This window comes from Hyperoodon ampullatus (assembly GCF_949752795.1).
Source record: "Hyperoodon ampullatus genome assembly, chromosome: 1".
Taxonomy (NCBI): domain Eukaryota; kingdom Metazoa; phylum Chordata; class Mammalia; order Artiodactyla; family Ziphiidae; genus Hyperoodon; species Hyperoodon ampullatus.
In genome coordinates this window covers 68,351,566-68,423,654 of record NC_136914.1, presented here as the reverse complement: position 1 = coordinate 68,423,654, position 72,089 = coordinate 68,351,566, and the positions used below count along the sequence as shown (strand labels likewise).

Here is a 72,089-nt window from a genome sequence, read left to right as displayed (position 1 = left end):
CCCCCCACCCCGTGGCTCAGTGCCAGCCCGGCTGTGGCGCTGTCGCCAGCTCGGAGCGCGCGTCCAACCCTATGCGGCTCTCGAGACCCGTTCGCATGCGGTCCCTGGTTCTCACAGCTCCAGCTGCTTTCAGTCCTTCACGAGTGGTGACCCTAGACTTCTGATTCATTGTCAGGGGCGCCTTCGGGAGCAAAAGGAGGCTCTCGACTGCCCTGCTGGGATCTGGAAGTCCTGTAGCCGAGGACAGTCCCCTTTCAGCGAGTTTTTGAGCAGTTATTTTTTCAAGGTTTTTTGGCATAGGGAGGGGGAATCTTTAGGACCGACACACTTTAGAAACAAATTCAGAATTGCCAGCCTCTGACCCCCATCCCACATCCTCTTTCACCCCAAAATACTGGCCATTGGACAGAGCGTGGTGAGTGGAGGCCTGGAGCACTGGCTACTGGGATGTTGGGTGACTTCACAGATTCTGAGGTCAGGGTCTAGTTTGACCCACATGGTTCTTCCACTCATTCATTTATTCCTCATATGTTAAGTGTCCACATTGTTTTATAAAAGTAGGCAGTTGAGAGAACACCTTTTCGGAGACAGGAAGACCTGATTCACAATACAACACTTAAAGTAACACTGGGACAACTGATCAGTCACAGGGCAGTGTGCAATGAAATAGCAAAGCAGGGCTGCCACACCCACTGGTCAGATGTAGCTGTCTGCCTGCAGTTTGGCCCCTGAGTTCACCTGGCACCGCCTACTGGTGTACAAAGTCCGAAGGGTTCCCTGTCACCTTCCTGACCTCCCACCCAGACTCCAAGCTCCCTGTAAATTTATGGGCCATTTAAGAGATCTCTCCTTCACCAGATTGTGATTTCCTTTGTTCCATCTCTGGGAACCCAGAGCCTGGCCCAAGGCCAGCACGGAAGTATACAGGGGAAGTGCTGTGAAAGAGAGGCTGTTTCTAAATTGGAGGTGAGAGGAATCAGTTTGAGTGATCATGCAGCCTTCGTGCGGGAGTAGGTATTTGATTTGAAGGCCTGAAACTATTTGGTATAATTTGGTACAATGTGGGTGTAGTCATAAGAAGACAATTTACCCCCAGAGGGCCTTTCTCACTCCTGCTTAATACCTTCTTACCCAGTGAAGGGGAGGGGGAAAAGGCTTATTCTATTCATCCTGAAATAGGATATTTGGTCAACAAGGAGAAAGGTTGCAGGGGAAAAGGGCCACTTAGAACAAAACAGGAAGCCATTTCCCTTGAGTATGGGTCCCCGGAGACTGACCATTAATGACAGAACCATTCAGGGATCACCGGTAGCAGAATCCTGGGGTGGAAGGCCCCCTGAGGCTTCAGCTGTGGTATAATTACCAAATACAAAAAGCCATGATTATATTTATACTTTTGTAGCATGCCAAAGCTCTGGACTTCAAAAGCCAGGCTAGATCTGATAGCTAATTAACACACTCTTCACACTCCCAATTTGTCCAAGAAGGCACAGGCTGAACTCATTAAAAAGCAGTCAACAGACCAGAAGAAAAAGTAGGCACAGGAAAATTTACAAACTCAGGGATTAAAAACAAAAACGCCAGTCTACAAAGTTTGAAAGAGAAAAGTGGTTCTGGTGTTGTAAAGACCATGAAATAACCTAGATTTTGATTTAAGGGGGTAGAAATTAAGGTCGACTACGAGCTTTGTGACAACTTAGATGTGGTACCCTCTCAGCAGGGACAGGGAAACTGTTCTGTCCTTCATAAATCCCCTGGAGCAGGCAGAAAACTTTGCTAACAGGTGGCAGTTTGGGTAAAGATTTGTGATTCTTTCAGTGTCACAGACACCCCTAGATTCACCTAGCTTCATCTGCTCACTCAGCAGTGACCCAGGCCAGCATCATAACATGATTTTTTAAGCTGATGGTCCTGCAGTGTGTCTGGGCTCATTAGGGACAGTTCTGGAAGCAGCTAGCATCAACATGAAAATAAAGTAAAAATAGGTGCTTGATTTCATTGTTTCAGGCCTAGGTTCTTGTTCTGTGAATGCATAAAAGTCAAATCAAGATCTGGAAACATGTATGAACCACAAAAACAGATGTGCACAGATCAGCTCCAAATATCTTTCTACTTGCCAATATCCCTGAATTCCACTTTCTTATTTTATAAAAGTATATAAAGATGCTCTACTTCCACAGCGCACCTCACAGCAGAGCCTTTCTGGAGCCCTCAATAGACGTGACCAGTGGTTCACCAGATGGATCAGTGACTGACCCAGAGCTGGATAGTAGGATAATTCTGTCCCCAGGTTAGGGAAGCAGGGCTGCCTTGAGTGTCCTCACTCATTATCTTTTTCTCTATCCACTAACATTCATTTAGGAAGCTTTAGTGTGCAAGTAACAGAAACCCAACTCATACTACCTTGAGGTGATCCTGTGGTTCAATAAAGTCATCAACTATCCAGGTCCTTTTGCTTTTTTGCACTGTTAGCCAGGTGTTGGTTCATGTTAAGACTGGTTCATCTTGTGGTCATAGGATGGCTTCCAAGATCCAGCATGGGGAGGGGCCAGTTAGACTAAGGAGTGAACAAAGCCCAGAGCCAGTCAGCCACTCTGATTGGCCAGTCACTGTGGTTAGGGTATTGCTGCGCTCTGATTGATCTAAGTCTGGGTTGGTGCCCATCTCCTACATTATTGCGTGCATAGTTAAAAGGATAAATAGAAGTGAAATAAATGTGTTAAAGTATTCGTAAGACATCTTCACATCCAAAGTCCAGCTCTTCTCCATCATTTTTGGACTCAGAATCACTGATGTCTGCATTTATCACACAATATTATCCTTGGGGTATTAGAAACACTGGTGATGCAGCATTTCTTAAAGAGTGCTCCACTACACTGCAACGAGAAGCCCGCGCACTGCAACAAAGAGTAGCCCCGGCTCGCCACTACTAGAGAAAGTCTGCACGCAGCAAGGAAGACCCAATGCGGCCCAGTAAATAAATAAATAAATAAATAAATAAATCTTTTTTTAAAAAAAGAGTGCTCCCCTATCGTCTTCTGCTCAAAACCAGCAGGAAGTTTTGATAAACAGATGTTTTACATCTTAATGGTAGCCCTTCAAAACACGTGAATTGTGATGACAATCTCTCATTGCTTTGGAATTTCTTTTATCTATTTCAAGAGATTTGGGAAATTTTCCATTGTATTACAGTCCTTTTGCATGGATCTTGTAGTGAAAGATAATAGACTTCATATGTGTGTGAAGGGGGATTGGGGGTAGCTTTATTTCTTGGTTCGATAAACCTCTTGATTTTGCTTTGCAAGAAAACATAAAAATGAAGTCATTCCTTTGATAACAAAATTCCCTTTACTAATATAAATTCATTTTCCACTTGCTGTTTCCATGAATTTCTGTGTTCACAATAACTTTTTCACTTTAGTGCCAAATCCTAATGTAATCTCTTAGAAGATTTTTATACAGCAATTAAAGTCAACTCATGGAATATAAACAATGTGCACTTGCAACTGGAGGCAACTTAACTGACACAGAATCCAAGCTTTATAAGGAAAACAAATATCTGAAAGTAGTTGTGAAAGTTACATGAAAAAACAGTGAGACAAAATTTGCCTTACCAAATATCAAAATACACCATAAAGTCATTGTAATTCAAATTAATATGGTATTTTCTAAAAATTCTGCTTTATCTATAACTATATCCCAATTTTCAATCCTGGTATCGATTTCCTTCTCACTTCTTTTGCTGGACACCAAGGTCCAGGTGAGCTTCTCTGGTTGCCAATACTCTATGCATATTGTCACACATCACTGCTGGAAAAGTAACACTTTTCATGACTCCATAGTTAGAGGAAGACCGGAAGTTCTGAGTTTGGTACGTTCTTAGACTCTGCCCTGTGCACTTCTTCCCTTGGCTAATTTCAATCTGTATCTTTTCCCTATAATAAAAATATAACCGTGAGCATCAATGGCATTCAGTGAGTTCTATGAGTTTCCCTAGTGAATTATCAAGCCTAAGTGTGGTCTCAGTGACCCTAAACTTGAAATTGGTGTCAGAAGTCTTGCTCCCTCAAACTCCTCACTGTCCTTGACAGGTTTAGGGGCATCTGGGTTATCTAGCATAGTAAAACCCGTTAAGAACTTTTCTGTTGATTCAGTTTATTGTTATATTTTTCTGAAAAATTGTCCATTTCAACTAAGTTTTAAGATGTATTTAAAGTTGTTCCCTAATGGTTTTCTAAAAACTCTGCTTTTCCTGTAGTTATATCCCATTTCTCAATCTGGTTATAACTTTCCTTCTCATCTATTTTTGCTTGAGTTAAAAAAATGTTTTAGGGAATTCCCTGGTCGCGCAGTGGTTAAGAATCCGCCTGCCAATGCAGGGGACCTGTGTTCGAGCCCTCAGCTGGGAAGATCCCACATGCTGTGGAGCAATTAAGCGCGTGCACCACAACTACTGAGCCTGTGCTCTAGAGCCCAAGAGCCACGACTACTGAAACCTGTGTGCCTAGAGCCCGTGCTCCACAACAAGAGAAGCCACCGCAATGAGAAGCCCACGCACTGCAACGAAGAGTAGACCCCGCTTGCTGCAGCTAAAGAAAGCTGCTGCACAGCAACGAAGACCCAACACAGCCAAAAATAAATAACTAAATTTATTTTTAAAAAAGTTTTGTCGGGCCTCCCTGGTGGCGCAGTTGTTGAGAGTCCACCTGCCGATGCAGGGGACATGGGTTCGTGCCCCGGTTCGGGAAGATCTCACATGCCGTGGAGCGGCTGGGCCCGTGAGCCATGGCCACTGAGCCTGCACGTCCGGAGCCTGTGCTCCGCAACGGGAGAGGTCACAACAGTGAGAGGCCCGCGTACCGCAAGAAAAAAAAAAAAAAGTTTTGTCAGCTTTAGTAAAGTACAATTTTTTATGAAGTTAGAGTTGAGGTAAAATTCACGAATTTTAACTGCTGAATTTGAAGAGTTGGAACCCACATATGCAGACATCTACCATCACCACCACCATCATCATATAGAACATTTCTTTTACCTCCAATATTTCTCTCATGGCCCTTGTGGTCAATTCCTTCCCCAGACCCCTAGCCTCAGGAGATCACTGATCTGCTTCCTACCACTATAGTTTTGCTTTTTGTAGAATCTCATATAAATAGATTCATGCAGCATGTAGTATTTTGTTTGGCTTTTTTCACTTAGAATAATGCTTTTGAGATTCATCCATGTTGCTGTGTACAGCAGTACTTCATTACTTCTTATTGCTAAGAAGTATTCCATTGTATAGGTATGCCAAATTTTGTTTCTCCATTCACAAGTTGATGGATATATTTGGGTTGTTTCTAGCTTTTTGGCAGCTATGAATAAAGCTGCTGGGAACATTTGTATGCAACCTCTGGACATATGTTGTCATTTCTCTTGGATCAATGTCTAGGAGTGGTCATATGGTCAGTGTATGTTTAACTTTATAAGACACTCTCAAACTGTTTTCTAAAGTGCCTATATGATTTTCATTCTAATTCTAAGAATTCCAGTTGCTCCACATCCTCACCAAATTTAGTATTTTCCATCATCCCCTGTGGTTTCCTCCACTAACAGCACATTTGCCATTAGACCCTTGAGGCCACCCTCAATGCTTTAGGGCATATGGTCAAGTTTCTACAAAGATCCTGCAGCAATCCAGGGACAGAGAGGGCTCAGGCCCTCCATCATGTCGGGTAACCCTAGACCCATCTCTTCCGTTTGTCTTAGAAATCTCAACATCACCATGAGTCTGGCTTCTCCAGCCTCTCCTTCCTCCCAAGTATTGGCTTGTCTCTCCCAATGTAACTGCTCAGCTGGCTAAAAACAGAAAATGTGTACTCCTCACTCCCTGTTCCCAAGAGCTAAGCGCTTCTATTCTCTGTTCCTGATGAACAGGAAGGGACAACTGACATCAGCTGTGTCTCTATCCTTATCTGTATCCCAATTCCGGTCCTGTCTGTCTATCTCTTCATCTAGCTATGTGTAGGTCTGTATTGACACATGCTGACGCCATATGGGCATAGAACAAATTCTAAAAGGAAACCCCACAAATTGATAGCAATTGTTCCATTTTGGGAAGGAGGAAGAGGAAAGGAAGATATACTTTTCAACGTGTAGACTCATGTTGGTATTTTTAAAGCAATATAACTAAAAAGAAAATAGCTACAGTGCTAAAAAAAAAAAACTGTTTCCTCATACCCCACACTTTGGGCATCCCCCTGCTCTGGGAGTTCTCTATAGTTCTTCCCAGCTCTGTCTACCTCTCATTAAATTATTAATTATTATTTTTAAAAATCACCTACAGTTTCTGGAAGCTAGAGAAGACACTCAGAACTCCTGGACAAAGAGAAATCTGTCTAGTGAGACAGGCTACTCCATATTCATTAGAGGCTCTCCCAGGAGACTCAGTTTCAGTCTAAAAATGTTTAGAAAAAGAGCACCCGAGAGAGAGTCTAGGTTTGCCTAACACTGTCTAATTTTTCTCTCTTTTCCTAGTGTCCCGTTCAGTATAGCTTGTGTCCCAGATAGAAGAGCCATGGTTGGGATGATAAAAAGCATTGTCTCCCACACCACAGGTAACCTGCTTTGGACAATAGCAGGCTGCCACCAGCCAGTCCTTCTGAGAGAAAACGAAAGCTTCCTCCCCGCCTGCAGTCACCTTGCCGTATGTTCTCTTGCTGCTATCTCAAAGTGTCACCTTCCCCTCATTGGCATGCTGTCAGGACACCCAGGGACCTAGTTGGAGCCAGTGGCTGCTGTTTCTGCATCCCAGGAATGTTGGTGAGCTTCAGGTCAGTGACTGGGATGGCCAGGGCTGCTGCAGAAAGGAGCCAAGAGGTGAGTATTCTTCACACTTTCCTCAGCCTCACCAGAGAAAACATCCTCTCAAAGCTGGCAAGGTCTGCTCTTTGGTGATTGAGGGCCTCCTCCCCACACATGGCCATGAACGTGGTGCCTGTGTCATCCATGAAACAATGCCTTCTCCATCCTTGGTTCTGGGCACGCAGCTGCACAGTGTAAGCTGTGGTCTCTCCCTGGTCAGACATTGTGGGCACCCAGGGAGACCAGGAATGGGATCGCATCCGCCCAGAGCTCCTGGCAGGGGTACGGCGGGCCTGTTCTGGAGTTCTCACACTTCATTAAGAGACCTTCCCAAGTCTCAACCTCACCCTCAACCCTCTGCTATTCAGCCATCCTGCCATTCTTACGCATTTCTGAACATCGAGATATCTTTGCACACATGCTGTTTCCCCCGGCCTAGACTGCCTTTCCTTATGCTTTTCTGCCTGTAAAACTCCTCATTCTTCAACACCCAGGTCAGAAGTCATCTGTGCAATGCTTTTCCTCACACTCTGCCTGAGTTAGTTCTGCTCTTCTGGGCTCCCAAGGTTTGTTCCTACTTCTGTTCCCACACTGCCTACCTCTCTCTGTCTCCCCCACTGGACTAGGACCTTGAGGGTAGAGACTGTGCTCATCACAGCCACACTCCCAGACAAGGGCTTGGCAACTGTTATTGAGAAGAATGGCTTGGCTCTTCCCCTCCCATCCTGAGAGAGGCATTCTCATTGTGGAAACGAACCCAGGGAGGAGAGTTTCAATGGATCAGCCAGGTTTCACTACAGTTTTCTCTAAAGAGGATTCTGTGATTAGTGATTTAAGTTATTTCTGCACCCCAATCAGCAGGCACACCTATACTGAAACATTAGTCATCTAACAAACACCCACCACCCCACTGAGTCATAGTGCTGAAGGCAGAGATTCCAATATTTAGTAACATGCCTGCCAGCCTGATTGCTGGCCAGACCTTTCAACCATGTTATTCAGGAGAGGAAAAGCAAACCTTTATTTCAAGGGAAACTGTATGGATCCTAAATGTTTTTCCCTGGGGGTATAGTATGCGTGACTGAATTTGAAGAATGTTTTTCCTGCACACCTGGCATGTAATCTCCCGTATTTTCCAACAAGTCAATGCATAACTCATCCAGCAAATGATTTATATTAATAGATACCCATTATCTCTGCTGAAAGGGTTTCCTAGATAATGGTGTGACTGAAGTTCTGAAGTTCGTAATGATGCCGGGGCTTTCTCTGCAAGGCCCTGGTTTAGGGCTATTCTAGCTCCTTCTGGTGCTGCAGCTTTGGGACCTCGTTGAGTGCCAAAATCTTAGCTTTGAGTGTCCAAACTTCCGAAATTAATGTCACCCTTCAGCATCTGAAGTGTTAATCTCAATTAGTTCACTCTTCAAAAGGCTCCATGTTTGGGTTCCTGGTGGCACAGTGGTTGAAAGTCCGCCTGCCAATGCAGGGGACGTGGGTTCGTGCCCCGGTCCGGGAAGATCCCACATGCCGTGGAGCGGCTAGGCCCGTGAGCCACGGCCGCTGAGCCTGCGCGTCTGGAGCCTGTGCTCCGCAAGGGAGAGGCCACAACAGTGAGAGGCCCGCATACCACACACACAAAAAAAAAGGCTCCATGTTTGTTTATTTGTTTGTTTGTTTAAAGAAAGCAGTAATAAAACACTCAACCAAACTAACTGCATCTTAAACCTGAGCGTCAAGCTGGGTCTTGAAAAGATATTTGCATACCCATGTTCATAGCAACATTATTCACCATAGCCAAGAGGTGGATGCAACCAAATATCTGTCAGCTGGTGACCGGATAAACAAAATGTGGCATATATATATATACAATGGAATATTATTCAGCCTTAAAAATGATACCAAGCAGGGCCCTTTGGGGCTCCTGGGCACAAAGCCTTTCTGTGTTCCCCCATTTCTTTGATTACAGGAAATATCCTTCAATCAGCCTCCATGACCTTCCCTGAGTTCCAGTGGGCAGATTCAAGCAGTTGTTAATTAGGGAAGGGAGGGGATGCAAGAACAGGGAGAAACAAACAGTCAAGAGAAACAATAGTGCAGCCTTGGGACAAGGTCCCCGTTCCCTATCAAAGGATACACACAACAATATCCTTGAGCTGTTTTGCAGATACTGAAACCCCTTCCAGGTGGGAGAAGTTAACGATTAACGATGGTATGCTGCCCACAAGCATGTAGACCCCAGACCAGTTGGAACCTGAAGGTTGATGATGCTGACTCCTACTTACCTCACCACCAACCCATCAGAAGAATGTCCATGAACTGATCATGCCCTCTTTGAACCACTGCTATAAAACTTCTCCCTATCCTCTCCAAGTGGGGACACATAGTTTTTTGAGTCGGGAGCCCGCTGTGTCCCCCTTTGCCTGGCAAAGTCATAAAGCTATCCTTTTCTCCTTCACCCAAAACTCTGTCTCCGAGATTTGATTTGGCACTGATGTACAGAGAAGCTGAGCTTTCGGCATCAAAAAAATCCTGTCTCATGCTACAACATGGATGAACCTTGAGGACATTATACTAAGTGAAGTAAGCCAGCCACAAAGAGACAAACATTGTATGATTCCACTTATACGATGTATCTAAAGTGGTCTAACTCATAGAAAGAGAACATAACATGGTGGCTACCAAGCAGAAGGGGGTTGGACATGGGAGTTCTTGTTTAATGGAGTTTCAATTTTGCAAGAGGAAAAATTCTGGAGATCTGTTGCACAACAACGTGAATATACTTAACACCACTGAACTGTATACTTGAAAATGGTTAAGATGGTAAATTTTAGGTTATGCATTTTTTTAACCACAAAACAACAACGACAAAGCAAAGTTTCTTCAGGATCACCTGGTTTGTCCTACTGTTTTACAAATGGCGCAAAGATTTGCCCAAGGTCATCATCCACATTCAAGGTGACCTGACTCATGGCTGGATGCTTTCCATGCTCCAGCAGCCTGCCTCTCCAGCAGCTCTAGCGAGTTTCCCCTCCTCCTTCATTAAGGAAGGGAGGAGCCCAAGGCCCCCCATCGTGGTCCCAAGCGAGCCAGGGCAGTGGGGGAGGCCCTGCGAGACACTAAATTCTCATCAGTTCCACTCTCTTCTCCTCATCAGCCTCCTGGGTAGCTCATTTTTACTGGGCCCAAATATGTATAACCATGGAAACAAGTCACGTGGTCCTTTGGGTCTAAAGATGACAGAAGCCCAGACTGTTGTCCAAGAGTGTCAGAGTGAGCACACCCAGCACCTGGGGAGACTTCTCCTGTGCCCTGGATCTGGAGTCACACTCCCAGCAGATACCACCTTATCTCAAATCAGAGTTTTTCTGCTCCCCAGGTTCGGTTGTGTGTTGGCTTGGGTCTGCATGTACCTTTCTGCTCAGGCTTAAGGAGATTCCACCACAACCTTGGATATTTCCAAAATGTTCTCACTCCAGAATTTGAGCTTCCCTGAATGCAATATTCTTTGCTAGGTATTCAAGGCCCTCTCTGACCCAACCCTAAGGTACTTTTCCAATCATATTGGAAGCTAAGATTGCACAGTGACTTAAGCTTAGTCTTAGGGTCAGGGCCGAATTCCAGTTTAGCAGGCTTTATCTCTGTAGCCTTAGATAGTCACTTATCTCACTCAGGATTTCGTAAAGAAAAACAGAGATAACAGTATCTAGTGTGTGAGGACTTGATGAGATAAGGCATGCCGGACCTGAGCCTAGAACCCGGTACAATGTAAGCACTCTCTGAAGCACTTAGAAACTGGACTTATTGTCAACAGTACAGGTGTCCTCTGGTCCAGCAGAGTAGGATAATTTACCAGATGTACACTGTATACATGGTCTGTGCATTCCAGCCTCTGCCTCTGTCTTACTTCTCTCTTCTCTCTTTCTAGAGCATCTTCCCCAAATCCCCCCAAGGCCCAGATCAAACTCACCTCCTTCTTGAAGACTTCATTGACCCTCCCAGCAGGAAAGTATCTGTGCTAGAGGTCGATTTGTGTAGCTCTGGGCTATAAAGACACTGTGTCACAGAGGGGGTTTGCTGAATGTGTCCTCAGGTGGTCATGAATGCAGGAGGCTCTAGGACCTGAGACAGGGGCTTAGTCTTTCTCTGGCACTTTGGAAATTTCTGTGAGCAGACCCCCGGTTCCTCTCTTCACAGGGTGTCTGTGAGACCTTAAGGGGGCACCTATATGACCCAGTATGTCAGCTACAACAAGCTTGGAGAAGAAGGAAACTTTCCTGAGGATATTACATGGGCACTCCTAGTAGGCTGCCACCTGCGTTCTGTTTTTCCCAGTAAAAGCAACCCTGGGTGGTGGAGTTGGCTCCCTCTGCACCATCTTGGGTCCATGGGTCTGACCTTTGCCCCCTCCATCCCCTACTTGTGTTTAGATCAAAGGTCTAGGCTAATTCTCCTTTCCTACTTTCACAGCAACTCTCCTGCCTTGGATTCTCTTACAACTTGTGGTTCCTCTCTTGGCACAGATTCCAGTCAGTCTGTATGATCATTATTTGGTGTATAATTTGCTCCTCTATTGAATTAGAAGCTCTTTCAGTGCAAGGATTATGTTGGATTGATTTCTCTGCTCTGTGCAGAGCCAAGCACGGTACCTGGCTCATGCTTGGTACCTAGTGGTTTTGGGTTAACTTAATTGTTATAATAGTGAAGCTAATAACTACCAATTACCATGTGTTCATGATCTGTCTGGCCCACTGCTAAGTGGTCTATATACGTTATCTCAGGTAATCCTCACCTCAGTTCTGTAAAGAAAGCCTTGCTATCCTCCACTTAAAGATGAGCACTGAAGGCCTAGAGAGGATAAGTGACTTGGCCAAGGTCATGGAGCAAGGAAAAGGTAGAGCTGGGGTTTTAATTCATCTCCACATGACTGGCTAGATGCACACATGACCAAAGGAAACACACATACAGACACATCATCGCATTTGCAAAATTTTCACCTCACATCTGAAACAAGTCACGCAAGCCTGAGGATATCTGGCTCCCCCTAGACAACGTGACCCAGCATCATGACGTGGGCTGCCTGTTTGGGGGCTGCTATCGGTCCAGACCCAGGTTGGGGCTGGCCAAATTTGTAAGATCCTGAACTATACAAGGTATCTGCACCGTGACTTCTGTCCTTCCTCTAGCTTCATCTTCATCATTGGCTCAGCTTACTCTGTAAGCTCCAGGAGGGCAGGGACTTTGTCTCTCCTAGGACAGTGCCTGCATCTGGCAGGTGTTCAATAAATTACCATTATTATTTTCAAGTTGCTCCTGGTGTGCTTCTATCTTCTCAGCATAATTAACAAGAAATATGGAGGCTAAAGCAGGGGTACTTTACACAAAATTCAGTGCTAAATACATCTCCATGATCACAAACATAAAAAGGAAATGTTTCTGCAATCCACGGAAAGATCTGTCTGATGAGGCTTGGCTCTTTGTATACGCAGAGGCATGATCCTGTTGCTGCTGAAATGAAAAACCAGCCACTTCAGATGAACGTTTGTGAAGTGCTGGTGACACCACATGGCTGTGAGAGGAAACACAGGCTGGAACTTTGGTAAAGGGAGAAAGAACAATCGTGGAAGTGGTGGGGAGCTGGGGGAAAGCCCCTGCAGTAACACAACTGCAGGTTTAGAATTACATGGTTCTAGCCCAACAACAACAATAGTGATAATAGCAGCATCCGCAGCTGATGTTATTGAGGATTTTCTATGTTCCAGGCACACCACTCTAGGAGCTTTATGTGAATTACCTCATTTAAGTGTCACAGGGGGTACTGGAAATTGGAGGTGGATGTTCATGGGTGGAATAACCAGAGGCTGACTTCTTAAAAAATTTATTTTATTGAAGTATAGTTGATTTACAATGTTGTGTTAGTTTCTGGTGTACAGCAATGTAATTCAGTTATATATATATACATATATATATTCTTTTCCACATTCTTTTCCATTATGGTTTATCACAGGATATTGAATATAGTTCCCTGTGCTCTACAGTAGGACCTTGTTGTTTTTCCATCCTATATATACTAGTGTGCATCTGCTAACCCCAAATCCCAATACATCCCTCCCCCACTGCTCCTCCCTCTTGCAACCATAAGTCTGTTCTCTGTCTGTGAGTCTGTTTCTGTTTCATAGATAAGTTCGTTTGTGTCATATTTTAGGTTCCACATATAAGTGATATCCTATGGTATTTGTCTTTCTCTGTCTGACTTACTTCACTTAGTTTGATAATCTTTAGGTCTATCCACGTTTCTGCAAATGGCATTATTTCATTTTTTTATGGCTGAGTAGTATTCCATTGTATTTATGTACCACATCTTCTTTATCCATTCATCTGTGGATGGACATTTGGGTTGCTTCCATGTCTTGGCTATTGTAAATAGTGCTGCTATGAACATTGGGGTGGGTGTATCTTTTCCAATCAGAGTTTTCTCTGGATATATGCCCAGGAGTAGGATTTCTGGATCATATGGCAACTCTATATTTAGTTTTCTGGGGAACCTCCATACTGTTTTCCATAGTGACTGCAGCAATTTACATTCCCACTAACAGTGTAGGAGGGTTCCTTTTTCTCCACACCCTCTGCAGCATTTGTTATTTGTAGACATATTAATGAAGGCAGTTTTGACCAGTGTGAGGTGATACCTCATTATAGTTTTGATTTGCATTTCTCTAATAATTAGTAATGTTGAGCACCTTTTCATGTGCCTATTGACCATCTGTATGTCTTCTTTGGAGAAATGTCTAGTTAGCAGAGACTGACTTCTTGAGCATGAGACCCCTGAAGGACTATGCCTGGTAGGAAGGAGTTAGAAGCATTTAGCTAATGATGGTTGTATTCGTGATCATTATACTAGTCATGAGCAATGGATAGTGGCAACTTCAAAGGCCATTATAATAATAATACTCTGAAGGGCAGTGTTATGACAAGAGAGCAGTTTCAATGGGTTCTCCTTGCATTTCAGTGGAACGATAGTTTATTTAAGGTTGTGTTCGGAGAGCTAGGTAAGCTGCTAAATGAAGACTGTGGTAGTGTCTCCCATCTCCCACCACAAGCCTGACTTTCCCGCCAAATTGTAGGTGGAGAAGCTGAAACCAAGACCGTGAAGACCTGCTGAGACTCTGACAAGTACTGACAGGTTCAAGGGACCAGGGAGAAAAAGAAATCCCAAACAGTGTGACATTTAATACATTCCCTCTGCCCAGCAGAGAAACGTGACCCCAAGACTAGCAGGCACCAAACGATCTCAACAACCAGAGAGGTCAATTTTCCTCCTAGAGGGAGGACTTGTGGAGCAAGTAACCAGAAGAGTTCACTCCATTACTGTCCCATCTGGAGGTTGGTCTAGAAGAATTCTGTGGAAACACAAAGACTGGGAATTAAGCATCCATTTAGCAGTCACAGTGAAAGCTCAAGTTTAAATGTACATTTTACACTTAAAAAAAAATTTGGGCTTCTCAGGTTCATATTGATAAATTTTACTTTTAAAAAATAAACTGGGCTTCCCTGGTGGCGCAGTGGTTGAGGGTCCGCCTGCCGATGCAGGGGACATGGGTTCGTGCCCCGGTCCGGGAGGATCCCACATGCCGCGGAGCGGCTGGGCTCGTGAGCCATGGCCGCTGAGCCTGCGCGTCTGGAGCCTGTGCTCGGCGGCGGGAGAGGCCGCAACAGTGAGAGGCCCGCGTACCACAAAAAAAAAAATTTTTTAAATAAATAAATAAATAAATAAATAAACTTTGTTTCCCCAATGGAGAAAATAGTTTTATTTCTTTTTTTCTTTTTAATTTTATAAAAGATTTATGATCATTATAAAGAAATTTGTGATGCAGAAAAGTATAACAAAATATAAATTCAGCAGTATTCCTATCACTTAAATGACCATCATTCTATATATTTCTCTATGCATAGACACACATGCACACTCTAAGATAATACAATTGCTATGCCAACACATATCTTTCTACATTATTGCTTTTAATGGCTGCATAATAGTCATAGTGGAATGGTTCCATGATGAATTCCAGTGATGCCTTTTGTGCTGACTATCTATCTTTTTTCTATCTATCTATCTATCTCTGAAATATACAATAAATTAAATACCAAATCAAAGTACTCTTTTTGTAATCAGCTCTCAAAATTGTTGTCAGTCTACGTTTGTGTGTTTTTGTTCTTGTTCTGTGAAGTTGTTTGGGAAATGTTCAAATATTTAAGAAAAGTTTAGATGCTAAGCAGATTGGAACCAGGGATAGAATAACACAAGATTCTGGAGTTCATTTGGCCACTTATGTAAAACGAAACCCTTAGATGGAAAGGTGGGCAGGCAGGGCTTGAAAAAGTTCAGAAACGTGGAGCTCCTCGCAGGCCCCCCTGCCCTTGTCTCTCTGATGCTGCCCCCTGGTGGTGGGCTATCAAGGTTGGGCCCTGCAACCTCCAGTCATGTCTGTCTTTTAACCTCTTCCCCTTCCTTGGGGTCTTGAAGGGCCCTACTTAGGCAGGAGGAAGAAATATTAAAAAGGAGAGAAGCTTTCTTTTTAGTCATGTAGATTCTGAGTCTAATAAAATAGTTTTCGAATAAAGAGAAGAAATCCACCCTTTTTTACAGCATCCTGTCAAACCCCTCTTATTTCTCCCACCTGTCTCTCTCTCTCTCCCTCTCTCTCTCTCTCTCTCACACACACATTCGCACATACATACCAAAATCATATGATCATTTAGCTGTACCACATTCTCCCTATTGGTGGACATTCTGATTGCTCCGGGTTTTTCATTTTTATAAACCTATTTTAATGAACAACTCTGTACATACATCTTTAACAGCTTGATAAATTAAAAAGCTCTTTCTCATGTCTTACTTACTTTGTGAGAGCAGAGGGGCTGCCATCAGAAGCTGCAAGAGCTATTTCCAAAGAGAATTCTTCCAGACGGGGGGCAACAATGACCAGATGAAAACGGGTGGCACCAAGAGGCAAGAGACCCACTTCTGCCAGAAGGCCCCACAGCCCAGGGCTCTGCCTCTGGGGACGCGGTGCTGTGTTAGCCCTTGGAGGGTGAGCAGTGTGGCAGCAGCCGTCATGAGGTGGAAGGGCGCAGCAACTGCTTGGTGGCAGAAACCTTCAAACCACTCCTCAGAGAGTAGAGGCCTGGGGAGCAAGCTCACTTTGTGGGAGAAGCATTACATGGCATCGTGCGTGAGCTCACCTGGCATATCATTAGGGATGACAAAAATAAGCTAGAGAAGAGTCTGAACTAATAGGTGGAATAAGACACTAAAATAAAAAATGCATAATCACTTTTTTTTTTTTTGCGGTATGCGAGCCTCTCACTGTCGTGGTCTCTCCGGTTGCGGAGCACAGGCTCTGGACGCGCAGGCTCAGCGGCCATAGCTCACGGGCCCAGCCGCTCCGCGGCATGTGGGATCTTCCCGGACCGGGGCACAAACCCACGTCCCCTGCATCAGCAGGTGGACTCTCAACCACTGCGCCACCAGGGAAGCCCTGCATAATCCCTTTTAATGCAATGGTTTTCAGAGGCCAGTTTAAGCTGCAGAAACATGGCCAATACCTATTGTGTATTGTATATACTGCCTCATGGAAACCCCAAAACAATTTTACGTGGTGAAGCTTATTAGAATTCTAATTTTAGGAAGGGCAGGCATATGGGGCACAGAGTGCTTAAGTAACTTGTTCATGGCCATACAGCTAGTAAGTTCCAGGGCGTGGATTTGCACCCAGGTCTTGTGGAGGCCAAAATTCTTGCTCTTAGTCCTTAGGCTATGCTGCTTGCTTTCCAAACAAATAACAATTTACTTGAGATGAAAATCAAGTAGAAATTGGCCAATCTTATCATCAGTTCTTTATTTTTGTCTTGTCTCCATTATTCACTGAGAGAAGGAGCTACACTCCTCCCATTTATCTGTTAGGTACTTCATCCTGACTGACCTCATTCTCTGATGCTGTGACTTTCATTTCTGTTTGCTGTTATCTATCAGCTTTGTTAACCCTAGTCTGGAGTTACCTCTCGTGAAAACTTCTGAAAAGATTTTTTTTTGAATCACTAAAGGCAAGTAAATTAAACTTGAAGTGGAGAAAATCTTTATGCCTTCATGGCTTTCCAGAAATGGGTCATAGCATACAAAAGGAAGACCTAAAGCTTTAGCTTGGGTGACACTGACTACAGGGTTTGCGCTACAAGATGACATCAGTGGAACTACTTGGCCTGGATTTACTTTACCTTGGCTATCTGTTTTTCCTGAAAAGAAATGAATTGAGATAACGGAGTTTACCTCAGGAGAGGTCATTTCTGCCGCAGAGTATGTGCGGAGCACTTCTTTCTGATGGGCTACAAACATATGGCATCATGAGCTCGTGTCAGCTCAGCCTTGCTCCAAACTATTCCCAATTCCTAAGACGTTTTGTCTTGGTTACCTTTTTCTAAAGATTTTCTTCCTTTGAATAGTGTTTGCCAGGGAACTTCACTGAGCTGGATCCTCTCCATAGATTTTCTGACAGCATTTGCTGGGGAGAATTTCCTGGCTCAAAGTATGCATTACTTGTTCCTCTCCTAAAGAATTGCTTGCAAGATTTTTATCCTGACTAATCATATGCTTGAACCTTTTTTTTAATCTCCAGATGGCATTATTTGACTAGACTTACCTACTATTATTTGTGATGACATTTGCTGAGAAATTTGTTCTTTATTTAAGGTTCTTTATTTGGTTTGGTAGCTTTACCCATGACAATGATAATTCTTTTGATATTTTGTGTTGAAGGGATCTAGTGATGAATACTAATGTACCCCAAGGCATGTTCTCAGGAATATCACCCTGCAGAACCCCTTCAGTAAACCTGACTACTGACTGTTCTGAGGAATAACCCTAACAACCTCTGCCCTGGGGCTTGCCCTTAAACAATTGTTAAATTTCTCCAGATTTCAAGGTTTTCTTTCTCTCTCTTTTTTTTTTTAAATTAATTAATTTATTTTTGACTGCGTTGGGTCTTTGTTGTTGCGCAGGCTTTCTCTAGTTGCGGCGAGCAGGGGCTACTCTTCGTTGCAGTGTATGGGTTTCTCATTGTGGTGGCTTCTCTTGTTGAAGAGCATGGGCTCTAGGAGTGCGGGCTTCAGTAGTTGTGGAGTGTCACCTCAGTAGTTTTGGCTCGCGGGCTTAGTTGCTCCGCAGCACGTGGGATCTTCCCGGACCAGGCTCAAACCCATGTCCCCTACATTGGCAGGCAAATTCTTAACCACTGCGCCACCAGGTAAGTCCCTCAAAATTAGTTTTATCATTCCTCATTGAGTTAACAAACCATTCTTCAGATCCTGCCTCTTTTGAGGGTTTTATTTTAAACATCTTGACCTTTGGGCATTATTTTTCTATATGACTTTTCTGAACATCTATTCTGGCCAATCCTCTTGATGGAAACTTCTCTTTCTAAGGCCAGCAACTGATTTTTTTTTTTTTTTTTTTTTTTTTTTTTTTTTTTTTTTGCGGTACACAGGCCTCTCACTGTTGTGGCCTCTCCCTTTGCGGAGCACAGGCTCTGGATGCGCAGGCCCAGCGGCCATGGCTCACGGGCCCAGCTGCTCCGCGGCATGTGGGATCCTCCCGGACCGGAGCACAAACCCATGTCCCCTGCATCGGCAGGCGGACTCTCAACCACTGCGCCACCAGGGAAGCCCCAGGATGACTCCTGACCATGGCTTCCAAAAGTCTGCTTTCTGGGAACACTTAATGGGACTTTCTGCCATCTGTGACGTTTGGACTTGCCTTTTGTTGAAAGGCATCAGAAGAAGTTTCTTCTTGACAAATAGAACTCAAACATGAACACAGAAAGACCCAGATAACTTTCCCTTTAGTAATATGAGACATGCAACAGGGTTCAGAGCTGTTCCTTGAGAAACTGTTGGCATAAGCATTGAACTCTCTTCATACACATCATAAGTTTTAATCCTGTCCAGAAAATCACTCACCAGTTTTTCTTTGCTGACAAGCATCTTCTTAGAACCACATTTTTAGTTGATTTAAGCCATTTCATTCTCAAATTCTGAAAATATCTGGTTGTGACATCACAGGTTTTGCATTCGTTCCCCCAAAGTCATTCTTTGTGTTCTCTTTCCAAAGATAAAAAAGTGAGATTTATTCCACCCCACAGGATATTATTCAACCTTTTGAAAAATATTTACAATCTACATAAAAATATAACAATGATATTACTAGCTACTAGTTATTCAAAAGAGTATTTTCACTGGATGGTATTACTCTGTCACTGGGAAGAGCTTTAGTGATGGACTTCATCACTTATATGGTTATCACAGTGTCCCTAAAGGGTCTAACATGAATTTTTTTTTTTTTTTTTTTTTTTTTTGTGGTACGCGGGCCTCTCACTGTTGTGGCCTCTCCCGTTGCGGAGCACAGGCTCCGGACGCACAGGCTCAGCGGCCATGGCTCACGGGCCCAGCCACTCCGCAGCATGTGGGATCCTCCCGGACCGGGGCACGAACCCGTGTCCCCTTCATCGGCAGGCGGACTCTCAACCACTGCACCACCAGGGAAGCCCTAACATGAATTTTTGATGTATCCTGTTTGGGATTTTAAATGCTTAGAGTGTTGGTTAATTCTGGCTGATAATCAAGACAATAAAATATGAATGAGTGAGCTTAAACGCTTCTGGATGACAATGATCATTTGAAAGCTCTTTGAAGTTTTGATTTCATCTGAGAGGTAAGAAAAAGACTGTAATTGGGCTTCCCTGGTGGCGCAGTGGTTGAGAGTCCGCCTGCCGATGCAGGGGATACAGGTTCGTGCCCCGGTCCGGGAAGATCCCACATGCCGCGGAGCGGCTGGGCCCATGAGCCATGGCCGCTGAGCCTGCACGTCCGGAGCCTATGCTCCGCAATGGGAGAGGCCTCAACAGTGAGAGGCCCGCGTACCGCAAAAAAAAAAAAAAAAAAAAAAAGACTGTCATTGATTTGAAGCAAAATATCCACGGACAGAGGAATTAAAATTCCTTCATTAGAAAGCATGAGGCAGCATCGCCTGGCAGTCAAGTGTGTGGGCTCCTGACAGACAGACCCGAGTGCCACCGCCTTGCTGTCTGACCTTGGGCCAGCCATCAGCTTCTGAACCTAAATTGTTTCCTCATCCATAACATGGAGATTATTCAAGTATCCAACTTGTGGAGTATTGTGAGATGTAAATGAGGTAATGCAATTAAGCACTTAGAATAGTGCCTGGCTCATATTCAACATCCAACATAAGTCAGATATTATTACTGACAATGAAGATCATGCTTTTAAACTATGTCCCTTTCTTTCTTTAAACATGTGTGGAGGAATGAACTTGAGTGACGAGTGGGAATTTCCATATTCCCTTTTGAAGGGTATGGAAAGTCTGATAAGCACATACCCTTCGGGGGAAGATGTGCTCCATCCTAGACCCTAGCTCTTTGGGAGACGTCCTGATTTTAAAGTCCCTTCAAAAGCAGACATTATTTTGGGGTGAATTTACTCAGCCCCTTAATTTCCCCCTAAACAAATAAAAGCTGGAAGCCGTTTTGGACTTCTCTCCCACTCACTGTAGATTCCTCTCAGATCCAGCCCTTTCCCTGCACCCTGACCCTCTCTGGCAGTTCCTCACACACACCCTGCTTATGCTTCTGAGAGTCTTCACTCCTGTCTTCGTGCCTTTGCACGTGCCCTTCTGCTCTGAAATGCTCTTTGTGGTGTCCTTCACCTGCCTTTTTTTATGCCGTCATCTCTCCCTGCACTGGCCTGTTACTGTGGTCATTGAACGTTTCCCATGCACTCAACACTGAATCCCTTACTGCTTCTGTCCATCACAGCTGCTCTTGATCGATAGACAGGATAAGTGAAGAAAGCTGCCAACCACAAGAACTAGAGGGTGAGGAAAATAAGAGAGCCTTTCTTCAGTTGCTTGTCAGTTGCTCAGCAAGAGCAAAGCAAGCCTGGTCAGAGGTGAGACACATAATATAAGCTTAGAGGGAGAGGCGAGAAAGACTATAACCTGAGTGAAGGCATTCAGCTCCCTTTAGAAAGAATGTGTGCATCAGAAGGGGGCAGCACAAGCACTGGCAGTGACCTCCAAGCATTGCCCTGCATCGGAGGGGAGAGGGCTTGGTCATTTCACTTTGCCATTTTCAACCCCTGGGCCAGGCTAGCCCCGGGAAAGCCTGTGAGAGTCTGGTAACCAGTCATGACTTGGTCTGTCCTGGACTGCAGGGTAGAGCCATCTCAGCTGGGAGAGGATGAGGCTTCTGAGCCAAGTGCCCTTAACCCTTTGTTTCTGAGCCTGCTCTTCTGAGGACAGTGCTGGTGAGTGAGTTCAAGCCCTCCCTTTGGAACCAAAATGTTGGGATTTGAACACTGTCTATCCCCCTCCTAGCCACACCGGCTCAGACAGGCTACCTAATGTCTTTGTGCCTCAGTTTCTTCACTGGTAAAATGGGGATAATAACAGTATGTATTTGCAAAACATATATCTGATAAGGGTTTAGTATTCAGAATATACATAAAGAACTTTACTATTTTTCATGTATGATTGGCAGAAAATAAAAGTAAAATAACTAGCTCAGCCTGAAGCCACAACTAAGGAGCCCACCTGCCGCAACTAAGGAACTCACCTGCTGTAACTAAGACCCAGCACAACCAAAAAAAATAAAAACTAGCTCAGTGTAGCAAGAGTATAAAGAAATGGCCATTTCCATGTAGGAGTGTAAGTTAGTCTAGACTTTCCAGATGACAACTTGGTGAAATTGATTGCAATTAAAAATAAAAGTTTATTTTTAAAATAAATAATAATAAATAAATAAAAGTTAAAATACATTATGGGGATAATTGAGGATGTTTGAAAATGGACTGTACATAAGGTAAGAATTTTACAACTTTTAAAATTTTAAACTTTTAATTTTGAGATAATTATGGATTTACATGCAGTTGTATGAAATAATATAGAGAGATCTTATGTACGAATGGTAACATCTTACAAAATTATAGAACTACTATGATACTGACATTGGTACAATTTACCAGTCTGGTTCAGATTTCCCCTGTTTACTTGTACTTATTTGTATATGTGTGTGTTTAATTCTAAGCAATTTTTTTCAGATATGTAGCTTTGTGTATCCATCACCACAATCAAAATATGAAACAGTTTTATCATCACAAGAATTCCTCTTGTTGCTCTTTTATAACCACATCCATCTCCCTCCTTCCCCAACCCCTGTCCCTAAGCCTTGGCAATCACTAATCTAGTCTGCATCTCTGTAATTTTGTCATTTCAAGAGTGTTATATAAGCGGATTCCTATAGCATGTAAAAACACTTAGCATAATTTCCTTCAGATTCATCCAAGTTGTTCATGTATCAATATTTCGTTCCTTTTTACTGCTGAGTAATATTCCATGATATGAATGTACCACAGTTGGTTTAACTATACACCCACTGAAGAATACTTGGGTTATTTCCAGTTTTTGCCTATTATGAATAAAGCTTTTATAAACATAAAACTTATGTAAACATAAGTTGTAATTTTTCTGGGATATGTGCCCAAGAGTATAATTGCTGGGTTGTATGGCAATTAATTATATGCTTAGTTTCATAAGAAACTGCTAAACTATTTTCCAGAGTAACTGTATCACTTTACATTCCCACCAGCAAAGTATGAGTGATCTGGTTTCTCCTCATCCTCGCCATTGACCTTTGGTATTGTCATTATCTTTTAACTTTAGCCATTATGACATATGTGTAGTAATATCATTGTGATTTTAATTTGCATTTCCCTAATGGCTACTGATGTTGAACATATGTTCATGTGCTTATTTGTCATGTGTCCATCCTCTTTGATGAAATGTCTATTCATTCCTGTCTTTTGCCCCCCAAATGCAATTTTTTTTGATTTAGCAATCCATAGATATATCAGTGGAGATTTACTCAGATACGTGTACAAGAAAGTTCACTGTAACAAGTTTTTAGTAATAAAACAACAACAAAAAAGTCAATGTAAAGAACATTGGTAGTGATTGATTAAATTATCACCACCCAGTGATATAATCCAAAATTGGGGCCAAATAATGTAACAAAGGCAAAAAAGCATGGAATCCTTTAAAGCAGGCAAAGGTTACACTTCCCTCACACAGATTGTGATGTCCAGGAGACAGCAGCTCCCAGATAGAGGACAAGCTACCTGGACTTCACCTTCCCACTGAGGTGCTGCAGATCCACCAAGGAGTCCACTGGGTCTTCTACAAAGCTGTTTGCTCTGTGTGGGGTTTTGGGATTCCTTGACCTTTTTCAGCTACTCTGGAAAATCTGGCTGCATGCCTTCCCACCAGGTGCAAGTTAGATGCAATGACCTCAGCACATGCCTGGAGTGCTTTACTAAATATGGAGCGGGTCAAGGTCACTCAAAGTTTCCCAGGGTTGCCCTCTGTAGTGGAGTCTGGCTCCATTTTTTTTTTTTTTTTTTTTTAGTATATTTATTTATTTATTGCCTGCGTTGGGTCTTCGTTGCTGCTCGTGGGCTTTCTTTAGTTGCACCGAGCAGGGGGCTACTCTTCGTTGAGGTGTGCCGGCTTCTCATTGCGGTGCCTTCTCTTGTTGCGGAGCACAGGCTGTAGGCTCGCGGGCTTTAGTAGTTGTGGCTCGCGGGCTCTAGAGCACCGGCTCAGTAGTTGTGGCGTGTGGGTTTAGTTGCTCCGCGGCATGTGGGATCTTCCCGGACCAGGGCTCGAACCCGTGTTCCCTGCATTGGCAGGCGGATTCTTGACCACTGTGCCACCAGGGAAATCCCTGGCTCCATTTTTTGATGTTCGACTTCTGACAGCTTTTGGCTTCAACTCTTTCTCTTCCCCTTGTGCCTGGCATCATCCGGGCCTGCTGATAAGCTCAGGTGCTCCCAGCTTTGGCACATCAGGAGTTTCAAACCACACAAGCCCCTCTCCATGTATGGTAGCTCCTACCTGGGCCCCTCCCCTAAACACAATACAAACCCCAAGCCAGTCTCCTTTCCTAGGTGTCTTAAGCCATTTTCAAACCTGTTTTGGGAAGCCCGGAAGCCTCATTATGTGAGTAATAAACCTCTTCATACCTTCTTGCTGTGTGGCCACAACATCCTGAAGGTGTTAAGTCCATGCCTGAGGCCCTTTTCCGATAACCCATAACTGAGATCTAGTACTATAACCCATCCCTGACCTAGGATTTAATACTTTTTCACTAGGAACCAGTAGGTCTAATCATTTTTACATTTATTTATTTACTTTTATTTTTTTTAGAAGGAGGCAATTCTTTTTTAAAAAAATTTATTTATTTATTTATTTATTTATTTTTGGCTGCCTTGGGTCTTAGCTGCTGCACGCGGGCTTTGTCTAGTTGCGGTAAGTGGGGGCTACTCTTCATTGTGGTGCACGGGCTTCTCATTGCGGTGGCTTCTCTTGTTGCAGAACACGGCTCTAGGCGCATGGGCTTCAGTAGCTGTGGCATGCGGGCTCAGTAGTTGTGGTGCACAGGCTTAGTTGCTCTGTGGCATGTGGGATCTTCCCGGACCAGGGCTCGAACCCATGTTCCCTGCGTTGGCAGGTGGATTCTTAACCGCTGTGTCACCAGGGAAGCTCCTGGGTCATATTTTAGATTCCACATATAAGTGATATCATCTGATATTTGTCTTTCTCTATCTGACTTAACTTCACTTAATCTCTAGGTCCATCCATGTTGCTGCAAATGGCATTATTTCATTCTATTTTATGGCTAATATTCCATTGTGTGTGTGTGTGTGTGTGTGTATATATATATATATATATATATATATATATATATATATATATATATACACAGTCCTGTCCCAACTCCAACTTTGGCTGAGGTTTAATTCCACAAGAGAATCTGAAGAAATCCAGGGGTGTGGGGAGATGGGAGCTTTCCAAGTGGAGAGAAGGGAAAGCAAAAGTTCTGAGATTGAACCATGCCTGGCATGTCTGAAGAACAGGAGGTTGGCATAGCTGGCACGGAGAGAACAATACAGAGAGTAAAAAAGTGATGGGGAATCACTCTTATAGTCTGGTAGGTCATGGTAGGGGCCTTAAATGTCTCTGTGACTGAGATGGGAAGCTGCTCATTAGACATGATCTGACTTAATCTTTTACCAAGATCATTCTGACTTTAATGTTGAGGATAGACTAGAAAGGTCAAGGGCAGAAGAAGGGAGTTCAGTTAACAGGCTATTGTAATAATTTAGGCAAAAGATGATTGTGGCTTATGCATTCAAGTGGTTGAATTCTGTCTTTATTTTAAATGGAAAGCCAACAGACCAGATTTAGGGCTAGCAAAAAGAGAGTAGAGCCAAGGACAGCACCACGAGTTTTGACTGCGCAAATGTAAAAAAATGGTAGAAACCGATTCAGGGAGGATATAAGGGATTCCATTTGGATTGCAGTTGATCCTTGAACATGGGTTCAAGCTGCACAGGTCCACCTATATGCAGATATTTTTCAACAGTAAATACTCCAGTACTATACAGTCAGCAGTTGGTTGAATCCGAGGGTATGGAGGAACCTCAGGTATGGATGGCCAACTATAAGTTATATGTGGATTAAGCCCTGTGTTGCTCAAGCGTCAACTGTAGTTAGGTTTGAGATGTCCATTGGTTATCCAAGGAGAAATGTCAAACAGGCAGTCAAGTTCAAGGAAATTTTGATTAAAGATATAAATCTCAAGTCATCAGCATATAGATGATATTTGAATGAATACAGATAGAAAATAATTGAAAAAAAAGTCAAACTTCTAACTTTTACTGTCACTGGAGCTGTTTCAAAAATAAGGACATGTGTAAACACTCCAAGAAGCCTGATTGCAAAATTCAGCTAAAGTTAAGATATGAACACATGAGATGGATATGTCTTCACTGTCTAGTCTCCAAATAAAATGATAAAGCAAAAGGAAAAAGTCTCATCAGTTTGGTTAGTTTTTTTTTTTTTATAAATATTTTATTTATTTATTTAGGCTGTGTTGGGTCTTCATTGCTGCGCGTGGGCTTTCTCTAGTTGTGGCGAATGGGAGCTACTTTTCATTGCGGTGCGCCGGCTGCTCATTGTCGTGGCTTCTCTTGTTGCAGAGCACGGGCTCTTGGCACACGGGCTTCAGTAGCTGTGGCACGTGGGCTCAGTAGTTGTGGCACACGGGCCCTAGAGCACAGGCTCAGTAGTTGTGACGCACAGGCTTAGTTGCTCCACGGCATGTGGGATCTTCCTGGACCAGGGCTCGAACCCGTGTCCCCCGCATTGGCAGGAGGATTCTTAACCACTGCGCCACCAGGGAGGCCCTGGTTACTTATTTTAAATCCTTATTATGAGTTATTTTATCCTATAAGTAGTTCAAATCTTCACATGATTAAGGGGTTTTCATGGCTGTCAGGACAGGACTTGGGCTGGAGAGTCCCTGCAGACACCTCCTTCCACAGCCTCTCATATCTTGGTTTAATCCACATAGTTAATCATCTTCAAGTAAGAGCTCTTCTAGCTGGCCATTTTCTCAGCTTGCAGCTTTGAGAGAAGCATCACTAGAATCATCCACCTTCTATAACCTAGGGAGGAGATTTGGAGCCAGGATGCATTTCAGGAGCAATTTCATGCTGAAAAGCCTGGTAATTTATGTCTTGTGGAGTTTCAATGTTCCAGTCAAGCTGGACAGATGGCTCTGAAGAAGGGATCTGTTGAGGCATTCCTGGAATCATACTGGAAGTTCCTGGCAGGGATTCCTGCTTCAAGGCTTCCTTCTCAAGGGGTTTTGTGTTCTCCTGCATGAACATGGTCTTCTTTGTGGAACTCGCTACAGATATCAGTGGCTAAGTAGAAAACAGAAGAGAAAAAAGTCATTAGCAGAGACTAAACATACTGGGTATGGCAAGAATACAATATTGCCATTTTCATGCCCAAGACTGAACAAAACTGAAAAAGACCTAATCCAGCAAAGCATGAAACAAATCTAATTGGATCAAGAGAATTCACCAATAATTTAACTGCCTGACAGAACAAAATTCAACACCTTTTAAAGGAAAACTACACAATCTAGATGCCCTATAAAGTATCATCTACAATGTTTAACATACAAGTAATAATTACTAGACATGTGAAGAAGTAGGAAAATGTGAACCATAATCTAGAGAAAAAGTATTTAATAGAAAGAGACCTCAAAATGACAAAGATGATGAGACTGGCAGACAAGAACTTAAAACAGTGATTATAAATATTTTTTAAAATTGAAAGGAGAAAAATGGCCATGATGAGTGAAAAGATAGGGTATATCAGCAGAGAAAATGGAAATCACAGAAAGGAACCAGATAGAAATTCTAGAATTGAGAAAATATCTGAAATGAAAAAAATTCATTGAATTCCTAAATAGGATTGGACATTGCAGGAGAACGGATCAGTTAACTTGAAGACAGATCAATGGAAATTATCCAAACTGAAGCACAGAGGAAAAAAGATGGAAAAAATGAAGGCAGTCTCAGTGACCTATGAGATGATATCAAGCATCCATGTAATTGCAGTCCCTGGTGAGGTAGGAAGCTTGGAGCTTGAGCTCTACTGGCCATCTCTACCCCCATCTTTGTCCACTGTCCACTCAACAGTGGACCCTATGGGGCACTGCAGCGAGGTCTGTGGAGTACTTGCCCACATGATCTCTAAGACCTTCTAACTCCAAAGTGCTATGAATCTATGCAGCAAATCTATGTATTGTTTCCATAAAAACTTATTTCTAAAACATCTGTATGGCTCAGATCTTTGTATCAAAGGGATTGCTTTCAGACTTAGAAACAGAATAATGGTTTACTTACTCAAAGCTGCCTCTGCTTAATGAGGAGAAATCAATACAAGGGCAACTTTTGCCAGCTTTCTTCTAGGTCTGACTTAAATGTTATCTCCTCTGTGAGTCCCTTCTTGATTCCCATAATTAGGTATGATCTCTACCGCACATAGTGCTGTTTCTACTCCCCTTTTGACACATCCACCAGACCAGCAGTATTCAATCTGGGGTACTAAAAGCAATGATGGTTTTAAGATATTAAGGAAAATCTTGCAAAGCTTTTAGTATAGGCGTAAAAGCCCATCAGCTAAATCAGCAGGCCTGCTGAAATCCTATGCAACCTATCCTGGGGCTATTTCAGTAAGTTTTAAAGCTCTGGTGATGAAATCTAAAGATGACAGTAGCAAGGAATAATTTGCTAGTCATCTTGAGCCAACAAGAAACCAGAACTTAGAATCTCATCTTATTTGATGTACCTCCACCTCTTTGCCCTTTATCTAGCTCTTTCAATTTATACTAGGAGAGCAACTTGCTCTTGGATGATGTGGCTCTCCCTTGCCACGTAAGCAATAAGCTTTGTTTTACATCACTGTCGGGTTCTCTTTATTTCCTTCTAACAAAGGGAATCGATTTCCATAACCACAATTTGCACATGAACTCTTTCCTAAAGCTGAGAACTTGCACATAGAGCAGGCATCAGGCTGGTTCTCATTTCTCATCTTCCCTGACAATCGCTGATTGTCTCACACTTGGCAAAAGAACAGCAAACCTTTTACTCATCCGAATCTTGCTAAGAAATACTGCTTCAGGGTACAAAACCTCCTGAGGGTAACCCAAAGGGACAATTCAAAACGTTGATGTGAGCGAAGTGTTCTTTAATAAAGGCATCATAAAACCAGGGTAGAGTTTTGGGAGTCTTTCCCTGCCTTATATATTTATATTTCTATTAACAGTGAAGCATGGTGTTAGAAAAGGATTAGAGTGGGCAGCAAGGTGACGATGACAATTTTTGCTTAATGATCTCAATTCTATCATCTCCCAACAACTGTTCCAAGAATGAACTGTTCCTGAGGGAGAGTTCGCTCAGCTACTATTTTCAGACTGTAGTAGGAAACTATCTTTCTTTTATTTATAAAACATCCAGACTTAAAAATATAAATCTATTAATTATGAGGAAATCTGAGAATATTGATATAAATGTACATAAGCCTAATATTTTCATGTCTTCATCAAAGTTGGCTTTGAAACTAGCAAAAGCTAGTAAATCGTATAGGACTACATTAAAGATTTTCATGCACAGGACAGAGTGATAGTTAAAAAGATGCCAGATATCAAGTTCAATAAGTGAATTCACTCTCCAGGTGTCATGCACTTTGCAGAAAGCACAAAATGACACAAGGTGTTTTTCAGAAGACTGGCAAAAATTGTGCAGGATAAAAGATATGCTTGTCAGATGAATGAATACACAGTTGTTTCCAATGATTCTAAGTTAATAATTCATGACCGCTATTAGAGCAACACAGAGGAGACATCTGTGGCTTGATACATAAATAAATAGCATATATTAAATTAAATACTTAAGTAAATAGTATATAATAAATTAAATAATATACCTGAAGTATATACTAGAAACCATATTTGGTTTCTGAAAAATATTGAGTAATTTTTGAAAAGGATTCAAAGGATCTTGTATGGAAGTATATGTTCCAAGTGACAAATTAGATTTTTCAAACCAGTAACATGTAATGTATTCCCTGACATAGAAAATGGAATTGCCTTAAAGCATTTTCTTTGTTCATTACAAGGATTTTATTGACAAGGATTGTCAATAAGATTGATTTACATACAAACATATGAATATGGAGGGAAAAGTAGGCTTTGGGAGCCTCAGTGCACTTTGCACTGTGGTTGAGCTGTCTTGCAGATTTCCTGGTACCCACCACGGGATGACACTTTTCACACTTCTGTTGAATCTCACACTCTTCTTGCATCAGCATTTCTGTCACTCTGGTTTCTTTGAGGCTATTTTCATATTCTTCTTGCAGCTGGATCTTCTCTTGCCTATCCTGGGGCGATATGACAGAGTACAATAAGGTCAGTCCTCGGAAGCAGGGACCCTCCCAGGACAGGTCCCGGGCCCTTCAGGCCTCCTGACTTTGCTCCTGTAACTAACTAGCTTCAACCTGCTAGTATCTCCAAACCCACCAACCCCACAACTCCTCTGAGTTGGATTCTCTCTTCAGCCCCCAGACTCCCTATACTTCAGGGATATCTGGGCCTAAGCCATCCTCAAAAGTGGAATAAACCATGACACTCCCCAGGCCAGCTCCAGAGTGGTGCCTTGGATTTCAAATTCCTCTGGGAAAGCTGAAAGCCCTCCCCAAGTCGACCCTGTGCGCACACATACCTTTTCTTTTGCCATCGCCGTTTTCTTGTAATGATAAAGCCAGTGAGCCAGGTACTCTATGGGGTCACTGGGCTGAACCTTTGCCACCTCTGCCAGCGCCTGGGCCAGGCAATTTCCAAAGCACCTCTTCAGGTATTCGGTTTCCATCCTGGTGGGTTTGGAAAACGTCAAACAGGGTCACACTATTTCACAAATCTAATTGGACATAAAAAATAGACACATTCTAACCAATACAGATTCATTTCAGGACAAATATGAGATGCTTCTGGAGCCCATCCTTCCCCAAAGAACCAATAAATACATAGGTACTTGCCAATAGCTCTTACATTCAAATGGACTTTTTTCTAAAGCTCTCCAGCTCTCCTAGGTCAGTAAATAGGTCCCAGGGCTCATCAGGCCTGAGAGGAGCTTGGCGGATTGGTGCTTAAAAGTGGCTAAGGCCTCCACTACACGACTCTCTACCCTTGAGTAGGGAGGAAATAACTGAGCAGGCAAGAGGGCCCAGGAGGGGCTCTGAGCACCCAGCAAGCTGCACTATTGTGAGGTTGGGAGCTACAGTCATCTGTGACATAGATAAGACAGGCTTATCTATTTCACAACAGACCACTGAGAAGCCCTGAGGAGGAGAGGGAGGGAGAATGCAAAGCACTGTAGCTAGAAAATATTCCATTTTCTATTGCTTAATTAAGCAAGAAACTACTTTAGGTTGAGTTGAACCCCTGGATTTACTCTTAATCAGATGTCAAGAATTGGAGGGAATGAAGCCTGAGTTAAACCATAAGTTAGGAGTGGAGGTGTAGTGTAGCAGTAGGAATGTAGAATTTGACATCAGACAGACCAAGTTCCAGTCCTGGCTCTGCTTTTTATTAGCTGTGTGATCTTCAGCAACTTACTAAGTCTCTCTGAGCCTCAGTTTCCTGATCTGTGGAACAGAATAACAAAAACATGTATCTCATAACTGTGAGGATTAAAAGAGATAATAAATACATGTGAATCACATAGCCTGGCGTGTAGTACATGTTTAATAAATATTAGCTGTTACAGTGGAACACTGCGACATGAAATGGCCTAGCACCCAGCCTATTCCTGAACATCTCTATGTTCCTGAAGCTGACATATTTTAACTACAAAAGAGCTATTAATAAAGTGAATAATAAAGGCTTAGATCAATTCCTAACATTTTCTGGAGGCATTTTTCAGTTTAAGAAGGGAAAGATAAGTAGATAGATAGATAGATATGAATACAGAAAAAGAAATTCCCAGCTCTTTCCACTGAAAACGCCTAGAAGCAAAAACACCTCAGTAGCAATGAACACACAGAATTTGCTTTCTTAAAAAAATTGAGGCATAGTTGATTTACAATGTTGTGTTAATTTCTGATGTATGGCAAAGTGATTCAGTTATACATATATATGTATTCTTCTTTATGTTCTTTTCCATTATGGTTTATCACAGGATATTGAATATAGTTCCCTGTGCTATACAGTAGGACCTTGTTGTTTATCCGTTCTATATATAACAGTTTGCATCTGCTAACCCCAAACTCCCAATCTATCCCTTCCCCACAGAATTTTCTTTTATTTATTTATTTATTTATTTATTTATTTATAACATCTTTATTGGAGTATAATTGCTTTACAATGGTGTGTTAGTTTCTGCTTTATAACAAAGTGAATCAGCTATACATATACATATATCCCCATATCTCTTCCCTCTTGCGTCTCCCTCCCACCCTCCCTATCCCACCCCTCCAGGTGCTCATAAAGCACCGAGCTGATCTCCCTGTGCTATGCAGCTGCTTCCCACTAGCTATCTATTTTACATTTGGTAGTGTATATATGTACATGCCACTCTCTCACTTCGTCCCAGCTTACCCTTCCCCCTCCCCATGTCCTCAAGCCCATTCTCTATGTCTGTGTCTTTATTCCTGTCCTGCCCCTAGGTTCTTCAGAACCTTTTTTGTTTTAGATTCCATATATGTGTGTTAGCATACGGTATTTGTTTTTCTCTTTCTGACTTACTTCACTCTGTATGACAGTCTCTAGGTCCATCCACCCCACTGCAAATAATTCAATTTCGTTCTTTTTATGGCTGAGTAATATTCCATTAGAATTTGCTTTTAAATAGGCTTCACCACTTAAAAAAAGAATCAAGGTTCCTTGGAGAAATGACTAATTCCAAGATCAGGGCAGGAAATGTCTAATAACCCTGGAATGTTTTGTTGTCCCAGAAAGGAAATGCTAAAAAATAAAATGGTTGGGGACACAGGAGCCAGCTTGAAGGGGCTGCTACTAGCCAAACCTGGGGCAATTTGGCCACCAAAATTAATAATGACTGTAATGGATTATAACCAATTGAATAAAATAAGAATCCATGAGTCCATGTAGGAATAAACAAGTGAATGGGAGAGCAGGTAAGTTCTTTCTTAAAGTAGAATGCCAACTAATAAATGTGGAAAGAATAATGCAGTTAAAGAAACATTTTGAAACCATCATAGTATAACTGAAGCAGCTATCAATGAGCACTAAAACTTGGTGAATATTTGACAAGGAATAGGATATTTATATATATTCTCAAAGTTTCTCCCCACAAATTATGGATTAATTCCAAAGTAAACATGGAAACTTTACAGTAGTGAAACCTGGCTGACACAATGTTAACCAACTGATCAAAGTAAACATCACCAGTAAAGGGACAAAATAACATCATGTGTCTCCTGATGCGATGCACTTCTTAGTAGGACATAATACATTTCTGTAGATTCCTGCTCCAAATGCAAAACTAGAATCTGATTGAGGAAACATCAAATAAGCCAAATTAAGAGACAGTCTACAACTGGCCTGTACTCTTAAAAATGCCAAGATCATGAAAGACAAAAAAAGATGAGGCCAGGAGTTCCCTGGTGGCCTAGTGGTTAGTATTTGGTGCTGTGCTGTCCCTGCTGTGGCCTGGGTTTGATCGCTGGTCGGGGAACTGAGATCTGCAAGCTGCGCGGTGCGGCCAAAATATTAAAAAAAAAAAAAAAGATGAGGCCCCAGTCCAGATCAAAGGAGCCTAAACAGCCATCACAACTACAGGCAACACATGATCCTGGGTTGGATCTGGACCAGAAAATAGAATTCTGTAAAGGACGTTGTTGGAAAAACTGAATGTGAATTGTAGATTACATAATAGAATTGTATCAGGGTTAAAATTCCTGTTTTGGTAATTGAAATATGAGTAAGTAAGAAAATGTCCTTGTCCTTAGACAATACACAGTGTGGTAGGGCTGAATAATGACTCTCCAAAGTGTCCACATCCTAATACCTGGAACCTATGAAATATGTTACCTTATATGGCAAAGGGGACTCTGCAGATGTGATTAAATTAAGCATTTTGCTTGGGGGAAATTTTACTGGATTATCCAGGTAGGCACAATGTAATCCCAAGGGTCTTTATAAGAGGGACACAGTAAAGTCAGACAGGGTAGAAGGAGATGTGGTGATGGAAGCAGGGGGAGAAAAGGTGATGTGATTCAGGGCCATAAGCCAAGGAGTGTAGGTAGCCTCTAGAAGCTGGAAAAGGCAAGGAAACAGATTCTCCCCTAAAGCCTCCAGAAGGAGCCAGCCCTGCTGATACTTTGGTTTTAGCTCGGTAAGATTCATCTTCGATTTCAAACTTCAAAAACTGTAAGATCATAAATGAATGTTTAAAGTCACTACGTTTGGGGTAATGGTGGAGGGTGGGGATGGGATGTGTGGTGGCTCCTTCTGCCAATCTGTGGCCCACCTGAACCAATGCACCTGAATAAACTGTCTTCCACACTCCTTCTACTCAAAGTGTGGTCCCCTGTCAGCAGCACTGCTTCACCTGGAGGTTGTTGAAGTGCAGATTCCCAGGTCCCACCTCAGACTTACAGATTGAGAGTCTGCATTTTAACCAAATCCCCAGGTGACACAGTTACAGATGTCCTCTGCCTTTATCACAGTAGAACTGCCCTTCCCAGAGGGCGGAATCACCAACTCTGCATTCCCAGGAAGCCTCTTCACTGCCTGGTCCTTGGTGGCTGCCACACTGCAGTAGGTGTGGCAAACCCTTTCTGGAGAAAGCATCTGCACATTTTCAACAATGGTCTCAACAAAATACACTGACCTGACCATCACTAATACTTGATGTGAAAACAGCAGAGCCAGAAAAAAAGAGCCACCATGTGAAGCCTGGAGAGGGAGGAACCAAAGGGGTGCATTTTATAGCCCACTCCCCACCAAATCAAGCCACACTCACCAGGGAGGAGGGGGCTATTTTTCAGTTTCCCAGGGCTCCTCTGAGAGTCTGCTTATACTGGACCTCCTTGCTCATGGCCCTGCATTCAGTAAGCAGGGTGCTAAGTATAGGGATTGTCTTTGTTCACACCACATACTTAGTGCTGGGCACTCAGTACTTGCTCAGCAAATATTTCTTGACTTAAGCAGTGAGGGCTTTGATGTTTGCGGGCCCAGGCAAGAGCTCATGCTCCCTTCCATTTGTCACTGCCCACGCTGGCACTTACTAATTACAACTAATGGTTAATGAGGCATCTCCTGCCCAGCACTACCCCACATAAATTGAAACAGACCATGGGAAATGCTAGCTGAGGACTGGGCACAAACCACTAACCCAGGGAAGACTGCAAATGGCAAAGGCTAGAAGGCTTCCTGGAGGTGGGGGTACCTGTGCTTGTTCTGAAAGGAATGCCAACTAAAGAACGTCCCCAGCCAGCTGGCTATACTAGGCTTGAGTCATTAGCCCCTGCAGTTGTTGAGTCACTAACACACCCTGGAAGGAGTTCAGGGTGGAGATCAGGAATGTGGAACTCTGCTCTCTGGGAAAATTGACAGAACAGACCTTCAAATAGAAATTTTCAGGAGAAAATTTTATAAACCCAATTTCTTGCATCTTCCCATACTTAGAAAAGCACTAAAATAATTAATCTGTGCCTGGTGGCTAGCAGTGACCTTTTACCTAGATATGTGTTTGACTGCAGGTATCCCTTCTCCAAATATCACGTATATGCTGACCTCCCCCCTTACCTCTTCCAAGCAGAAGCAGTTTCTCAGAGTTGTCAGAGCATTTGTCTCCAGGGCTAGAGTCCCCAGTTAAGTCCCCAAATAAAACTGAACTCACAGCTCTCAGATGTGCGATTTTTTTCAGTGGACAGGAACCAAGCAGAAGTCACCAGCAAATGCAAAGGTGCTAAGTTGGGAAAATACCAGGCTGCTCAGGTAGCTAGTCTTCTCTGGCGTAAGGCTGTGGGGCTTCACCTACAGGTAGTCTTTGCGGCTACTCCCCCCCGCCCCCACCTCGCCCCGCAGGCCAGCCCTCTGACCTTTCTCTCTCCCAGTGTGTGCCCCTGCCGGCCCCGCTCGCTCGATTCCCCTTTTCGGCTGCCCCTCCTCACAGCCTCTAGCTTGCACGTCTCTGTTCACCTACCCGGGTGCTCCCTGCTCTCCACCCGGCACCTTGCACACCTCGCGCGCCCCATGTTATCAACTGCTCGTCCTACCCCGCCCCGCTCCGCCCGCCTCTGCTCTCTGCAGCACATCCTCCTCCGGGCCCCGCCTCCGATCAACCCCCGCCCGCGCGCCCCCTCCCCCGATCCCCGCCGGGGGCAGTCCGCTCAGCTCTCCGCAGGCGCCCCTTCCTCTCTGCCCCCGGCAGTCTCCCGCACCTGGAGCGCGCACGCTCGTTGCCTAGCGACGGTACGCGACTAGCGGGTAGGTAGGCGCATGCGTCAGCCGCCTGCGTTTAGAACGCAGGCGCCGTCTTGGAAGAAAGGCTCCTGGTGCTGGGCTGGGTTCCGGCGGACCGAGGCGGTTTTGACCGTTGGAACTTGCGAGTGGTGTAGGGCTCAGGCGACGTCTAGGCTCCAGAGGCGAGAGAGGGTTAGCTCAGCGCCGGACCCCGTGGGCACCTCAGCGGCTGGGTCCTCCTCCTCGGTGGTGAGCGGCGACGCGCCATTTGGAGGGACAGGGGAGGCGGGCACCCTTCCGCGGACCTGGGATGGAAAACCAGCCGAATCCAGGGTTGCCAGATAAAATTCGGCGTACCCAGTTAAATCTGAATTTCACAGATTTTGCGCTTTTTAGCACAAATATGGTATAATACAAAATTACTCCTTGTTTATCTGATATTTAAATTTAACTGGGCATCCTGTATTTTTCTTTGCAAAACTGGCAACCCTACCTGATCCCTTCCTTTCCTACTCGGCCGGCTTTCTCCCAGGCATGAGCGAGGAACCGCCTTCTATTTCTTCTGACAGCTTCTCCAGGCTTGAGGCAGCTGTTTCTGTGGGAAGGGGCTTTCTTATGTATGAGCCAAGATGCCTGTTGCTGTGTATGAAAAATAATATTCCTTACAACAGGCTTTTGAGATGGGTATTGTCGCTGTTTCACGGGCAGGAAACAAACCAAGCGAGGTAACGAGTTTCACCTGGGTTCCGCTGTTAACGAGATGCAGCTTGCGTAGGTTTGAGACCAATCCTACTTGGGAGGTTTCTCCTTACGGACCACGGTACCCTTCCCATGTGTTTGTTATCTTTCTGGAGTAGCAGCAGGAATCTGTTCCCTTTTAAATTGTTACTCTGTTTCAAATGACATTGAGATTTGTCTTTAGAGTATTATCCCATTGAAGAAGTACGATGAGGATACTGTGTTCCATACTGAGTTGTAATAATTCTTTTCTCTGTGTGGTTAAGACACGCAGCTTGATAGGGAATTAGGTTCGTTTGTGCCGGTTTTTAGTTTGTTTTTATGACTACATTTATGTATACACACATACACATTCCTTTCCCCACTGATGTTGCTAATACAAAAGACGGCATACTATACGCAAGTTCTTCATCTTGCTTTTTTTCACTTCACATTGTGTTCTAGAGATCACTCCCAATTTTGGAGATCTTCCTCATTTTCTTTTTATCTGCACATAATTCATTGTGTAGCTGTATCTCATTAATCCTTTAATGATGAATATCTGGATGGGTTCCCAATTTGGCTATCCTTAGTAATAGTGCAAAACAACCCTGTGCATATATCACTGCATATTTTTGCAAGATAGGATCCCAGAAGTGAGATTGATCAGTCAAAGGGTAAATACATACGTAATTTTCTAGATATTTACAAATTTTTCTCCATGGGGTTATTGTACTCTACCATTTTGTACTCTACCACCATCATATGAGAGAGAGTAGTATTGGGGTCTATGGATGAAACTCAGGAGGTCACTGTTTCTGAAACTTCGTGCAGAATGTTAGGTGGATTTGTCCAGGGACAGGTCTAGACACTGGCAGTCTGCCCCCTATAATTGCTCATGCCTGACATGTAATAGGTATTCAATATATATTTGTTGAATAATGAGTACATTTCATCAGATTATCAGAGGAGTCTAGATTCCATAAGGGTAATTCAAAGGTGATCAGTTTTTTCAAAGCACCTTAAATAGAGTAGTTACTGCATTTTCTTTCTTTCTTTCTTCTTTCTTTCTTTCTTTCTTTCTTTCTTTCTTTCTTTCTCTCTCTCTCTCTCTCTCTCTCCCTCCCTCCCTTCCTTCCTTCCTTCCTTCCTTCCTCCCTCCCTCCCCATCTCTCTCTCTCTGTTTGATCTGAGATGATTCCTGTCCATATTTGTAAATAAACTGGGACATTACTGAGAGAATGGAGAAACTCATTCACTTGCCATCATGGAGAGCCAGCTGTGTCCACGCTGTGATTGAAACACACTTTTTGAGGAGCTTGAGAAGTTTGTCCTCTAGCAGGAGGACAGACATGTGCATACACAGATAATGCTCAGATAGTGTGACAAGTACTGTGTGAGCTGCTTGGGGAAGGAGGAACGTCTTTGTGTTGCCTGGGAGACGGTTGTATAGCCACAGCAGTGAGGAATTGGAGATGATTGATACCTTGCAGATAAGATATTTTCCAAGCTGAGAGTGAGGGGGCCATCATGTGCAAAAGTCATGGAGATGGAAACATGCAAGGTGTGAGCAGCAGAATGGCAGGATGTTCTGTGTAGTTAGAGCCCAGAATATGTTAGAGGCAGAAACTATATCAAGAGGTGAGCCTGGAAACAGAATTGGGGCCAAAGCATGAGGAGCTTCATAGGCTGTTCTTTGAAGGATGACATTTTTTTATTCTTTGGCCTTGAGATACTTGGATTTTTAAAAAATTTGAGGTGGTCTATTGTGATATTTTCTAGAAACGACTCTCATGGCTCGGGAGGAGCATCTTAGTAAGTCACTTAGGGTAATGACTCTGGAATCAAGGGTTGGGTATGAATCCCTCTTCATCATACGCCACCTGTGTGATCCTGGGCTGTTCACTTATGCTCTTTGTACCTGGGCGACCTCATCTGCACAGTGGGGCTAATGATACCATGTTCAGGTATGTTGTAAGAATTTAGTAAGACATGCATCGCTTGCCATATAGTCGTCTCACCATCAATAATGACAGTAACCCTTTTCTGACACTTGGACTCCAGGGTCCTTCAGGTTTTTGAAACTATTTTAGTTGTAGTGACTTCTGTGGAGGCTTTTTGGAAACTGCTAGAAGTGTCCTGGAGCCAGCTTGCTTGTGCCATCCCTGATGGCAGGTGCCCATGACTGGTGACAGGATATAATGCTTTGTTGGCCTCACTGAGCTCTACTTTGATTGTGCCTTCATTGAAAATTTCCTGCTCTAATGCAAAACGTTTATCTTTTAGAGGTTTTTATTTAGCAGTTAGAAATGGAGTCGGCATATCTTCAAAAGAATCTTGGGACGTGTCTAACTCAAGGTCTTGCAGAAGTGGCAAGGATGCGCCCAGTGGATCCAATAGAATACTTAGCATTGTGGATTTACAAGTATAAGAACAATGTGACCGTGGAGCAACAAGTAAGTATGGATCTTCTTTTTTTTTAAATTTATTTTTTATTGAAGTATAGTTGATTTACAATGTTATGTTAGTTTCAGGTCTACAGCAAAGTGACTCAGTTATGCATATATATGTGTGTGTCTGTGTGTGTATATATACACACACACACATTTTTTTTTTCAGATTCTTTTTCCATATAGGTTATTACAAAATATTCAGTATAGTTCCCTGCACTGTACAGTAGGCCCTTGTTGTTTATCTATTTTATATATAGTAGTGTGTATATGTTACTCCCAAATTCCTGATTTATCTCTCCCCTCCCAGCCTTTCCCTTTTGGTAACCGTAAGTTTGTTTTCTAAGTGTGTGAGTCTGTTTCTGTTTTGTTAATAAGTTCATTTGTATCATTTTTTAGATTCCACATATAACTGATATCATATAATATTTGTCTTTCTCTGTCTGACTTACTTCACTTAATATGATAATCTCTAGGTCCATCCATGTTGCTACAAATGGCATTATTTCATTCATTTTTATGGCTGAGTAGTATTCCACTGTATATATGTACCACATCTTCTTTATCCATTCATCTGTTAGTGGACATTTAGGTTGCTTCCATGTCTTGGCTATTGTAAGTAGTGCTACAGTGAACCTTGGGGTGCATGTAGCTTTTCAAATTATAGTTTTCCTTGGATATATGCCCAGGAGTGGGATTGAAGGATCATATGCACTCTATTTTTAGTTTTTTAAGGAACCTCCACACTGTTCTCCATAGTGACTGTACCAATTTATATTCCCACCAACAGTGTAGGAGGGTTCCCTTTCCTCCACACCTTCTCCAGCATTTATTATTTGTAGACTTTTTTTTTTTTGCGCTACACAGGCCTCTCACTGTTGTGGCCTCTCCCGTTGCGGAACACAGGCTCTGGACGCGCAGGCTCAGCAGCCATGGCTCACGGGCCCAGCCGCTCCTCGGCATGTGGGATCTTCCCAGACCGGGACATGAACCCATGTCCCCTGCATCGGCAGGCGGACTCTCAACCACTGCGCCACCAGGGAAGCCCTATTTGTAGACTTTTTGATGATGGCCATTCTGACTGGTGTGAGGTGATCCCTCATTGTAGTTTTGATTTGCATTTCTCTAGTAATTACTGATGCTGAGCATCTTTTCATGTGCCTTTGGCCATCTGTATGTCTTCTTTGGAGAAATGCCTATTTAGATCTTCTGCCCATTTTTTGATTGGGTTGTTTGTTTTTCTGATATTGAGCTATATGAGCTGTTCGTATAGTTTGGAGATTAATCCCTGTCGGTTGCATCATTTGCAAATATTTTCTCCCATTCCATAGGTTGTCTTTTTGTTTATGGCTTCCTTTGCTGTGCAAAAGTTTTTAAGTTTAATCAGGTCCCATTTGTTTATTTTTGTTTTTATTTCCATTACTCTAGGAGATGGATCCAAAAAAGATATTGCTGTGATTTAGGTCAAAGAGTGTCCTGCCTATGTTTTGCTCTAGAAGTTTTATAGTATCCAGTCTTACATTTAGCGCTTTAATCCATTTTGAGTTTATTTTTGTGTATAGTGCTAGAGAATGTTCTAATTTCATTCTTTTACAGGTGGCTGTCCAGTTTTCCCAGCACTGCTTATTGAAGAGGCCGTCTTTTCTCCATTGATGCTTGGGTTTATTTCTGGGCTTTCTATTCTGTTCCATTGTGGATCTTCTTTTATAAAATTAGAGGAGTGAAATAATTGGTCCAGCTTCTTTGCTTTTTAAAAAAAGTTCAATATTATCATTTCTTTCTATTATAAAAATAGTATGTGCACTTCCCTGGTGGCACAGTGGTTGGGAGTCCGCCTGCCGATGCGGGGGACGTGGGTTCGTGCCCCGGTCCGGGAGGGTCCCACATGATGCGGAGCGGCTGGGCCCGTGAGCCGTGGCTGCTGGGCCTGTGCGTCCGGATCCTGTGCTCCGCAGCAGGAGAGGCCACAGCAGTGAGAGGCCCGCGTACCGCAAAATAAATAAATAAATAAATAAATAGTATGTTTATTATTACAAAACTTGGATAACATGAAAAAGTAGAAAGAAGAAAGTAAAGAAGACCTCTATTTAGATTCTTAGGTATTTTTAGGTATTCTTGTCTTTTTTCTACACATTTGCCTGGAGGTTTTTTTTTTTACACAATTGTGACTGTATTTGCTGTATAATTTTAATTTTGTGCTCTTTGTTGAAATAAAACACACATTTCCCCCAATTATTATACAGTTTCCAAATGCATAGACTTTAATTTGCTTAATCCTTTCCCTACTGTTGGAGATTAAGATGCTGTTAAGATTGTTTTATCTGTAATTAGTCACATGATGATTTTTTTTTTTTAAACCATGTTAGAGACAAGAGGAAAGGGCCCAGGTGGAGCATGAAAGAGAATTAGCTGTGATGGAGCAGGAAATGATGGAGAGACTTAAAGCAGAGGAGCTCCTGTTTCAGCAGGTGAGACAAGAGAGTTCAGTGGTGATTGGAACTAGTGGAGTCACCCTTGGTGTGGTGCAACCCAAGTGTTGAAAAACTCATCTCTTGTTGCTTAGATGCAGCTTTCTTATATCTTCCTCTTTATGTCTGTATGTGGCTTCTTTACTGGAGAAGAACCAGTGGTGAGGTAGGAGGAAAACCCAGAGAGTCTGCTGTCACAGAAGCCAAGGGGACAGCGTCTCAATGAGACCTGAGTGGTCAACCATGTCTCTGGCTGGTTGAGTGGGAACAGAACTGCCAAGTCTCATTTAAGGCCACTGGTGACCTTGGTGGGAGCAGCGAATGTGGGGTGGGGTAAAGCAGGGGAGATGGAGATGGTGAGTACAGGTAATGCTTTCAAGGAGATTTTCAGGGAAGGAGTTTTCTTTTGTTTATTTGTTTGTTTTTTTTAAGGAACAGAGTGGAGGTGAGTGGTCGATGTAAAGAAATAAAGGGGATGATTACTAGAGTCAACTTTTCATGGAGACCAGAGGAAATTGGCTCTGGAACACAGGTAAGGCAGGTGGAGGGGCCCTTCTTTGATTCTTTGATTCAAGGAAAGAGGAGAGGACGGCGTTAGGTGCATGTGGTGTGTAGGTTTTGTGGCAAAAGTTGAAAGCAGTTTCTGTGTGACTATTTCTTTTTTATGAAGTAGGGGCCATGATCATCTGCCCAGAATGAGGTGGTAAGGTATGAGGTGTGGGGAGAGTGGTGAAGGTTTGAAACAGTGGCTTTGGAAAGGTAGAGTTGACCAAGGAAACTGAGCATCCCTCAGTAGCACTGAATTCCCTGAGACCAAGCAGTCATAATGGGGCCTTTTGGTTTGGTTTTGTGGTGATGTGATTTTCTCCACCTAGGCCTGGATATTTGAGTGAGGATGTGGAGGAGACAGACCCTTTGACTGAAGTGAGTTTGGGTTAGCAGGATTGGGGAGCTAAAGATGTTGGTTTGAAAATGGTTGAAGAGGTGGGTCATGGAGTATAAACCAGAGAGGGGAAAGTTCTAGAGTGGCTTCTGGACTAACTTAATTTATGGAGCTCTTCTAAACCAAGTTGGAGTCACCCTATACTTCTATCATATGGTACTTAACTCTAGAGTCTCAACTCCAGTTTACATATTATAAAAAGGGAAAGAAGCCTATTATTTGAGTGTGTGGATAAAAAAGGAAAATGTAGACATGGAAACTAGCTTCTCTGTCTTGTCTCCCATCCTTGATACTGGGATGGATCATTCTAGGCACCTTAGATGGATATGGCTATTCTAGGCACCTTTACTGCTTCTGAGTCTTCTTCATTTTTCAGTCATTTGGCTTATTTTTGTGGGGAGGTTGCACAGTATTGAGTTGGATGTCAAATGACCGTCCAAATGGGCAAGTGTCTGCTGCAGTCACCCCAACTTTGAGTGAGGATCTGCCATGCCTCTTCCAGCTCCTAGAGCTGGCATCTGTCCCCTGTCTATCAGAATAAGAACTTTTCAGCAGTTCTCCTTCCCTAAGATAGTTAGATCACAGATATGGAGATATTTAATTTGCTTTGACTCATCTTCTTTACCTTACTTAAATAAAATTTGGCAATACTGGAACCCAAACATTTTTCTAGCTGTATCAGTATGAAGCCATCCCCTGTGCATCAAACCCTAAGCATTGTATTGGGGGTGGAAGACATAGTGATATCCTGCAGAAGATGTGGTGGCCCATTAAAGAAGTGGATTGGTGGGCAGAGATAGATGAGAGGAGGAGAAGGGACGGGTGGACCAACAGATGAAGAGAAAGAGGCCTCTCCGTGTCCCCCGAGTCAAGTGAGCTGGAAGGTCAGGACGCTGGTCACCTGCCTGTTGGTTGCAAGAGCAGGTGTCCTCATAATCAATACCACTGACTTGAAATTCCTTGAAATTTTAGGCATTCTCCAGCAAGCCTGGGTCCTTGTGAGCAGGGAAATATTTTTTTTTTTTTTTTTGCTGTTTTCTGCTTAAGAGTTCATTTTGGAAGTACTAGCTTTTGTATTTGTTTGAATGTTTTTCTAATGGTTTTACACGTGTGTGAAGAAAGCGATTGGGTTTCGAACATTTCCTGAAAATGTTAAGAAACCGGTTATGTTGACCAATGTGGTTGGTATTTAGCAACTGCACTTTGTGTTGGTATTTAGCAACTGCACTTTGTGTTATTGTTGAGAGGTTAATTTCGCTTCCTCTACAAATATCTGAAAGTTGATTGAATGATAACGTTCCTGCATTTCGGCTACCTAGCCCATTACTTTTATCTTAGTGGGGACGATATAGGAATATGAAGAAATTATCTTAAACAGCCCTTTGTGAATAAATATTAATCACTGTTTATTATCTCTTTGTAAAAATGTATTATTTTTTAAATGCGTTTAAAAATATAGTTTTAAAGTGCTCTTAATGGAATGAGCTTATATTAGGTCGTTTATGGGGTGGCACTGGACTGATGGTGAGAAATTATTTTCTAGCTGAGGTTGACAAACTCCTTCTGTAAAGGTGGATATTTTATGATTTTCAGGCCAAGAAGCAAAATTGAGGATATTATGTAGGGATTATGGTGTACTATGTAGCTATAACAAGAGAGAAAATAAATTTCTACAAATGTTTTATTGATGAAGTAAAAATTTTAAAAAATCAAATACAATTTTTTCTGCAGTGTAGGCTTATTATTGAAAAGAATTACATTCCCTTTTTAAAGATAACATTTCACTTAGTTGGAGTTCAGAGATAATGTTCCCTATCATGAAAATGTATTGAAAATATGTATCTGTTAATGCTGATCTATAATGAGAGTTTATGTATGTCATCTTTGAAAAATGTCTTTTCCCTCATAGGTCCTGCCAAATATTGATATCAGTCCACGTGCCTATAATTTTGAGTGTATTCATCTCTTGGAAGGCACTCGTAGAATTCTATTAGATTTTCCTCTTGATATTTGTCTTTTAGCCACTACCTGGTAGATTAATCCCTTCCAGTTGAAGGCTGGTGAAAACTTCTCAGTTACACAGTTAAATGGATTTTGAAATGTGGGAATTTCCTTTGCACTTACGTCAAGGCCTAAAAACACTCTGGAGCTATAGTTTGAGCTTGGAAAATGTATTTGTCACAAATTTGTGTGGGAATGGAAATCCCGTTTCTGACAGCACTGGGAGTGCATAAAGCAGCTTGACATTGTGATTCAGAAAATTAGTTGTTGCTGAAATGACTTTCCTGCAGTGTAAGTTTTACATATGAGTGCTGTTTTGCCTTATAGGCAACTTTTAGGTTAAATTGATTAAAAATCGTTATTAAGTCTGCAGCGGAAGCTAATTTCCAAAGCTATTTAATGTTTGATAATTGTGGTTGAAAATGGTCTTCTCATTAAGAAAAACGTCAGTCTTGTCCCTGAGCTCAAAAATTCACAATAAAACATTACCACTGCTGAGCCATGGAACTATGGGGTGGTAGCTCAAGTCAAGATATATTCAGCTTCAATTTCTGACAGAAATTCACAGAAATGATGCTTAAGTTCATAAGGGTAAATGAAGGTCACCATTGACACCGTTACTGAACCAAACTCGGGTCTGCTCGCCCAATGCACAGCAAAGCCAAATCTATTGACAGTGGGTTCTAGTGAAGGAAAGTACAGAGTTCACTGCAGGGCGCCAAGCAAGGAAGTGGGAGACAAACCTCGGATCCACTCCAACTGAGTCTTTGAGTGAGGGGTTTTCTTAAAGAGGAAGAGCAGAGAGGCTCGGATTAATCTTGTGATGTTTCTGTGACATTTCTTTTCTTTTTTTTTAAATTGAAGTAAATTGAAGTATAGTTGATTTACAATATTGTGTTAGTTTCAGGTGTACAGCAAAGTGGTCATATATATGTATATATCTGTGTTCTTTTTTATTCTATTTTGTTATAGTTTATTACAAGATATTAAATATAGTTCCCAGTCCTGTACAGTAAATCCTTGTTGTTTATTTTATATATGGTAGTGTGCATCTATTAATCCCCTACTCCCAGTTTAATCCCCCCCCCTTTTGGTAATCATAGTTTATTTTCTATGTGAGTCTGTTTCTGTTTTTTAAGTAAGTTCATTTGTGCTGTTTTTCAGTTTCCACATATAAGTGATATCATATGATACTTGTCTTTCTCTGTCTGACTTACTTCACTTAGTGTGATAATCTCTAGGTCCATCCATGTTGCTTCAGCACTTCTGTTGTATTTCTTAGTCATTGATCTTTTTCAGTCAGTGATCGATTTTTTCAGTCATTTTGAACTCAACATTGACTCCTTTGGAAGTCAGGATGTCTCCAGTTTACAGTTCTCCGGCCAGATGGTCCATGGCTTGAGGGGGGTCTGTTAGCTCATCTTGTCCTAGAGAAACAACCTGAGTTTGTACATTAATGATGATATCTATAATAGCAATTTTAGTACATTAGCAATGCTATTGACAACAGCAATTTTAGTGATCTGACTCTGGTTGATTAGTGTTCAGTTAGCACAGGATTGAGGTCAGGGGACAAGAAAAGGAATAAAGTTTTGGATAGAGAGATTAATCAGAAACTCAATAAGGGAACTCAGCTTTAGGGGGGACTCGGTTTCAACACTGCTGGCTCAATAACACATGAGAGAGTCAAATATTTTCTGCAGAGTAGCTGCTGTTGAATCATAAAATGAGAACTCATAGGTTTTAAACACTATGTTTTCACCAACTTTGTAAATTTTGTCCAGTTAAGCCTTTTTCTGTTCCATACACATTTTTATCACTGTTGGTGGTAACACATCTGAGCAGATGTCACATCTGGTTGTACTGAATTAATGTTCCTCAACGTCTTTGAAGATGTTCTTGCCTGTAGTACTGTTCACGAAGACTGTTTATAGTGGCTGATTTTTCAGTCACTGCAAACTCAGCATTGACTCCTTTGATAAACAACAGCTAAGCAGTGTTGGGAGCATTTGTCTACTCATCAAGAGCCAAGGAAAACCACTCAAAACCATTTGCCTTGCCTTTAATTGACCATTGATTTTACTCCCCATGTAATCCACTCTTTGAGCAGCTGTTCTCACCAAAAGGATAATAATCTTAAGTTTATGTTTTTTCTGGACATTGAATTCTAACTTGTTTTAATTGAATCACCATTGATAAATGTATTTCTTTGCTTGGCTAACAAAAGAGCCACTTGGGATCTTACTTTTGTTGCAACCTCCTTTTCATTTTTAATTTTTGTGAAGAAATTCTGCTCTCATGAAATAATTCTGTTTTAAGTTTCTTAATATTTCTGACCTTTGCATTCATGTGAGTTGAGAAGATTGTGATGAGTACTTACTCTGGTAATGCTGATATTTACTATATTCTTTTAGTACAGTGTCATTGCATGAGAAACACTGTCCTTTGCTGTTTAATCTGATAATAAAGTAACCCACACTCCACTGTGTCTTAAAAGGACAACATTCAAAATCCACTTTTTTTTCTTGTTTTGTTATGATGGGTAATGCACTGATAAAAAAAAAAAAAAAAGGCCCAGTATAGTGGTACCGTGGCACTCCAAACACTGTGAGTTATAATGGTGTCACTGAACTTGTAGTGTGCTGAGCAGCAGTGCAAAGTAGTGAGAGTACCACCTGTGGTCTCTGTTGCATATACTCAGCTGTGCTGTCATGGGGCAGAAGCAGTCACAGTAAATGAGTGAGTGTGAGCATGGCAGTGTTTTAATAGAGCTTTATTTATAGACACTGACATTTGAATTTCATATAATTTTCATGTGCAATGAAATATTATTCAACCATGAAAAATGTATAAAAACCATTCTTCACTCATGGGCTGTACAAAAACAGGAGTTGGGTCAGGCTTGGCCCAAGGAATTTAGTCTACTGACCCCTATTCTCACGTGGCTAGGATATATGTTGATTTGGGACCAAATACGTTGTTGATTATCTCTGGTTTCAGATAATATACTTAAAATGTTCTTATCTACTGTTTTACAACCAAGGTTTGGCTATTTGAAGATCCATCTGTGCTTAAAGAGATTTTATCCAAAAAAGAAAAAATCACTGCAGTCTCATTTGTAGCTTCAGGAAGAACAGAGAAAACGACTTGATTTTGTACAAATTGTGCTTTTCTAAAATTAGCAATTAAGGAAGCTTCCTTTTTAATTTTATACTTCAGGAAATATTTGTAAAAGCTAAAGTATTGGGTGGCTGTGACCATTTATTTTTGTAAGTTTCTGAAATTTAGGTGGGCATAAACTTAATTATCCTGGAACACTTTAGAGTAATAGAGTGAATTCCTTGCAATTGATCTGACTCTAATATGACTTACTTATTCCTGAATATTCAGCAACAGCTGGCATTCCAGCTGGAGTTGGAAATGCAACAAAAAGAGAGACAGAGAATAGAAGAACTGCAGAGAGCTCAAGAGCAATTTGAGAAGGTAATTTGAAGTTTTATAAATGTCTGTTTTATTCAAAACCTCTGAGAATCCTCTGTTTCTTCCAGCTGTTATAGCAGGGGATTCATAGTCTAGAGACCTGCCAGGAAGGTCTAATGTTGCCAGGAAGCCCTGGTCAACATTTTAGTCAAGAGATAGTTGTTCCTAATTATGGTAGCTGATACTGAAGGCGAAGTTCTTTGTAGTATTGGGGGTATTCTGAGCTCTGAGACAATAGTTTGTTTCTTTTCTTCATGTTAGATGTATTATCAACAATACTTTACATTTAAAACTATGTTTGGGGGACTTTCCTGGTGGCACAGTGGTTAAGAATCCGCCTGTCAATGCAGGGGACATGGGTTCAATCCCTGGTCCAGGAAGATCCCATATGCCATGGAGCAACTAAGCCCGTGCACCACAACTACTGAGCCTGCGCTCTAGAGCCCGTGAGCCACACTGCTGAGCCCACACGCCGTAGCTACTGAAACCCACGCGCCTAGAGCCTGTGCTCCACAACAAGAGAAGCCACCACAATGAGAAGCCTGCGCACCGCAACGAAGAGTAACCCCTGCTTGCCACAACTAGAGAAAGCCCATGTGCAGCAATGAAGACCCAACACAGCCGGAAAAAAAAAATATATATGTATGTTTTTATTTGGATTTTTCATGTCTTTCTTTAAATAAACTATTCAGTAACTTATGTCAAAAAAAGTCCATCTCCATTGACTGTGTCTGTGTTATTTTAAATAAGTTTATTTTATTATTTTATTTTTTTGGCTGCATTGGGTCTTCATTGCTGCTTTTCTCTGGTTGCGGTGTGTGGGCTTCTCATTGCAGTGGCTTCTCGTTGGCGGAGCACGGGCTTCAGTAGTTGTGGCACGTGGGCTCAGTAGTTGTGGTGCACAGGCTTAGTTCCGCAGCATGTGGGATCTTGGACCAGGGCTCGAACCCATGTCCCCTGCATTGGCAGGCGGATTCTTAACCACTGCGCCACCAGGGAAGCTCCCAGACTGTGTCTGTCTTATGTCAAGCCTCCTGCTTGGCCAATGTTTCCTTGTATCCAAAAAGTATGTGTCGTATAGACCAAACTTGTGCATGACTGAGTTATACTTTTCAACTGGATATTTCATATTGTATGCTTATAGCTAGTATCTGTTACTCAAATGTTACTCCTCTATTTATTCCGAAATTAAAATTTTAAAAAGAAGCAGGTTTTGTAGAAGATGTTTATTAAAGGCTTAGATGAAAGCATCATTATTTAAAGCAATTTTTAAAAGTAGGAAGGGTAAATTAAATTTTTTTAAAAGATGAGATTTAATTAATTAGTTAATTTTTTAACTCTTGAGATAAATTCTTTTCTTCTCATCAACGTACTATGCTCATCTTTCTATAATAAGAGATTAATCTACTAAGAATTGTTCTTTACAAAGTGAAATCATTTAGTCCTGTTGTAGCCCAAGTGTCGGAAAACTACTTTTGTGAGTCAAAAAGATGAGATTTTAAAAGGATAAATTCAAATCTCTGTACATAGTTTTAAAAAACACCAATGCTGATCTATCTTTGTCTGAATATGGTAGGACACATGGATACCAATGCATGCACACACACGTAAATGCATACCCCCTTCCTCTTCAGTTAAGATTCCATGATCTCAAAAGAAAGAAGAACCAGAATACATCAAGAAGATGGTGATCAAAATAATAAGAGAATTGAAAGTATTTTTTATTGAGATGCCTGATAGCTATATCTGAGTGCTGGGAAGTCTGTGATTTATAGAAGGGATTGGCTCCAGAGGGTCCCATTCATGTTACTCTATGGGCATTACCAGACTATGTGACCAGAGCCACAGTAGCTTTAATAAGTCATATTCCTACTGGCTTATCACCCCTCTCTTCCCTGTAACATACTGCTGCTTGACCCCTTGCTCAGAGACAAATTCATCCATGTCTTTTTGTCCTTGCCTTTTTATGGCTTCAGAGACATAACTTAAACTATCAGTTGCAAAAGGAAATTTATTGGAAGGATCCTGGGTTGAAGAAAGGGTTTTACAACTAAACTGTGAAGGGCTCTGGTTGAGTTGGGTCTTCCAGACCTTTGGGAGCAAGAGAATAAATGCTGCCAGGGCTCTTACCTCTGCTGTTGTCTCTCACTGTGGCCTGGTTTGCTGCACATGGGTGAAGATCACGGTCCTTAATAGTTCCTGGGTCTTGTAATGTGGCTCCTACTGTCTGAGAGGAATAGATTCCTTTCTTTTGGGTTTCAGTTAAGAAAAGAATCTCGGGGAATGATTCTGACTGGCCTAGTTTGTGTCAAGTATCCATCCCTTGTTTGGGCAACGGAGTCCTGTGAGAATATGTGCTTCCCCACCAGAGCCATGTGGTTGTGGGATAAGACATGCCCAGGAGAAGGGAATGATCTTGAGAAAGCCATATATGTACGATATATGTCCCCAATAATCAGGGTGACTGTATATATGGTCACAAGATCACTAATCTTTTTTTTTTTTCTTGCGGTACACGGGCCTCTCACTGTTGTGGCCTCTCCCGTTGCGGAGCACAGGCTCCGGACGCGCAGGCTCAGCGGCCATGGCTCATGGGCCCAGCCGCTCCGCAGCATGTGGGATCTTCCCGGACCGGGGCACGAACCCGTGTCCCCTGCATCGGCAGGCGGACTCTCAACCACTGCACCACCAGGGAAGCCCAAGCACTAATCTTTGAACAGCTGAAATGAATCAGCTAAGGAGCAGTTAGGTCAGCCTGCTGCCTTAGAATGAAAAGATAGAGGCCACAGCAAGGTTTGGCTTGGTTAGCACATTCTACGTTTTCACATTCAGAAAGCGGTCTCCCATGTGTTCAGAGCATTATAGAGGGCATTGTCCAGGTACTGTGGAGAGGTGTCATGTATTGGATAGTTCCTTGGGCCAGATTAATTCCCTCAGAAATATTTGCTTCTTTTTTTACTATGTATAAAATTCTACATAACTGTCAGTTCTTTCAAAATCTCGTATTCTAAGAGTTTATTAAAATTATTATTTTGTCACTTTTCAAATTTGCTAGTAATTTGGCTTCAGGGTTAGTGAAATAGTTAGCCTTTTTCATTTATTAAAAAGTTCTATTTAATTATAGATAAAACATCATAGTCACCTCTTAATAGAGTATTAAATGAGACTGTATCTGCAGTTTTGTATTCACATTGCTCATTTAAGAGGGACAGCATTTTTGCTGTTAAATTGATCATAATGTAAAAATAAAATGCTTGAAAATTAAACATGGAATCAAAATGAAAAGTATATTCAAAGTATTTTTCTTCATTTTTATGTATTATAGGAGTTGAGAATGAGTATGGAAAATACAGCTAAGGGTGAAGATATTTCACATGGAAAGGTGAGAAGAAAATGTTACTCTATATTATGGGAAATGAATAAGTATCCTGGAATGTAAAGCTTAATTTTGATGCATTAATAGCTAAATTTTTAATAAGGAGATTATCAAAACTGATAGTCCAAATACATAGTCTAGTAATAACAAGTCACAAATGTGATGTGCTTTAAAGCAGAATCTCAAAGTGGGTATAGAACTGGGAGATTCGGTTTGTTTTTGTATTTTTAAAAAACAGAATATTGTGAGGTTATTGACCACATGATTACATGCAATGATATGTTTTAAATTTCCGATGTATTTTTTTAAACACGTTTTTGCGTTTATTTCTGGAATTCTCTTGTCATTAACAGGTATTGGTTCGTTCTATTAACTGACAATGTTGAATTTTGATGTTGTAATACAGAAGTGTCTTAGCAAAACTGAAAGCAAATTAATGTATTAATCTCAAAATCATTTGAAAGTGAAAATGAGCTCTGTGATTGTAGGATGGAGCCGACTCAGGCAGAACACTAGCTGAAATTAGTGATCGATATGGAGCGCCGAACTTGAGCAGAGTGGAAGAACTTGATGAACCGATGCTATCTGATGTGAGTATCCTTAGGAAAGTGTTTTGTGAAAAGCAGATTTTTTTTTTTTTTAACTTTGGGAGAGCCTAGTGTATCTCAGGCCAAGGTTGGATGGCAAAATGGGCCTTTTGTTTCATAGAAAGAAAACCAGTGTTCTGGGTGCTGACTTATCCCTAATTGGCCTTCTGCCCTTCTGTGCACTGTGCTACTGGCCCTGAGGGTGAGAGTGGGCACTTGTCTGGCTCCATACAAATGTGTGGGCACTGACGGGGAGGTCACTGGGCATTAATGTGGAGGGAGCAGTGTGCCCTCCTGTGTAGAGGATGATACGTATATTTGGAAATGAGCCTTTGAAAATTTCAAAATCTCTTCAAAATATGTATTTAGAATCGTGGTGAAATACATAATCTTTAAATTAAATTTTGGGGGCCAACATTTTGGTTCTCAGTAGCAAACCATGGAGCCAAGTAAATATCCTAATGAGAGTGCATGCTTTTAAAGTTTGTAAGTCCATTTGCTTATTTAATAAACATATAGTGTTTCCTATGCACCGCATAAATTGTGCCCGATGCTTTTATGACCGAAAACAGGTCCTTCTTGACCTTGTCCAGGGAAGAAACAGACAACTGGACAAGCAATTGATAGTCATTGTTAGAGTGAGCAGGTGATGTCTGGTCCAGAGCATTATGCTTGGAGAGCGAGAGGAGGGGCTGTTGATAACAGGCCCATCAGCAGCTGTAACCCAGGACTGCCCTGGCAGAGGGCTGCACTGAGTCACCTGCATCAGTGGGCACTGACAAAGCGGGACAGCCACCCAGTTGAGGACCCTTGGTCAGGGAAGGCTTCCTGGAGGAAGTCAGCTTTGTCACTCAGTGGTGGGATGGGAGGCTGGGAAGGGGAGAAGAGAGAGTGGGAGACAGGGAGAGATCAGAGATGAGGCAGTGGAGAGCAGGGGCCAGACCATGAAAGGATTTGTAATCTGTGCTCAGACGTTTATATTTTATCCTAAAGGCAGTGGAGGCCAACATCAGAACTGTGTTTCAGGAAGGCCATCTGGCTATAGCGTGTAGAAGAGAATAGAGTGATCGATTTGAGGAGACCCACCGGGAGGCTATTTGTAATCTACAGAGAGATGGCACAAATGGCCTGAAGTAGTGAGTGGTGTTTTTAAGAGCTGTTCAGAAAGTGGAGCCACGAGGATTTGGTGCTAATCAGTCAGTGGATACATTTTTATTTAATGGCTGCTGTGTTTTGGTACCATGCAGGGAGCTAGAAAATACCAGTGAACAAAACAGATAGGGTTTCTGCCCTTTGGGGACCATGGGCCGGTGGGGAAGGTGGTTTGAGAGGACAGAGCAGGGAAACCTGACCTAGCCTGGGTGAGTCTTCTCCAGTTTAAGGAATTAGCCTGAGATGAGCCCAGTGGATGGAGAGAGCAAGATGCTTTCAAGGAATGCAAATAGTCTGGTATTTTGGCTGAGTTGTATGGAGCTAGGAGAATGGTGTGATTTGAAGCTGGAGAAGTGGATAAAGGCCAGATCACACTGGGCTCTGTGTGTCCTCTTAAGGATTTTGGATTTATGTGCAGTGGGAGTCATTGAAAGGGTTTACGTAAGGATTAGATATGTGTTTTTAGAAGGTGGAGAGAGGATCTGAGTGGACAGGAGTGGAAACAGGAGACCACTTAGGAGGTTATCACAGTCATCCAGATGCAAGATGACCAGGGCTAGGACCAGACAGCAGAGATGGGGACAGCTGAGTGGATTTGATATCAGCTGGGAAGATAAGGGAGAGAAAGAAATCAAGGATGAAGCCCAGATTTCTGCCTTGGGCAACTGGACTCTTCACCATTTTTTGAGCTTTACCATTTGTTAAATTGAGGAACATATGAAGAGAAAGTAGGTTTTGTGAAAATGATGTCTTCAGTTGTGGACATGTTGATTTCAGGTCACTCTGAGGTATGCAGATGAAAATGGCCAAAGACCCGTTGAAGTATGTTATGGGTCTGGAGGAAGGAGAGAGGACCAGGAAGGAGAGATGAATTCAGCAGTCATCAGCATATATGCTAAGTGAAGCTAGGAGAGTGAGTCAGGTTACCTGGCTCACATGAGAAATTTCAACATTTAAGGGGTGCATACAGGACCCCTGCAAGAAGGATACAGATAACAGTAAGAGAGAATAGGAAGAGAAGTAGAAGAAAGGATGGGTTGGTAAATACATTGAGAGCACAGTTAAATTATTATTATATTGACTTTGGATTTTATTTGAAATAATCTGAAACTATCAAAAAGCTTCATTTACATAGTCACATAGAAGTTACCTAAACTTAAATTTTCTATGGCTTGTACATTTCACAGTTCTAGTTGTATTAAAGCATATTTACTTTTTGTTTTTAGGTTGCATTAAACATTGATCAAGATTTGTAGGATCAACCAACCAAAGAACAATAAATTTTTCTTCTTCTTTCAAGTTTCAAAATAGGTGGTCCCCAATTGTTTTTTTTCCCTCCAAACTTGAACTCTGCTTTTCCTCCCTCTAAAGACAGCTTTATTAATGGGCTTCAAGAGTGGCCTTAAAATATTGTTTTGATTACTTGTATGACACCATTTTGATTACTTGTATGATGCCAATGAGAGAACAGGAGAGAGTGTTTCCCAAAGCAACCAAAAGGGGCAAATGGGAGACGAGCTGAAATGAATGTGTGCATCTATGTGAGAACAAGATTGCCCGAGTTGAAAGTTACTGGTTCTATGAGAAGTGAAAGAGGCTGTCACTGTGTAGAGCTCAGAACTGTCAACATGCTTTAGAGATGGTGGTTCCTCCTGGGAGTGCACTGCAAAGATTCCCCCAGTTTGCTGGGAAGTGATGCTTTGTAGTACCACTTAATCCATGCTTATTGATGGGGCTGGGATGGGGAGGGAAGCAAAGGTCCCAGGGACAGGGTAGCATTGTTTTTTCTGGAACAGTCACTGGGCAGAGGGCCTGTGCTGCTGTTGAAAGGAAGATCTTAGTGGACACAGGCCATGCACGGTGCTTCCTTCAGTGGATGCTGGGTGGTCTGTGGACCTTGACTGCACTCTTGGCCTCCTGGAGGTTTCAGGTCTAACTTTGAGCTTTAGGGAGAACTTTGCTTCTTTTATAAAATTCTTCCAAAGCTAAGTCTATGTTATGAGTCCTTTCTGTTCCTTAAGGAATGGTGGAAGCATAAATGCCAGGAAGAGGCTTCTTTAAAAAAAAAAAAATTCTGTTTTTGGTTATAACATACCTTTCCCGAGGCAGTGAGAACAGAACAGCCTAGTTGCTTAAATGGGAAAAGAAAAAGGGAAAAAATAATGGGAAAAATAACTATTTAATTAAAAGAAATGTTATATGAGTTCTGTACATTTTTTAACAAGGTTTTTTTTTAAATTTTATAAATTTATTTATTTTTGGCTGCGTTGGGTCTTCATTGCTGCACGCAGGCTTTACTCTAGTGTAGCGAGCAGGGGCTGCTCTTCGTTGTGGTGGGTAGACCTCTCATTGCGGTGGCTTCTCTTGCTGCGGAGCACGGGCTCTAGGTGCGCGGGCTCAGTAGTTGTGGCTCACAGGCTCTAGAGCACAGGCTCAGTAGTTGTGGCGCACGGGCTTAGTTGCTCCGTGGCATGTGGGATCTTCCCAGACCAGGGCTCGAACCCGTGTCCCCTGCATTGGCAGGTGCATTCTTAACCACTGTGCCACCAGGGGAATCCAGTTCTGTACATTTTTTAAATACCTCTTTATTGGAGTATAATTGCTTCACAATACCATGTTAGTTTCTGTTGCACAACAAAGTGAATCAGCCGTATGCATACATATGTCCCCATATCCCCTCCCTCTTAAGCCTCCCTCCCATCCTCCCTATCCCACCCCTCTAGGTCACCGCAAAGCACCGAGCTAATCTCCCTGTACTATGCTGCTGCTTCCCACCAGCCAACTATTTTACATTCAGTAGTGTATATATGTCGATGCTACTCTCACTTCGCCCCAGCTACGCCCTCACACCCCATGTCCTCAAGTCCATTCTCTAGGTCTACATCTTTATTCCTGCCCTGCAACTAGGTTCATCAGTACCTTTTTTTAATATTCCATATATATGCGTTAGCGTACGGTATTTGTTTTTCTCTTTCTGACTTCCCTCTGTATGACAGACTCCGTCCATCCACTTCACTACAAATAACTCAATTTTGTTTCTTTTTATTGCTGAGTAATATTCCACTGTATATATGTGCCACATCTTCTTTATCCATTCATCTGTCAATGGACACTTAGGTTGCTTCCATGTCCTGGCTTTTGTAAATAGTGCTGCAATGAACATTGTGGTGCATGTCCCTTTTTGAGTTATGGTTTTCTCAGGGTATATGCCCAGTAGTTGGATTGCTGGGTCATATGGTAGTTCTATTTTTAGTTTTTTAAGGAACCTCCATACAGTTTTCCATAGTGGTTGTATCAGTTTACATCCCCACCAACAGTGTAGGAGGTTTCCCTTTTCACCACACCCTTTCCAGCATTTATTGTTTCTAGCTTTTTTGATAATGGCCATTCTGACCAGTGTGAAGTGATACCTCATTGTAGTTTTGATTTGCATTTCTCTAATAGTGATGTTGAGCATCTTTTCATGTGCCTCTTGGCCATCTATCTGTATGTCTTCTTGGTGAAATGTCTATTTAGGTCTTCCGCCCATTTTTTAACTAGATAGTGTGTTTTTTTTTGATATTGAGCTCCATGAGCTGTTTGTATATTTTAGAGATTAATCCTTTGTTGTTTCATTTGCAAATATTTTCTCCCATTCTGAGGGTTGTCTTTTTGTCTTGTTTATGGTTTCCTTTGCTGGGCAAAAGCTTTTAAGTTTAATTAAGTCCCATTTGTTTATTTTTGTTTTTATTTGTTACTCTAGGAGGTGGGTCAAAAAAGATCTTGCTGTGGTTTAATTCAAAGAGTGATTTTTCCTTTGTTTTCCACCAAGAGTTTTATAGTGTCTGGTCTTACATTTAGGTCTCGAATCCATTTTGAGTTTATTTTTGTGTATGGTGTTAGGTAGTGTCCTAATTTCATTCTTTTACATGTAGATGTCCAGTTTTCCCAACACTGCTTATTGAAGAGGTTGTCTTTTCTCCATTATATGTTCTTGCTCCTTTGTCATAAATTAGGTGCCCATATGTGCGTGGGTTTATCTCTGGGCATTCTATCCTGTACTGTTGATCTATATATCTGTTTTTGTGCCGGTACCATACTGTCTTGATTACTGTAGCTTTGTGGTATAGTTTGAAGTCAGGGAGCCTGATTCCTCCAACTCCGTTTTTCTTTCTCAAGATTGCTTTGACTATTCGGTGTCTTTCGTGTTCCCATACGAATTGTAAGTTTTTTTGTTTTAGTTCTGTGAAGAATGCCATTGGTAGTTTGATAGGGATTGCATTGAATCTGTAGATTGCTTTCGGCAGTTTAGTCATTTTCACAATATTGATTCTTCCAATCCAAGAACATGGTATATCTCTTCATCTGTTTATGTCATCTTTGATTTCTTTCAGCAGTGTTTTATACTTTTCTTAGTACAAGTCTTTCGCCTCCTCAGGCTGGTTTATTCCTAGGTATTTTATTCTTTTTGTTGCAGTGGTATATGGGAGTGTTTCCTTAATTTCTCTTTCTGATTTTTCGTTGGTGTATAGGAATGCAAGAGATTTCTGTGCATTAATTTTGTATCCTGCAACCTTACCAAATTCATTGATTAGTTCTAGTAGTTTTCTGCTGGCATCTTTAAGATTTTCTATGTATAGTATCATGTCATCAGGAAATAGTGACGGTTTTACTTCTTCTTTTCCAGTTTGTATTTCTTTTTATTTCTTTTATTTCTTTTTCCTTTTATTCCTTTTATTTCTTCTCTGATTGCCGCAGCTAGAACTTCCAAAACTGTGTTGAATAAGAGTGGCAAGAGTGGACATCCTTGTCTTGTTCCTGATCCTAGTGGAAATGCTTTCAGTTTTTCACCATTGAGTATGATGTTTGCTGTGGGTTTGTCATATATGGCCTTTATTATGTTGAGGTAGGTTCCCTCTGTGCCCATTTTCTGGAGAGTTTTTATCATAAATGGGTGTTGAATTTTGTCAAAAGCTTTTTTCTGCATCTATTGAGATGATCATATGGTTTTTATTTCTTAATTTGTTAATATGGTTTATCACATTGATTGATTGGCATATATTGAAGAATCTTTGCATCCCTGGGATAAATCCCACTTGATCATGGTGTATGATCCTTTCAGTGTGCTGTTGGATTCTGTTTGCTAGTATTTTGTTCAGGATTTTTGCATCTATGTTCATCAGTGAAATTGGTCTATAATTTTCTTTTTTTTGTTATATCTTTTTCTGGTTTTGGTATCAGGGTGATAGTGGCTTCATAGAATGAATTTGGGAGTGTTTCTCCCTCTGCAATTTTTTGGAAGAGTTTGAGAAGGATTGGTGTTAACTCTTCTCTAAATGTTTGATAGAATTCGCCTGTGAAGCCATCTGGTCCTGGACTTTTGTTTGTTGGGAGATCTTTAATTATGGTTTTAATTTCATTACTTGTGATATGTCTGTTTATATTTTCTAATTCTTCCTGGTTCAGTCTTGGAAAATTGTACCTTTCCAAGAATGTGTCCATTTCTTTGTGGTTGTCCATTTCATTGGTGTGTAGTTGTTTGTAGGAGTCTCTTATAATCCTTTGTATTTCTGCAGTGTCAGTTGTGATTTCTCCTTTTTCATTTGTGTCCTCTCCCATTTTTTCTTGATGAGTCTGGCTAGGGGTTTATCAGTTTTGTTTATCTTCTCAAAGAACCAGCTTTTAGTTTTATTGATCTTGGCTATTGTTTTCTTTGTTTCTATTTCATTTATTTCTGCTCTGATATTTATGATTTCTTTCCTTCTACTGACTTTGGGTTTTTTTTGTTCTTCTTTCTCTCATTGTTTTAAGTGTAGGGTTAGATTGTTTATTTGAGATTTTTCTGTTTCTTGAGGTGAGATTGAATTGCTCTAAACTTCTCTCTTAGAACTGCTTTTGTTGCATCCCATAGGTTTTGGGTTGTCGTGTTTTCATTGTCATTTGTTTCTATGTATTTTTAAATTTCTTCTTTGATTTCTTCAGTGATGTCTTGGTTATTTAGTAGCACACTATTTAGCCTCCACATATTTGTGTTTTTTACAGGTTTTTCCTGTAATTGATTTCCAATCTCATAGCATTGTGGTCAGAAAGGATGCTTGATACAATTTCAGTTTTCTTAAATTTTCTGAGGCTTGATTTGTGACCCAAGATGTGATTTCTCCTGGAGAATGTTCCATGTGCACTTGAGAAGACAGTGTATTCTGCCACTTTTGGGTGGAATATTCTATAAATATCAATTAAATCTATCTGGTCTACTGTGTCATTTAAAGCTTCTGTTTCCTTATTTATTTTCTGTTTGGATAATCTGTCCATTGGTGTAAGTGGGATGTTAAAGTCCCCTACTATTATTGTGTTACCGTCGATTTCTCCTTTCATGGTTGTTAACATTTGCCTTATGTATTGAGGTGCTCCTATGTTGGGTGCATAAACATTTGTAATTGTTATATCTTCTTCTTGGATTGATCCTTTGATCATTGTGTAGTGTCCCTCCTTATCTCTTGTAACTGTCTTTATTTTAAAGTCTATTTTATCTGATATGAGTGTTGCTACTCCAGCTTTCTTTTGATTTCCATTTGCATGGAATATCTTTTTCCATCCCTTCACTTTCAGTCTGTATGTGTCCCTAGGTCTGAAGTGGGTCTCTTGTAGACAACATATATATGGGTCTTGTTTTTGTATCCATTCAACCAGTCTGTGTCTTTTGGTTGGGGCATTTAATCCATTTACATTGAAGGTTATTAGCAATATGTATGTTTCTTTTACCATTTTCTTAATTGTTTTGGGGTTTTTTTTGTGGGTCTTTTTCTTCTCTTGTGTTTCCTGCTTAGAGAAGTTTCTTTAGCATTTGTTGTAAAGCTGGTTTGGTGGTGCTGAATTCTCTTAACTTTTGTTTGAAAAGCTTTTGACCTCTCCATGGAATCTGAATGAGATCCTTGCTCGGTAGAGTAATCTTGGTTGTAGGTTTTTCTCTTTCATCACTTTAAGTATATCCTGCCACTCCCTTCTGGCCTGCAGAGTTTCCACTGAAAAATCAGCTGATAACCTTATGGGGATTCCTTTGTATGTTATTTTTTGTTTTTCCCTTGCTGCTTTTAATATTTTTTCTTTGAATTTAATTTTTATTAGTTTGATTAATATGTGTCTTGGTGTGTTTTTCCTAGGGTTTATCCTGTATGGGACTCTGTGCTTCCTGGACTCGGGTGACTATTTCCTTTCCCATATTAGGGACGTTTTTGACTATAATCTTTTCAAATATTTTCTCAGACCCTTTCTTTTTCTCTTCTTCTTCTGGGACCTCGTAATTCAAATGTTGGTGTGTTTAGTGTTGTCCCAGAGGTCTCTGAGATTGTCTTCAATTCTTTGCATTCTTTTTTCTTTATTCTGCTCCTTGGCAGTTATTTCCACCATTTTGTCTTCCAGCTCATTTATTTGTTCTTCTACCTCCATTATTCTGTTATTGATTCCTTCTAGTTTATTTTTCATTTCAGTTATTGTATTGTTCATCTCTGTTTGTTTGTTCTTTAGTTCTTCTAGATCTTTGTTAGGATTTCTTGTATTTATTGTCTAGATTTCTTGTATTTTCTCAATCCGTGCTTCCATTCTATTTCCGAGATTCTGGATCATCTTTACTGTCATTACTCTGAATTCTTTTTCAGGTAGATTGTCTGTTTCCTCTTCATTTATTTAGTCTTGTAGGTTTTTAACCTTGCACCTTCATCTGTGACATTTTATTTTGCCATCTCATTTTTTTTTTTTTTTTTTTTTTATGAGTGGGGTTGTGTTCCTGTCTTACTGGTTGTTTGACCTGAGGCTTCCAACACTGGAGTTTGTAGGCTGTTGGGTAGAGCTGGGTCTTGGTGCTGAGGTGACGAACTCTGTGAGACCTCAGTCCTATGAATATTCCCTGGGGTCTGAGGTTCTCTGTTAGTCCAGTGGTTTAGACTTGGAACTCCCGCTTCAGGAGCTTCCGCCTGACCATGGGCTCGTGAATCAAGATCCCGCAAGCCGTGTGGGGCAGCCAAAAAAAAAAAAGAGAACAATGACAAAGTAAAAAATAAAATTACACTAGGAAACTAACAGATATGTTAGAAAGAATGTAAAAATAAAAATATAGATGAATCAACAACCAGAAGGTACATCAGTACCACAACAGTAAAAAAGAAGAGGAAGGAAACGAAAAAAAAAAAAAAAAAACAACCAAGGGCAGGGGGGTGGGGGAAGGCCTTGGCTGTGGAGGGCGGGGCCTAAGCAACAGCAAGGTTTGTGCAGTGGGTGGGGCCAGTGCTCAGGACCCACAGAGCTGGAAAAGGCCCTGGGGGCTGTGGGGGGTGGGGCTTAGGTTCAAGGGACAGAAGGGACACAGGCATGCCCCCCACCCATGGTCTCGAGGGCAGGGGACCTCACCTGGGAGCCCAGCAGGCTTCCTGGGCTCGAGTGCGTGGGGCAAATTCCTTTCCTCCCCTCTCCTGCTCCTCTGGTCTGGGGTCTGGGAGGGCCCCTCCCGCCTTCCTCTCCTGATTTCTCCCCCCCACCCCCCAGGCTTCCCTCCTATGCCCCCAAGACCAGTGCGGCTGGGGTGCAGGGCAGGGGGAGGGAGGCCTTGGAGGGCAGGGGACTGGCCTGGGATCTCCGCAGGCTCCCCGTGCCTGAGTGGGTGGGGCAGTCGCTCTCCGCTCCTCTCCTGCTCCTCCCAGATGGCCCCTCCCACCTGCCTCTTCTGGTCTCCCCCCCTCCGTCCTATGCCCCCAAGGACCCATGTGGCCTGGAAGGGTGTTTGGAGGGCGGGGGATTGGCCTGGGAGCTCAGCAGGCTCCCTGGGCCCAAGTGGACAGGGCAGTGGCCCTCTGCTTCTCTCCCACTCCTCCTGAGGGCCCCTCCTGCCTGCCTCTCCTGATCTCCCTGGCCTCCCTCCTATGCCCCCAGGACCCATGCGGCCTGGACGGGGCTTTGGAGGTGGGGGAAGCAGCCTGGGAGCTCAGCAGACTCCCCGGCCTGAGTGGGCCAGGCAATCGCCCTCTGCTCCTTTCCTGCTCTTCCTGGAGAGTCCCTCCCACCTGCCTCTCCTGATCTCCCCAGCGTCAGGGGTGCTGATCTTGTCTGACGTCCACTTCTCCTCCCCCCTGGGTCCCCCTACGTCCTACCGGTCCACTCTGGGCTTCCTCCTGTCTCCTTGGGATTCAGAGTTCCCCACCAGCAGCCGGCAGGCACCCTAGTTGTGGGGAGATGCTAACTCCTTGTCTTCCCATACCGCCATCTTGACTCCTCTCCAGTTCTGTACATTTTTGAGAAAAAAATCTCAGGTGCCCTGGAGAGATGACTTATGTGTCAGTCAGTCTACCAGGCACTGTGCCCCCCACATGGATGCCCTGCATTCACTTCACCCAGGTAGGAGTGTCAAAGGCAGCAAGAGAGTGTCCTTCAAGGCCTCAGCCTCAGCCTATGTGGTACCATTGTGGAGGGCTAGGTGTGGAACGGAAGGCTCAGAGGGCATTTTGGGCTCAGCACAGCCCATGCTGGTCTGCGAAGGGTGCAGTCTGGCTCTGGGATTTGGCAGCAAGAGTCTCTGAGTGTTTGCCAACACTCAGAGTGTTAGTCACTCTTGAAGCATTGTGGTTCTGGGCAGAGGGTAGTCTTGTGTGAAGAGCTCCCAGCCAGAACTGGGCATAAGAGTGAGGAGGTGGAATGGGGTAAGAAAGGAGATGAAATGTGTTCAAGCTCTGTATGGAGAGAGAGCGCTCATGAGGATTTAACTGGTGATCAGGGTGCCTGGGGAGAGGCTCCTATGCCCCCAAGGAGATGACTCACAGATAGAGCAGATGCCCACTGCCTGCTGGGACTGGGGCAAGCCTGTTGTTTTTGGGCAGACACCTATGCTGAGTCTGGATCTAGGCCTTAGCGTTTTTTGCCAGTGGCAGCAAGACTTATTTTAGACCCACCCAAACGATGGGGTGGGATGGCTCCTGTTCTGGCGGGCTTTTCTGTAGCTGGGTGACATCCTGGTCTTGGTTGAGGTATTCTGGATTTCCCTGTGGATCTAGTTCTTGTGGAAGGCAAGGATAACAGGAGGGGAGGAGGAAATGGATGAAAGAATGGAGAGACCTAAAGGATCTAAACATAGGTAGTTAAACTACATTTCTCACTGCAAAAGGTTAGACAGAACAAACCATCAAAATACAGGTGCACCGAATAGACATTTTTTAATGTATTTTTTGTTATTGAATGAAAGATTCTTTAAATTCTGTAGTGCTTTACAATTTTCAAAAGTTTCACACAAATTATTTTGTATAATCCCATAATAACCCTTTTTAAAAAAATCCCCTACCCCTATATTGCCTCTCCCCACTGGTAGAACTAGTTTGTTCTCTGTATCTGTGAGTCTGCTTCTTTTTTGTTTTATTCACTAGTTTGTTGTATTTTTTTTAGATTCCACATGTAAGTGATAACATACAGTTAAGTAGATGTTTTGGCTGAATCTTGAATGACGGAATTTTTTTTTTTTTTCTTTTTTTGCCTGCCAATGCAGGGGACACGTTTATTAATTAATTTATTTTTGCTGTGTTGGGTCTTCGTTTCTGTGCAAGGGCTTTCTGTAGTTGTGGCAAGCGGGGGTCACTCTTCATCGTGGTGCACGGGCCCCTCACTATCGCAGCCTCTCTTGTTGCGGAGCACAGGCTCCAGACGTGCAGGCTCAGTAGTTGTGGCTCACGGGCCTAGTTGCTCCGCGGCATGTGGGATCCTCCCAGACCAGGGCTCGAACCCGTGTCCCCTGCATTAGCAGGCAGATTCTCACCCACTGCGCCACTAGGGAAGCCCGAATGATGGAGTATTAATCTCACTGTTCAGCCAAAGTCAAGGCTGAAGTTATATGTTAACTTCTGAGATACAACGATTTAAAAACTACACTTTTATTAAAATTTTGGTAGTTTAATATTATGGTGCTGGAGCAGTAATTTCTCAACATTTTTAACTGCTGTGGAACTTTTGTGGTCACTGTGCCACACATTTGTGATACTATGTAAATGTTTATTCTCAGCTAAAATGGAAGAGATACTTTTCAGTACTTTTTTTCTCTAGTATGTTTTTTTCTTTAGACTCTCTATTCTTTGTGTTTGATACTTTTGGGTACCTAATTTTTCTCCAATCCCATTTTCTTCTCTGTAGATGCTATATTTTTAATTTTGTTTGGATTGAAGATACTTTATCCTGGATATAGCTGTATATGATTTTTTGGGGGTGGTAACAGCTTTATTGAGATAAAGTTCACACACACACAACCACCCATTTAAAGTTTACTATTCATTGGTTTTTAGTACATTCACAGATTTGTGCAACCATCACCACATCAGTTTTAGAACATTTTTGTCACCCCAAGAAGAAACTCCATACTCTTTAGTGGTCACCACCCCCCGTTCTTCCCTCTAAACTCTAGGCAACCACTAATCTAGTTTTTCTGTATTATTGTACATCAGAAGACACAGTATCTGACCCACTATCAGTAAAGCTAAGATTAACCACTGGGTTAGGGTGATGACAGTCTGTGCTTTCCAAGCTTTTGTGGCTCCCCTTGCAACTCCAGAGTAATTTGTGTGGTGTTACAATATGACCGTCCAATTCTAATCACTTTAATACCAGTTGCTAATTTTTACCCACATCAAAATTTGCATCGGAATTTGTGAAATGCATTTTGTTAATTCTATATTCATTTTACTTTTATGTCTAGCATTCTTCTGAAAATCTTTTCTTAATCATTGGGAATTACTGGGTTACTCTAAAATGTAATTCCTCCTGAAAAACAAATGTTTCTTTTCCCTTAATTACTAATGTTAAAAGTAAGGAGTTTTTGAAGTAGTTATGAATAGTGACAGTTTTTCCTTTCTGGCTTTCTTTTAATTGATTGTCATTATGGACTCATGGTATTTCATTCATTTATTGTTTTTCATTCCATTACAAATATTTTTTATTGTCATAACCTTGGTAAGTGGGAGCTCCTTTATTCCTTATTTACAGTATTGTCATTATTCAGGACCCTGAATAATTGATATTATTCCCTATTCTACAGATGAAGAAACTGAGGCACAAAGAGAGGAGTTTTGTCTCATTTTATACAGTTGGTAAGTGACAGGGCTGACCTGGACTTAGCCTTTGTTGGGCCCCAAAGTCACAGTGACAGTATTTTCTGTCACTTCACTATACAGCTTCTGGGTAGGGGCAAGAAAATTGAAAGCAATAATTTAAAAAAAGACCTGAAGCAATTATATTTGTATAGATCAACGTTCATAGAGAATTAGACTTTTTAAGTATATGTTTTATTTCTTACTGTGGTAAAACACACATAACATAAAATTTACCATTTTAACCATTTTAAAGTGTACAATTTAGTGGTATTAAGTACAGTCAACCATCACCACTATCTAGTTCCAGGACTTCTTTATCATCCCGGATGCAGACTCCACACACATTAAGCAGTTACTCCCCATTTCCCCCTCCTCCCATCCCCTGGCAACCACTAATCAGATTTCTGTCTATGAATTTACCTGTTCCGGAAATTTCAAATAAATGGAATCATAATATATGGCCTGGGTTCTATCACTTCCATAATGATTTCAAAGTTCATCTAAGTTGTAGCATGTATCAGTACTTTTTTTGTTGCTGAATAATCATTTATTGTATTGATATACCACACTTATCCATTCATCAATTCATGGACACTTGGGTGGTTTCTGCCTTTTGGCTGTTGTGAATAATGCTGCTGTGAACATGTGTACACAAACTTTTATGTGGACATATGTTTTCAGTTCTTTTGAGTATATACCTAGGAGTGAGTCGTACGGTAAATTCTATGTTGAAGTTTTTGAGGAACTGCCAAACTATTTTCCACAGTAGCTCACCATTTTACATTCCTACCAGCAATGTATCACCCCCACCCACACTTGGTGTTTTCCATTTTCTTTTTTTTTTCTTTTTTTGGCTGCGTTGGGTCTTCACTGCTGCACGTGGGCTTTCTCTAGTTGCGGCTACTCTTCGTTGCGGTGTGTGGGCTTCTCATTGCGGTGGCTTCTTGTCATGGAGCATGAGCTCTAGTCACGCAGGCTTCAGTAGTTGCAGCATGCAGGCTCAGTAGTTGTGGCGCGCGGGCTTCAGTAGTTGAGGTGTGTGGGCTCAGTAGTTGCGGTGCATGGGCTCTAGGGTGCATGGGCTTCAGTAGTTGTGGCACGTGGACTCAGTACTTGTGGCTCATGGACTCTAGAGCGCAGGCTCAGTAGTTGTGGCACACAGGCTTAGTTGCTCCATGGCATGTGGGATCTTCCCGGACTGGGGATTGAACCCATGTCCCCTGCACTGGCAGGCGGATTCTTAACCATTGCACCACCAGGGAAGTCCTTTCCATATCTTTTTCTTTTTTTTGTGGCCATCCTAATGGGTGTGAAGTAGTATGTCATTGTGTTTTTGTTTGCATTTCCCTAATGACTAATGACTTTAAGCATGTTTACATGTGCTTATTGGCCATATGTACATCTTCTTTGGAGAAATGTTCATTCAGGTCCTTTGCCTATTTTTAAATTTGGTTGTTTGTCTTTTTGTTGTTGAGTTTTAAGGTTTTGGGTTTTTTTAAATATATATTCTGGATTCTAGACCCTTACCGTTTATATGCTTTGCAATATTTTCTCCCATTCTGTGATTTGTCATTTCACTCTCTTGATAGTGTCCTTTGATGCCCAAATGATTTTCATTTTCATGAAGTCCAGTTCATCTATGTTTTTCTTTTGTTACTTGTGCTTTTGGTGTCATATGTAAGAAGTCATTGCCAAATCCAAGGCCATAAAGGTTTACATCTATAGTTTCTTTTAATTTTAGCTTTTATTTGGGTCTTTGATCTGTTTTGAGTTAATTTTTATATATGATATGAGGTAAGGGTCTGACTTTCTTCTTTTGCATTTGCCTATTCAGTTATCTCAGCATCTTTTGTTGAAGAGACTGTTCTTTCTCCATTGAATGGTCTTGGCACTCTGTTGAAATCAGTTGACCATAATGTATGGGTTTACCTCTGGAATGTCTGTTCTATTCAACTGATCTATATTACTGTTTTTATGCCAGTACTGCCCTCTTTTGACTACTGTAGCTTTGTAGTTTTCGTAAGTTTTGAAATTGGGAAGTGTGCTTCCTCCAGCTTTATTCTTTTTCAACATTGTTTTGGCTGTTAGGCCCCCTTGCAATTACATATGAATTTTAGGATTGGCTTTTTCATTTCTGCAAGAGAGGACATTGGGATTTTGATAGGGATTTCACTGACTTCTTAGATAGGTTTGGGGTGTATTGCCATCTTAACAATGTTAAGTCTTCTAATTCATGAATGTGAAATGTTTTTCTATTTATTTAAGTTTTCTTCATTTCTGTCAACAATGTTTTGTAGTTTTCAGTGTACAAGTCTTGCCCCTCCTTAGTTAAATTTATTCCTAATTATTTTTTTTTTTTTTTTTTTTTTTTGCGGTACGCGAGCTTCTCACTGCTGTGGCCTCTCCCGTTGCGGCGCACAGGCTCCGGACGCGCAGGCCCAGCGGCCACGGCTCACGGGCGCAGCCGCTCCGCGGCACGCGGGATCCTCCCAGACCGGGGCACGAACCCGCGTCCCCTGCATCGGCAGGTGGACTCTCAACCACTTGCGCCACCAGGGAAGCCCCCTAATTATTTTTTAATGCTATTATAAATGGAATTATTTCTTAATTTCCCTTTTACATTGTTCATTGCTTGTGTATTGAAATATAACTGGTTTTGTTTGTTGGTCTATTGTTGAATTCATTTATTAGCTTTAGTAGTTTTTTCTTTTTGTGATTCCTTAGAATTTTCTATACACAAGATCATGTGATTTTCAAAGAGAGATAATTTTACTTCTTCCAATTTGGGAACCTTTTTACTCTTTTTTATCCCCTCTAATTGCCCTGGCCAGAACTTTCAGTATAATGTTGAATAGAAGTGTTGAAAGCAGGAATCCTTGTCTTGTTCCTGATCTTAGGGAAAAAGCTTTCCATCTTTCACCATTAAGTATGATGTTACTGGGGTATTTCATACATTTTTTTAAATCCAGTTGAGAAAGTTCCTCTGTATTCATGATTTGTTAAGTGTTCTTATCATGGTATGATCTTTTTTTATGTGGTTCTAGAGTCAATTCACTAGTAATTTGTTGAGGATATTTGCATCCATATTCAAAACAGATTCTGGTCTGTAGTTTTTTTGTAATGTCATTGTCTGGCTTTGGTATCAGGTTAATACTAGTTTCATAGAATAGGTTGGGAAGTGTTCCTGTCTCTTTTGTTTTTGAAAGAGTTTATGAAGGATTGATATTTATTATTCTTTAATTGGTAGAATTTTTAAAAATTGGTATAATTCACTCATGAAACCATCTAGGCCTGTACTTTTCTTTGTTGGAAGCTATTTATTACTAATTCATTCTCTTTACTTCCAGGATTTCTATTTCTTCTTGAGACAGTTTTTATAGTTTGTCTTTCTAGGAGTCTGTCCATTTCATCCAGGTTATCTAATTTGGCATACAGTTAATATACAATTATTTATAGTATTCCCTTACAATCCTTTATGGGGTGTATATATCTTTTTGAGTTACGTTTTCATTTTCTTTGAAAAATACCCAGAAGTGGATCATATAGTTTTATTTTATTTTTTGAGGCACCTCATACTGTTTTCCATAGCGGCTGCACCAATTTACATTCTCAAAAATAGTGCACTGAGGACCACTTTTCTCCACATCCTTACCAATACTTGTTATTTCTTGAGTTTTTGATAAAAGCCATTCTAATGGGTGTGAAGTGATATCTCATTGTGGTTTTTATTTGCATTCCCTTATGATCAGTCATGTTGAGCACCTTTTCATGTTGGCCATCTGTATGTCTTTGAAAAAATGTCTATTTGGAGCTCCTGCCCATTTTTTAATTACTGTTTTTTTGCCATTGAGTTGTATGAGTTCTTATCAGATATATGATTTTCAAATATTTTCTCCCATTTGGTAGGTTGCCTTTTCATTTTGTTGATGGTTTCTTTTGCTGTGCAGGAGCTTTTTAGTTTGATGTAGTCCCACTTGTTTATTTTTGCTCTTGTTGCCTTTGCTTTGGTGTCAAATTATAAAAATAATCACCAAGACAGATGTCAAGGAGCTTACAACCTTGTTCTAGGAGTTTTATGGCTTCAGGTCTTATGTTCTTTAATCAATTTTGAGTTAATTTTTGTGAGTGGTGTAAGGTAGTGGTCCAGTTTCATTCTTTTGCATGTGGCTATCCAGTTTTCCCAGCACCATTTATTGAAGAGACTGTTCTTTCCAAGAAATATGTATATAATATAACACTCTGCTTTAAAATAATACCTACTTAATATTATTTATTTACAAAAACTTTGCTGCTACTTAGCTCTGTTCCCTCACTCCTCTTTTGTGCTATTATTGTCATAGAAATAACATCTTTTAATTTGTATGCCCATTAACACAGATTTATAATTGTTGCTTTTAAATAATATAGGAGAAAAAATGTTACAAACAAAAATACATTTATATTGTACATACATTGTATGTACATACAATGTAAATACATTTACATTGTCTTTTATATTTACCTACATAATTATGTTTATCAGTGCTCTTTATTTCTTCATGGAATTCAGATAACTGTCTAGTATCCTTTCATTTCTGCCTGAAGAATTCTCTTTAGCATTTCTTGCAGAGCAAGTCTGCTAGCAATGAATTCTGTCAGCTTTGTTTACCTGGGAATGTCTTAATTTCTCATTCATTTCTTTTTTTTTTTTTTTTGTCTGCCTAACATTTATTTATTTATTTATTTATTAACATCTTTATTGGAGTATAATTGCTTTACAATGGTGTGTTAGTTTCTGCTTTATAACAAAGTGAATCAGCTATACATACACATATATCCCCATATCTCCTCCTTCCTGCGTCTCCCTCCCACCCTCCCTATCCCACCCCTCTAGGTGGTCACAAAGCCCCGAGCTGATCTCCCTGTGCTATGCGGCTGCTTCCCACTAGCTATCTATTTTACATTTGGTAGTGTATATATGTCCATGCCACTCTCTCACTTCGTCCCAGCTTACCCTTCCCTCTCATTCATTTCTGAAGGATGGTTTTGCTGGACATAGAATTATTGATTATCAGCATTTTCTTTCAGCACTTTGAATATGTCTTCCCCACTGCCTTCTAGCCTCCAAGGTTTCTGATGAGGAATTAGCTGTTAATCTCATTGAGGATCCCTTGTATGTGATGAGTTGCTTCTCTATTGCTGCTCCCAGGATTCACTCTTGGTCTTTGGATAGATTGACTATGATTTCTCTCAGTGTGCATCTCTTTGAATTTATCTTACCTGGAGTTCATTGAACGTCTTGGATATGTAGATTAATGTTTTCCATAAAATTTGGGAAGTTTGGGGCCATTATTTCCTCAAATACTTTTTTAGCTTCTGTCTCTCCTTCTGCAACTCCATTATGCACATGTTGGTATACTTGATGGTGTCCTATTTGCCTCTTAGGTTTTGTTATTTTATCTATATTTTTTCTCCCTGTGTCTTAGAGTGAATAATGTCAATTGACCTATCTTCATAATCATTGATTTATTCTTCTGCCAGCTCAAATCTGCTGTTGAGTTCCTCTCATGAATTTTTCATTCTAGTCATTGTATTTTTCAACTCCAGAATTTCTGTTTGTTTTCTTTAGTTTTATGAATGGTTTATTTTAACTCTTTGAACATATTTAAAATAGTTGATTTAAGATCTTTGTCTAATAAACCCCATGCTTGGCCTTCCTCAGGAACAATTTCTTCCTTTTTTTTTTTTAAATTAATTTTGATTGGAGTATGGTTCCTTCACAATGTTGTGTTAGCCTCCACTGCACAACATAATGAATCAGCCATACACATACAGATATCCCCTCCCTTTTGGATTTCCCTCCCATTTAGGTTACCATAGTGCACTAGATGAGTTCCTTGTGCTATACAGCATGTTCCCATCAGTTGTCCATTTTATACATAGTATCAATAATGTATATGTGTCAATCCCAGTCTCCCAGTTCCTCCTACCCCACCCCTTTCCCTCTTGGTATCCATACATTTGTTCTCTACATTGGTGTCTCTATTTCTCCTTTGCAACTAAGATCACCTATACCATTTTTCTAGATTCCACATATATGCGTTATTATACAATATTTACTTTTCTCTTTCTGGCTTATTCACTCTGTATGACACTTTCTAGGTCCATCCATGTCTCTACAAAATCACCCAATTTCATTCCTTTTTATGGCTGAGTAATATTCCATTCTGTATATACACCACATCTTCTTTATCCACTCCTCTGTTGATGGACATTTAGGTTGCTTCCATGTCCTGGCTATTGTAAATAGCGTTGCTATGAACATTGGGATGCATGTGTTTTCTTTGAATTATTGTTTTCTCTGGGTATTTGCCCAGTAGTGGGATTGCTGGGTCATATGGTAGTTCTATTTCAGTTTTTTAAGGAACCTCCATACTGTTTTCCATAGTGGCTGTATCAATTTACATTACCTCAGGGACAATTTCTAATAGTCCTTTCTTTTCCTGAATATGGGCCATACTTTCTTGTATCTTTGCATGCCTTGTAAGTTTTTGAAAACTGGATATTTTAAAATATATATATTGGCAATCCTGGAAAATAGATTCTATCCCCCTTCCTAGGATTTCTTATTATTGCTGTTTGTTCTTCTTGTTGCTATTTGTTTGTTTAGTAACTTTTCTGAACTTTGTAATGTCTGCATGTTTTATCATATGTGGTCATTGAAGTCTGCTTGGATTGCTTAGTGGTCAGCCAGTGATTTGACAGAGATTTCCTTAGATGTCTGGAACCAATAAATCTTCCATACTTTGTTGGTGGCATACATTCAATGGTTAGGCATGTATTGGGTTGACCAAAAAGTTCATTTGGGTTTTCCATAAGATGTTACAGAAAAACGCAAATGAACTTTTTGGCCACCCCAACAGTTTACAACTCTGCTTTAACCTTCACTTTCTGATTGTGTTGAGGCCTTCAGTTCAGCCAGAGATGAGAGCCTAGGGTCTTCTTGGGTCTTTCTCAACTGTGCACATAGCCTTAGGCAT

At 41.6% G+C, this 72,089-nt stretch overlaps 2 protein-coding genes across 2 annotated transcripts; one reads left to right on the top strand and one right to left on the bottom strand.

Moving 5' to 3' along the window:
- Positions 1 to 26,466: 26,466 nt before the first annotated feature.
- On the bottom strand, positions 26,467 to 34,037 carry DYDC2 (DPY30 domain containing 2; the record flags this gene model as incomplete). The annotated part of the gene is given in 5 exon segments (XM_079702316.1): positions 26,467 to 26,727; positions 29,586 to 29,608; positions 29,611 to 29,755; positions 30,097 to 30,244; positions 33,993 to 34,037. Coding segments are annotated over 5 exon segments (594 nt in total). The 5' UTR covers positions 34,010 to 34,037.
- Positions 34,038 to 38,830: 4,793 nt separating this feature from the next.
- On the top strand, positions 38,831 to 54,286 carry DYDC1 (DPY30 domain containing 1; the record flags this gene model as incomplete). The annotated part of the gene is made up of 6 exons (XM_079714633.1): positions 38,831 to 38,977; positions 41,338 to 41,439; positions 47,774 to 47,866; positions 51,189 to 51,245; positions 51,728 to 51,829; positions 54,205 to 54,286. The coding sequence occupies 6 exons, from the start codon at positions 38,831 to 38,833 to the stop codon at positions 54,232 to 54,234; spliced, it is 531 nt and encodes a 176-aa protein (XP_079570759.1). The 3' UTR covers positions 54,235 to 54,286.
- Between the last annotated feature and the right edge of the window lie 17,803 nt (positions 54,287 to 72,089).